This window comes from Leuresthes tenuis, unplaced genomic scaffold (assembly GCF_036924035.1).
Source record: "Leuresthes tenuis unplaced genomic scaffold, fLeuTen1.0.hap1 SCAF_22, whole genome shotgun sequence".
Lineage (NCBI taxonomy): Eukaryota > Metazoa > Chordata > Actinopteri > Atheriniformes > Atherinopsidae > Leuresthes > Leuresthes tenuis.
Window position 1 is genome coordinate 2,743,961 of NW_027325376.1, and position 71,609 is coordinate 2,815,569.

The following is a 71,609-nucleotide window of genomic DNA, read 5'->3' on the forward strand; positions in this document are numbered from 1 at the left end:
ATTTTGCTCATCAAGGGACTATCATTATATAAATAAAAGGTGATTATTGATCCTACCCTGCATCTGCGTCCAGTGCTTTCACGGATCGTGACACAGTGTAGCTATTTGTCATCAGTCTCCATGACACAGTGTGTGACCCTCTGCATGTGTGTGTTCAACAGGTGTCGACCTGGTTAAATCCGGAGGAGTAATTAGGTGTTTTTCCTGTTTCTGCATGACAATAAAGTCTAAATCTAAAATGTGTCTGTTTTCCAGGTCGGTCGCAGGGTGTTCCGGCCCAGCTGGTTACAGCAATGGTCGGTGATGATGCTGTTTTGCCGTGTCGGCTGAAAGCTCCTGCAGATGTTGCTCAGCTGACAGTGGAGTGGGGGAAACCGGCCCTGAAACCCAGATTTGTGTATGTGTGGTACAATAATCAGGAACATCTGACTGACCAAAACACGGCCTACAAGGGAAGAGCATCAATGTCCATCGATCAGATGAAGCAGGGGGACGTTTCACTGAAACTCTCTGACCTGAGGTACTCTGATAATGGAAGATACAGATGCTTCAGTGCAAATGACGAAAAAGAACACTTTGTTGAGCTTCTAGTTGGTAAGTAAATAAACTTAGATTTTCACCCACATCCTTTGGTGAACTTTAGGAACCAGAACTACTCGCTTAGGTTTAGGATGGCATCTTATTGGGTGAATACGATGTTTTACAAAGAGCGCACAGAAGCTTCTCTTTTAGTTTTAGATTTACCAGGCTGAGAGTTCTGATCCTGCAGGTCATCATCAGGGAACATTTAGCTTTCAGTTCAGTTTGTTTCTGACATCGATCACCTTGCACATTGGAAAATGACACTAAAGGGGAACCCCAAGCATTAGAATAAGACTCCATGGAGGCCCAGACCAAATGTGCATGTGTGACGAGTTCACACCCCCACTCACCTACCCCTTTACTTCCATATGAGGCCTGGTTGAGTCCCATCAAGTGAACAATCTGTGATGAGCAGAGAGCCAAGTCCTCTTTCTGAGCTATTAGCTGTTAGCATTAGCCATGTGAATTTGAAATGAAAATACTGGTTTACCAGTGAAGAAAGAATACTCAGATACTGGTGTTGAATCTCTCCTGTTTCATGTCAGCGAGTGTTAAGTGAGTTTATTGTTCAGAGGCATAAAGCATCATCAGTTCAACACGTTCGTTGTGTTAAAACTGATTCAGACACAACTACAAACCCCCCTTTTTATCTTAAAAAACAACTCAAGTGCAAAACAGTTTTAGCAGAATCGATTTTTCAGATTCTTCTAAAAGCACAAAAAAAAGGTTGAAAACTTTTCAAAGTTTGTCAGTTTGAGCCGTTCCTACCACACAGATTTGAGACTAAATCTGATGCTAAACTAATTCTGAATGGTGCGTAATGTATGAAATCCTTCCTCTGCCTTCATCAGGTGTCGTCGCCTCACCTGGGATTAGCTTAGCAGGACTTGATGAAGGAGTGGTGTTACAGTGTGAGTCTGCAGGCTGGTACCCAGAACCTGAGGTGTTCTGGCTGGACGGGGAGGGAAACCTCCTCTCTGCTGGACCCACAGAGACACTCAGAGGTTCTGATGGTCTCTATAATGTCAGCAGCAGAGTGACTGTGGAGAAGGGAGGCAGCAACACCTTCACCTGTAGAGTCCAACAGAAGAACACAAACCAGAGCAGAGAGACACGGGTCCATGTTCCAGGTAGAAAACTGTCCCACTGTCAGCACCAAACAGCTGAGGTTCTGTCTTCTGTGACAGTTTAGTTGATGATTTTCTTTCAGATGATTTCTTCATGGCTCCGCCCAGCTGCGCTGCTTCCATCAGCTTCTGTGTGGTTCTGTGCTTCCTGCTGATTTTTGCAGTTGGCTTTTTTGTCTGGAAAATGAAAACCTGTGAGTCAAAAGATCTATTTGATGCATTAAAGCTGCTTTATGGTGAATATCTGAGATCAACATACATCACATCATTAATCTAAAGGTTGAACTCCAGACCCAGAAGTCCAGTTAGAAAGCATGATGTCTCACGTGCTAAATCTGTATTTTACTGATATCATTTCTGCTCTGATCCAAAACTTTGGACTTGTTTGTTTCCACAGTGACAAAGAAACTACTGAACTATGAAAACGAAATAAAGGAATTGAAAGATGCGAAACAAAAATATTTGGCAGAGAAACAGCCAAAACTTGAGGAGGAGTTGAAAAGAAGTGAGCAGAACCTGAGCAGCATGACACTGATGACTGAAGAACTGACGAACATAAAAGAGGAACTGGAAAAACAGTCTGAGCAACTTGCTGATCAAAGGAAGGAGTTACAGAAAGAAGCTGAGGAGACTGGTGTGAAGATCAGGGAAGTGGATGAAGAAGTAACACAAAAGGAAGGACATATGACAAAAAACAAAGTACAAGGATACTTTAAACTGAAAGAGATCGTTGAAGAGGCTGAAAATAAACTGAATGAAAGAAAGAAAAATCATCAAGAGTTGCATCTGAACACAGAAAAACTCATTCAGAGGACACGTGAAGAGGTTAAAAAGATGGAAGAAATGAAGAAGGAAACGAAGATCCATCTGGACAAAATAAAGAAACAACTTGAGGAGACAAAGGATTCAGCTGAGATCATTTGTCAGACAGATTCCCTTTTAAACAAGACAGAAGTTAGTGAACCTTAAAGCTATGAGCTTCTGATTGGTTTTGAACCTTTCCTGTGCACATTAGCGTGCTCGGGGGCTGAGGTGAAGCAGTGGTTCATGTCCAGATCAGTTTCTATGACGGTGGTGGTACATTACACACCTCTAGGGGGAGCCAAAGAGAAAAAACAGCCTGATTTTCACTTGTTATTTTCACACTTTAGCTCCTAGAAAACATTTGACAGATTAACTTGACCTGATGTTTCACTCCGGCTTCGTGTTGCATCATTATCATGTGAGGAAGTGAAAGTTTTGGCCCAACGAGGCTCATTTCTGTGTGTAAGACCTCTTCTTACAGAGAATTTACAACAGTTCACTCAAAATAACTGTTTCTGATCTTTGGAGATGTTGCTTTACAGCTTTTATTAACACTGAAATGTGCTTTTTCTTTCTCTCATTGCAAAGTTGTTCTAATATACAATGTGAAGATGCTTTTCTTAACTTTTAGTTGTGCTTAAAATGTGTAATTAAACTCTTGAACCAAACAGAGAAGAAAAGCCACGGCTGAAAGATAAACTTGTATTTTATTGTGTGGAAGAAAAAAATCTCTTGCAGTTAAAGGTTTGTAGTTTTTTATTTGACAGCAGGAAGGAATGATCTGTTTTTATTGATGCCTTTCTTGGCAGGTAGATCATTTGAACAGCTTTTGTAATGGCTGCTCCTCAGATAAATCCAGGTCATTTCATTCAGTTAGGAACCCTCCGAAGATGAAGAAACGATGCCACCAGACCCTGAGTTTCAACCTGTAACGGCCCAACATCCGAAGATCAGGAAACAGCCTGAATGGGAAATAAGTGAAGAGGAAGAATATAATCATGTAAAAGGGGAAAGCTGACAGGATGCTCATGACAAACCTCAGGAAGTGTAGAATAATGAAAGGATTCATCAGTATTTTCACCTGAACTGAGTGCTGGACTGTACATTTGTTACTTTATACTTTATAAGTCAGGATTTGTGCTTTTTACTTCTCTGAGTGCACTCAGATATGTAACCACTGACAGTCAGCTGATGAGACACCATGTTTGTGTATTTACAACAACTTTTACGACCTAAACAGAGAGTCTCAATCAGGCTCTTTTTATATTCAACCTTTTTGTTGCATTTTTAACACGATTCTGATGCTTTTGATCTGTTTTCAGTCTTTAACAGGAACATTAGAACTTTAGAGATCTTTGGGTTTGATTCAGAAAGAAACTTTTTCTCTTTAAAGTGGCCTAAACATGCAAATCTGCAGTAAGAGAGGATTTCAGATCAGAACCAGTGAAGAAGAAGAGCTTTTATTTCATGTCTCACATTAGATTTGAACCTGTCAGAAAAACATGAGCAGCTGTCAGATATTAATGTGTCCATAAAGCGAGTTAAACATCAACATCTGACGATGACTTTTTCACCTGTGAGTAATATTTAATTCATACTACACAAACCTTCACTAAAACACGATTTAATCAAATCAAAACTGCGGTCATGACTAAAATCTGCTGGTTGTTACATGTAAACACAACATTTCACAGAACTTTAGCACATTCTTGTTGGGATTCAGTCAAAATTCCCTTTGAAATCCAAACCTTTTTCATCCTTTTTACAGCCTGAAAGTCAGTCCTGACCACATGAGGTCATACGGTGCTCAGATGGAAATGTGTGGAACTGTGCATGAACAACCAGCAAAAACACCACATGGGAACGTGTTTGGGAGAAGAAAAAGGCCTCAAACTTAAAGAATCCAAACATATACGAGGTCGAGCTGCAGAAAGCACAATGATCTTTAATATATATAAAGATAAACACATGTTAATACATTATAAACGTTTTAAGCTCGCCTGCATTTACACAAAAACACTGAACACATCTCATTGTTTTCTACAAAGTACAAAGTCCAGCCCATATCATGTCAGATTGACTGAATATTAACCAGCTGCTGTCCTCTGCTGTGCAATAAAGCAGAAAGCGGGCTGTAAATACTCATTTGACATCATGTGATCAGAGCATTATACTTTTCTTTCTGCCGTCAGTGTTCTGAGAGCGCAGCTGAAATTATTTCCCTCAGCAGCTAAAAGGTTCACTTCCAGACAGAATCTGCTGAAAGGTGAGTGCGCGTTTCAGTTCTTCTTTAATTTGATATATAAGCAAAGATATGATAATAAAACTGGTTTAAAGTGAACGAAAAGTGACCGAAAAGTCGTTTTTTAAGGTTATTTTGGAAAAATAAGTGTTTTTTCTCAGTTACTTTTATGGCTCCACTGTATTCCAACATGTTCTGATTGTAAGATGTGTAATTAGTGAGTAAACCCGTGTGGGAAGCTGTTTCTGTGGGAAATTGCAGACTTGAATGTGAGTTGTGGCGGTTAAGTCCGTATCAGGTGACCGCTGGTGAGAAGCATTGGTGCTTCATCGTGTTTGTCAGAGAGATTGTGATGATTTGGTTTCTGATTCTGAGCTAAAACACGACAACCACAGATTGAATTCAGTTCAATCATTTGAGAGCTTTTGAAATAGTTTCTTTCTGTTAGAAAATAGATGGTTCATTTTTAAAGACGTGTTAAAACTGTTGCTGTTTGTGAGTATTTCTACTCTTTATTTCCACTTCTTCAAACTTTATTCCTTTGTTTTGTGATGTTCAGCACTCCAACATGGCCGAGGGATCATCTGTAACATCTCTGCTCAGAACCATTTTGATGTGTTTCTTTCTGCTGACACTCACCTGCAAAGGTAACGTGCACACGCACATGCACAAGTTTTACTGTTTTATGGCTGAGTCATCGCATGATAAAATGGCTCCAGTCATCAATTTGCATCAAGGTGTATACGGCTGCTACAGGGTGATACTTTTCTAAGGTGGTCCAATAAACGGTAGGTTGGTGGTTCAATTCCCACTCTCTCTGCTCAAGAAGACAGGTGAACTGACAGGGGTGGCAGTCCACCTCCTTGCCATGGCCAATGTGCCCTTGAGCAAGCCACCATATCCCCATACTCTGCTGTGATTGGCTGCCCACTGCTCCAGTGTGTCAGGTCTCACAGAAGCTCTTAGGTTTTTTGTATCTTGTCTTGTCACTTCCTGTTTTATTTTGAAATGAACAACTCCTCTCGTTTCAGATATCTTGCCCTTCCTTCTGTGTCATGCGTCTCATTGTCTTCCCTGATTCCCACGTGTTTCCACCTGTTCCCCTTGGTCCCTCAGGTGTATTTAGTCTGCGTCTCGTTGCCAGTGTGTTGAATTTGTCTTTCTAGCGTTCTTCCTCTAGCCTCCAAAGTAACCAAATCCTAAGTATCCCAAGATCTTGATTATTGATGATTTCCTCCTTGAGATGATTTTCTGTTGAAAGTTTTTTGCCATAGATTTAGTTCAAGTGAAGTTTTCTTTGTCTTGTTGTTTTTCAGTAGTATCTCCGGTAGAGGAGTGTCTTTGATTTATAATTATAACGTTCATAGCAACTCCATTAGAAGGAGTCTCTTTTGTTTATTGATTTGTTAAATTTCTATAGAGCCTCCGACGGTTCGGAGAGGGATAAGTTATTTGTAAGATTTCTATAACCTTTTGCTTTGTCCTCCTAGCGTGGAGAGAGTTTTCTTTTGATAAGTTTTATAGTCTCACTCTCCTCTCCACAGGTATCGAGGAGAGTGGGTTAGGAATTTATAATCTATTATTTTGCTCATCAAGGGACTATCATTATATAAATAAAAGGTGATTATTGATCCTACCCTGCATCTGCGTCCAGTGCTTTCACGGATCGTGACACAGTTTAGCTATTTGTCATCAGTCTCCATGACACAGTGTGTGACCCCCTGCATGTGTGTGTTCAACAGGTGTCGACCTGAATGGGTTAAATCCGGAGGAGTAATTAGGTGTTTTTCCTGTTTCTGCATGACAATAAAGTCTAAATCTAAAATGTGTCTGTTTTCCAGGTCGGTCGCAGGGTGTTCCGGCCCAGCTGGTTACAGCAATGGTCGGTGATGATGCTGTTTTGCCGTGTCGGCTGAAAGCTCCTGCAGATGTTGCTCAGCTGACAGTGGAGTGGGGGAAACCGGCCCTGAAACCCAGATTTGTGTATGTGTGGTACAATAATCAGGAACATCTGACTGACCAAAACACGGCCTACAAGGGAAGAGCATCAATGTCCATCGATCAGATGAAGCAGGGGGACGTTTCACTGAAACTCTCTGACCTGAGGTACTCTGATAATGGAAGATACAGATGCTTCAGTGCAAATGACAGAAAACAACACTTTGTTGAGCTTCTAGTTGGTAAGTAAATAAACTTAGATTTCATCACACAGAATGATGCACATCTGTATACTGATACTGAATCCTGAGTGGGACTTTCATTTCAAACAGTGTTTTACTTCTGTTTAACATGTCGGGTACCTCGAGGGACTTAGGACACAGATGCAGGGTCTCTGGGTTCAGAAGGTTTATTATAATAAACCCAAACGGCATTACAGGGCGATCTCCTGCAGCACAAAAGAAACGGGCTATTAAACTCCTAAGCGCTCTTCTCCGTATCTATCGTGGAGAAAGAGCGCAGCTATGAAATTTACAAAACATAAAACTCTCCACGCTTGGCGGATAACAGAAAAGCTATGAACAATGAAGGAAACGAAGACACGCTCTAAAAACGAGGCGGAAGGAAACAAAAGATGCACTCTTTACAAAAGAGGCACTATGGAACTTTAACTAGAAAGTAAAGACTCACCTTTAACGGTGGCACGAAATGTTTTCAATTAATCAGAACCCCCCCCTCAAGGATGGCTCCCAGACATCCAGCGAGGGTGGGAGGGAGGGGCTCTGAGGGGTTTAAAACCGAGTCCCCTCTGGCGGACGGCCAGACCTCCGGCGACCCCGCCGCCCCTCCAGGGCAGCGAGGCGAGGTCCGCAGCGAGTCAGCCTGCACCCCCACCGGCGAACTGCGGTGGCAAAACAGGCCAGGCTCCCACCTGCGACGGCGTGGGCTCGCCCGAGCCTCCATGGGTGCAGGTGAGGACAATGATGAGGACAAGGTTGCCCATCCGGCCCTCGGGCGGCCGGCGTAGGCGTGGAGGAACCCGAGGCTTCGGTCGAGTCAATGCCAAGCATGGCGGCCCGTGCAGACCTCCGCCCAAAAACCTCCTCCTCGGCTGCTCGGTTTACCCTTTTGGCCTCTCGCAGTATTGGTGCCAATTCCACCACCGAGGCGAAAACTGGAAGGTCCTCAAAAAAGTCCAATAGTTCAGCGGACGCCCACATCCGTCGGAAAGGGTTGGTGCCCTTCCTCTGGCAGGCACGAAGGGCACTGACCAGCCCAATTAACTCAGCGGTGTCCAAGACGGCAAGATTATCTGTGGGCGATGCGTTCTGACCCTGCTGCGTCCTTACTGGCCTTACTGTGTGACGAATCTGATGATAAACTAATTCTGAATGGTGCGTAATGTTGGAAATCCTTCCTCTGCCTTCATCAGGTGTCGTCGCCTCACCTGGGATCAGCTTAGCAGGACTTGATGAAGGAGTGGTGTTACAGTGTGAGTCTGCAGGCTGGTACCCAGAACCTGAGGTGTTCTGGCTGGACGGGGAGGGAAACCTCCTCTCTGCTGGACCCACAGAGACACTCAGAGGTTCTGATGGTCTCTATAATGTCAGCAGCAGAGTGACTGTGGAGAAGGGAGGCAGCTACACCTTCACCTGTAGAGTCCAACAGAAGAACACCAACCAGAGCAGAGAGACACGGGTCCATGTTCCAGGTAGAAAACTGTCCCACTGTCAGCACCAAACAGCTGAGGTTCTGCCTTCTGTGACAGTTTAGTTGATGATTTTCTTTCAGATGATTTCTTCATGGCTCCGCCCAGCTGCGCTGCTTCCATCAGCTTCTGTGTGGTTCTGTGCTTCCTGCTGATTTTTGCAGTTGGCTTTTTTGTCAGGAAAATGAAAACCTGTGAGTCAAAAGATCTATTTGATGCATTAAAGCTGCTTTATGGTGAATATCTGAGATCAACATACATCACATCATTAATCTAAAGGTTGAACTCCAGACCCAGAAGTCCAGCTAGAAAGCATGATGTCTCACGTGCTAAATCTGTATTTTACTGATATCATTTCTGCTCTGATCCAAAACTTTGGACTTGTTTGTTTCCACAGTGAAAAAGAAACTACTGAACTATGAAAACGAAATAAAGGAATTGAAAGATGCGAAACAAAAAGATTTGGCAGGGAAACAGCCAAAACTTGAGGAGGAGTTGAAAAGAAGTGAGCAGAACCTGAGCAGCATGACACTGATGACTGAAGAACTGACGAACATAAAAGAGGAACTGGAAAAACAGTCTGAGCAACTTGCTGATCAAAGGAAGGAGTTACAGAAAGAAGCTGAGGAGACTGGTGTGAAGATCAGGGCAGTGGATAAAGAAGTAACACAAAAGGAAGAAGTAAAACAAAAGGAAGAAGTAACACAAAAAAAAGGAGATATGACAAGAAACAAAGCACAAGGATACTTAAAACTGAAAGAGATCGTTGAAGAGGTTGAAAATAAACTGAATGAAAGAAAGAAAAATCATCAAGAGTTGCATCTGAACACAGAAAAACTCATTCAGAGGACATGTGATGAGGTTAAAAAGATGGAAGAAATGAAGAAGGAAACGAAGATCCATCTGGACAAAATAAAGAAACAACTTGAGGAGACAAAGGATTCAGCTGAGATCATTTGTCAGACAGATCCCCTTTTAAACAAGACAGAAGTTAGAGAACCTTAAAGCTATGAGCTTCTGATTGGTTTTGAACCTTTCCTGTGCACATTAGCGTGCTCGGGGGCTGAGGTGAAGCAGTGGTTCATGTCCAGATCAGTTTCTATGGCAGTGGTGATACATTACACACCTCTAGGGGGAGCCAAAGAGAAAAAAACAGCCTGATTTTCATTTGTTATTTTCACACTTTAGCTCCTAGAAAACATTTGACAGATTAACTTGACCTGATGTTTCACTCCGGCTTCGTGTTGCATCATTATCATGTGAGGAAGTGAAAGTTTTGGCCCAACGAGGCTCATTTCTGTGTGTAAGACCTCTTCTTACAGAGCATTTACAACAGGTCACTCAAAATAACTGTTTCTGATCTTTGGAGATGTTGCTTTACAGCTTTTATTAACACTGAAATGTGCTTTTTCTTTCTCTCATTGCAAAGTTGTTCTAATATACAATGTGAAGATGCTTTTCTTAACTTTTAGTTGTGCTTAAAATGTGTAATTAAACTCTTGAACCAAACAGAGAAGAAAAGCCACGGCTGAAAGATAAACTTGTATTTTATTGTGTGGAAGAAAAAAATCTCTTGCAGTTAAAGGTTTGTAGTTTTTTATTTGACAGCAGGAAGGAATGATCTGTTTTATTGATGCCTTTCTTGGCAGGTAGATCATTTGAACAGCTTTTGTAATGGCTGCTCCTCAGATAAATCCAGGTCATTTCATTCAGTTAGGAACCCTCCGAAGATGAAGAAACGATGCCACCAGACCCTGAGTTTCAACCTGTAACGGCCCAACAGCCGAAGATCAGGAAACAGCCTGAATGGGAAATAAGTGAAGAGGAAGAATATAATCATGTAAAAGGGGAAAGCTGACAGGATGCTCATGACAAACCTCAGGAAGTGTAGAATAATGAAAGGATTCATCAGTATTTTCACCTGAACTGAGTGCTGGACTGTACATTTGTTACTTTATACTTTATAAGTCAGGATTTGTGCTTTTTACTTCTCTGAGTGCACTCAGATATGTAACCACTGACAGTCAGCTGATGAGACACCATGTTTGTGTATTTACAACAACTTTTACGACCTAAACAGAGAGTTTCAATCAGGTTCTTTTCATAATCCACCTTTTTGTTGCATTTTTAACACGATTCTGATGCTTTTGATCTGTTTTCAGTCTTTAACAGGAACATTAGAACTTTAGAGATCTTTGGGTTTGATTCAGAAAGAAACTTTTTCTCTTTAAAGTGGCCTAAACATGCAAATCTGCAGTAAGAGAGGATTTCAGATCAGAACCAGTGAAGAAGAAGAGCTTTTATTTCATGTCTCACATTAGATTTGAACCTGTCAGAAAAACATGAGCAGCTGTCAGATATTAATGTGTCCATAAAGCGAGTTAAACATCAACATCTGACGATGACTTTTTCACCTGTGAGGAATATTTAATTCATACTACACAAACCTTCACTAAAACACGATTTAATCAAATCAAAACTGCGGTCATGACTAAAATCTGCTGGTTGTTACATGTAAACACAACATATCACAGAACTTTAGCACATTCTTGTTGGGATTCAGTAAAAATTCCCTTTGAAATCCAAACCTTTTTCATCCTTTTTACAGCCTGAAAGTCAGTCCTGACCACATGAGGTCATACGGTGCTCAGATGGAAATGTGTGGAACTGTGCATGAACAACCAGCAAAAACACCACATGGGAACGTGTTTGGGAGAAGAAAAAGGCCTCAAACTTAGAGAATCCAAACATATATGAGGTCGAGCTGCAGAAAGCACAATGATCTTTAATATATATAAAGATAAACACATGTTAATACATTATAAATGTTTTAAGCTCGCATGCATTTACACAGAAACACTGAACACATCTCATTGTGTTCTACAAAGTACAAAGTACAGCCCATATCATCTCAGATTGACTGAATATTAACCAGCTGCTGTCCTCGGCTGTGCAATAAAGCAGAAAGCGGGCTGTAAATACTGATTTGACATCATGTGATCAGAGCATTATACTTTTCTTTCTGCCGTCAGTGTTCTGAGAGCGCAGCTGAAATTATTTCCCTCAGCAGCTAAAAGGTTCACTTCCAGACAGAATCTGCTGAAAGGTGAGTGCGCGTTTCAGTTCTTCTTTAATTTGATGTATAAGCAAAGATATGATAATAAAACTGGTTTAAAGTCCACGAAAAGTGACCGAAAAGTCATTTTTTAAGGTTATTTTGGAAAAATAAGTGTTTTTTCTCAGTTACTTTTATGGCTCCACTGTATTCCAACATGTTCTGATTGTAAGATGTGTAATTAGTGAGTAAACCCGTGTGGGAAGCTGTTTCTGTGGGAAATTGCAGACTTGAATGTGAGTTGTGGCGGTTAAGTCCGTATCAGGTGACCGCTGGTGAGAAGCATTGGTGCTTCATCGTGTTTGTCAGAGAGATTGTGATGATTTGTTTTCTGATTCTGAGCTAAAACACGACAACCACAGATTGAATTCAGTTCAATCATTTGAGAGCTTTTGAAATAGTTTCTTTCTGTTAGAAAATAGATGGTTCATTTTTAAAGACGTGTTAAAACTGTTGCTGTTTGTGAGTATTTCTACTCTTTATTTCCACTTCTTCAAACTTTATTCCTTTGTTTTGTGATGTTCAGCACTCCAACATGGCCGAGGGATCATCTGTAACATCTCTGCTCAGAACCATTTTGATGTGTTTCTTTCTGCTGACACTCACCTGCAAAGGTAACGTGCACACGCACATGCACACGCACGCACAAGTTTTACTGTTTTATGGCTGAGTCATCGCATGATAAAATGGCTCCAGTCATCAATTTGCATCAAGGTGTATACGGCAGCTACAGGGTGATACTTTTCTAAGGTGGTCCAATAAACGGTAGGTTGGTGGTTCAATTCCCACTGTCTCTGCTCAAGAAGACAGGTGAACTGACAGGGGTGGCAGTCCACCTCCTTGCCATGGCCAATGTGCCCTTGAGCAAGCCACCGTATCCCCATACTCTGCTGTGATTGGCTGCCCACTGCTCCAGTGTGTCAGGTCCCACAGAGGCTCTTAGGTTTTTTGTATCTTTTCTTGTCACTTCCTGTTTTATTTTGAAATGAACAACTCCTCTCGTTTCAGATATCTTGCTCTTCCTCCCGTGTGTCTCATTGTCTTCCCTGATTCCCAAGTGTTTCCACCTGTTCCCCTTGGTCCCTCAGGTGTATTTAGTCTCGTTGCCAGTGTGTTGAATTTGTCTTTCTAGCGTTCTTCCTCTAGCCTCCAAAGTAACCAAATCCTAAGTATCCCAAGATCTTGTTTATTGATGATTTCCTCCTTGAGATGATTTTCTGTTGTAGTCATAGATTTAGTCATGTAAAGTTTTGTTTGTCTTTGTTGTTTTTCAGTAGTATCTCCGGTAGAGGAGTGTCTTTGATTTATAATTATAACGTTCATAGCAACTCCATTAGAAGGAGTCTCTTTTGTTTATTGATTTGTTAAATTTCTATCGAGCCTCCGACGGTTCGGAGAGGGATAAGTTTATTTGTAAGATTTCTATAACCTTTTGCTTTGTCCTCCTAGCGTGGAGAGAACTTTCTTTTGATAAGTTTTATAGTCTCACTCTCCTCTCCATAGGTATCGAGGAGAGTGGGTTAGGAATTTATAATCTATTGCTTTGCTCATCAAGGGACTATCATTATATAAATAAAATCTGATTATTGATCCTACCCTGCATCTGCGTCCAGTGCTTTCACGGATCGTGACACAGTGTAGCTATTTGTCATCAGTCTCCATGACACAGTGTGGGACCCTCTGCATGTGTGTGTTCAACAGGTGTCGACCTGGTTAAATCCGGAGGAGTAATTAGGTGTTTTTCCTGTTTCTGCATGACAATAAAGTCTAAATCTAAAATGTGTCTGTTTTCCAGGTCGGTCGCAGGGTGTTCCGGCCCAGCTGGTTACAGCAATGGTCGGTGATGATGCTGTTTTGCCGTGTCAGCTGAAAGCTCCTGCAGATGTTGCTCAGCTGACAGTGGAGTGGGGGAAACCGGCCCTGAAACCCAGATTTGTGTATGTGTGGTACAATAATCAGGAACATCTGACTGACCAAAACACGGCCTACAAGGGAAGAGCATCAATGTCCATCGATCAGATGAAGCAGGGGGACGTTTCACTGAAACTCTCTGACCTGAGGTACTCTGATAATGGAAGATACAGATGCTTCAGTGCAAATGACGAAAAAGAACACTTTGTTGAGCTTCTAGTTGGTAAGTAAATAAACTTAGATTTTCACCCACATCCTTTGGTGAACTTTAGGAACCAGAACTACTCGCTTAGGTTTAGTTTGGCATCTTATTGGGTGAATACGATGTTTTACAAATAGCGCACAAAAGCTTCTCTTTTAGTTTTAGATTTACCAGGCTGAGAGTTCTGATCCTGCAGGTCATCATCAGGGAACATTTAGCTTTCAGTTCAGTTTGTGTTTCTGACATCGATCACCTTGCACATTGGAAAATGACACTAAAGGGGAACCCCAAGCATTAGAATAAGACTCCATGGAGGCCCAGACCAAATGTCCATGTGTAACGAGTTCACACCCCCACTCACCTACCCCTTTACTCCCATATGAGGCCTGGTTGAGTCCCATCAAGTGAACAATCTGTGATGAGCAGAGAGCTAACGCCTCTTTCTGAGCTGTTAGCATTAGCCATGTGAATTTGATATGAAAATACTGGTTTACCAGTGAAGAAAGAATACTCAGATACTGGTGTTGAATCTCTCCTGTTTCATGTCAGCGAGTGTTAAGTGAGTTTATTGTTCAGAGGCATAAAGCATCATCAGTTCAACACGTTCGTTGTGTTAAAACTGATTCAGACACAACTACAAACCCCCCTTTTTATCTTAAAAAACAACTCAAGTGCAAAACCGTTTTAGCAGAATCGAGTTTTCAAATTCTTCTAAAAGCACAAAAAGGTTGAAAACTTTTCAAAGTTTGTCAGTTTGAGCCGTTCCTACCACACAGATTTGAGACTAAATCTGATGATAAACTAGTTCTGAATGGTGCATAATGTTGGAAATCCTTCCTCTGCCTTCATCAGGTGTCGTCGCCTCACCTGGGATCAGCTTAGCAGGACTTGATGAAGGAGTGGTGTTACAGTGTGAGTCTGCAGGCTGGTACCCAGAACCTGAGGTGTTCTGGCTGGACGGGGAGGGAAACCTCTTCTCTGCTGGACCCACAGAGACAGTCAGAGGTTCTGATGGTCTCTATTATGCCAGCAGCAGAGTGACTGTGGAGAAGGGAGGCAGCAACACCTTCACCTGTAGAGTCCAACAGAAGAACACCAACCAGAGCAGAGAGACACGGGTCCATGTTCCAGGTAGAAAACTGTCCCACTGTCAGCACCAAACAGCTGAGGTTCTGCCTTCTGTGACAGTTTAGTTGATGATTTTCTTTCAGATGATTTCTTCATGGCTCCGCCCAGCTGCGCTGCTTCCATCAGCTTCTGTGTGGTTCTGTGCTTCCTGCTGATTTTTGCAGTTGGCTTTTTTGTCTGGAAAATGAAAACCTGTGAGTCAAAAGATCTATTTGATGCATTAAAGCTGCTTTATGGTGAATATCTGAGATCAACATACATCACATCATTAATCTAAAGGTTGAACTCCAGACCCAGAAGTCCAGTTAGAAAGCATGATGTCTCACGTGCTAAATCTGTATTTTACTGATATCATTTCTGCTCTGATCCAAAACTTTGGACTTGTTTGTTTCCACAGTGAAAAAGAAACTACTGAACTATGAAAACGAAATAAAGGAATTGAAAGATGCGAAACAAAAATATTTGGCAGAGAAACAGCCAAAACTTGAGGAAGAGTTGAAAAGAAGTGAGCAGAACCTGAGCAGCATGACACTGATGACTGAAGAACTGACGAACATAAAAGAGGAACTGGAAAAACAGTCTGAGCAACTTGCTGATCAAACGGAGAAGTTAGAGAGAGATGCTGAGGAGACTGGTGTGAAGATCAGGGCAGTGGATGAAGAAGTAACACAAAAGGAAGAAGTAAAACAAAAGAAAGGAGATCCGACAAAAAACAAAGCACAAGGATACTTAAAACTGAAAGAGATCGTTGAAGAGGTTGAAAATAAACTGAATGAAAGAAGGAAAAATCATCTAGAGTTGCAACTGAACACAGAAAAACTCATTCAGAGGACATGTGAAGAGGTTAAAAAGATGGAAGAAATGAAGAAGGAAACGAAGATCCATCTGGACAAAATAAAGAAACAACTTGAGGAGACAAAGGATTCCGCTGAGATCATTTATCAGACAGATTCCCTTTTAAACAAGACAGAAGTTAGTGAACCTTAAAGCTATGAGCTTCTGATTGGTTTTGAACCTTTCCTGTGCACATTAGCGTGCTCGGGGGCTGAGGTGAAGCAGTGGTTCATGTCCAGATCAGTTTCTATGGCAGTGGTGGTACATTACACACCTCTAGGGGGAGCCAAAGAGAAAAAAACAGCCTGATTTTCACTTGTTATTTTCACACTTTAGCTCCTAGAAAACATTTGACAGATTAACTTGACCTGATGTTTCACTCCGGCTTCGTGTTGCATCATTATCATGTGAGGAAGTGAAAGTTTTGGCACAACGAGGCTCATTTCTGTGTGTAAGACCTCTTCTTACAGAGCATTTACAACAGGTCACTCAAAATAACTGTTTCTGATCTTTGGAGATGTTGCTTTACAGCTTTTATTAACACTGAAATGTGCTTTTTCTTTCTCTCATTGCAAAGTTGTTCTAATATACAATGTGAAGATGCTTTTCTTAACTTTTAGTTGTGCTTAAAATGTGTAATTAAACTCTTGAACCAAACAGAGAAGAAAAGCCACGGCTGAAAGATAAACTTGTATTTTATTGTGTGGAAGAAAAAAATCTCTTGCAGTTAAAGGTTTGTAGTTTTTTATTTGACAGCAGGAAGGAATGATCTGTTTTTATTGATGCCTTTCTTGGCAGGTAGATCATTTGAACAGCTTTTGTAATGGCTGCTCCTCAGATAAATCCAGGTCATTTCATTCAGTTAGGAACCCTCCGAAGATGAAGAAACGATGCCACCAGACCCTGAGTTTCAACCTGTAACGGCCCAACATCCGAAGATCAGGAAACAGCCTGAATGGGAAATAAGTGAAGAGGAAGAATATAATAATGTAAAAGGGGAAAGCTGACAGGATGCTCATGACAAACCTCAGGAAGTGTAGAATAATGAAAGGATTCATCAGTATTTTCACCTGAACTGAGTGCTGGACTGTACATTTGTTACTTTATACTTTATAAGTCAGGATTTGTGCTTTTTACTTCTCTGAGTGCACTCAGATATGTAACCACTGACAGTCAGCTGATGAGACACCATGTTTGTGTATTTACAACAACTTTTACGACCTAAACAGAGAGTTTCAATCAGGTTCTTTTCATATCCATCCTTTTTGTTGCATTTTTAACACGATTCTGATGCTTTTTATCTTTTTTCAGTCTTTAACAGGAACATTAGAACTTTAGAGATCTTTGGGTTTGATTCAGAAAGAAACTTTTTCTCTTTAAAGTGGCCTAAACATGCAAATCTGCAGTAAGAGAGGATTTCAGATCAGAACCAGTGAAGAAGAAGAGCTTTTATTTCATGTCTCACATTAGATTTGAACCTGTCAGAAAAACATGAGCAGCTGTCAGATATTAATGTGTCCATAAAGCGAGTTAAACATCAACATCTGACGATGACTTTTTCACCTGTGAGGAATATTTAATTCATACTACACAAACCTTCACTAAAACACGATTTAATCAAATCAAAACTGCGGTCATGACTAAAATCTGCTGGTTGTTACATGTAAACACAACATATCACAGAACTTTAGCACATTCTTGTTGGGATTCAGTAAAAATTACATTTGAAATCCAAACCTTTTTCATCCTTTTTACAGCCTGAAAGTCAGTCCTGACCACATGAGGTCATACGGTGCTCAGATGGAAATGTGTGGAACTGTGCATGAACAACCAGCAAAAACACCACATGGGAACGTGTTTGGGAGAAGAAAAAGGCCTCAAACTTAAAGAATCCAAACATATACGAGGTCGAGCTGCAGAAAGCACAATGATCTTTAATATATATAAAGATAAACACATGTTAATACATTATAAACGTTTTAAGCTCGCCTGCATTTACACAGAAACACTGAACACATCTCATTGTTTTCTACAAAGTACAAAGTACAGCCCATATCATCTCAGATTGACTGAATATTAACCAGCTGCTGTCCTCTGCTGTGCAATAAAGCAGAAAGCGGGCTGTAAATACTGATTTGACATCATGTGATCAGAGCATTATACTTTTCTTTCTGCCGTCAGTGTTCTGAGAGCGCAGCTGAAATTATTTCCCTCAGCAGCTAAAAGGTTCACTTCCAGACAGAATCTGCTGAAAGGTGAGTGCGCGTTTCAGTTCTTCTTTAATTTGATGTTTAAGCAAAGATATGATAATAAAACTGGTTTAAAGTCCACGAAAAGTGACCGAAAAGTCATTTTTTAAGGTTATTTTGGAAAAATAAGTGTTTTTTCTCAGTTACTTTTATGGCTCCACTGTATTCCAACATGTTCTGATTGTAAGATGTGTAATTAGTGAGTAAACCCGTGTGGGAAGCTGTTTCTGTGGGAAATTGCAGACTTGAATGTGAGTTATGGCGGTTAAGTCCGTATCAGGTGACCGCTGGTGAGAAGCATTGGTGCTTCATCGTGTTTGTCAGAGAGATTGTGATGATTTGTTTTCTGATTCTGAGCTAAAACACGACAACCACAGATTGAATTCAGTTCAATCATTTGAGAGCTTTTGAAATAGTTTCTTTCTGTTAGAAAATAGATGGTTCATTTTTAAAGACGTGTTAAAACTGTTGCTGTTTGTGAGTATTTTTACTCTTTATTTCCACTTCTTCAAACTTTATTCCTTTGTTTTGTGATGTTCAGCACTCCAACATGGCCGAGGGATCATCTGTAACATCTCTGCTCAGAACCATTTTGATGTGTTTCTTTCTGCTGACACTCACCTGCAAAGGTAACGTGCACACGCACATGCACACGCACGCACAAGTTTTACTGTTTTATGGCTGAGTCATCGCATGATTAAATGGCTCCAGTCATCAATTTGCATCAAGGTGTATATGGCTGCTACAGGGTGATACTTTTCTAAGGTGGTCCAATAAACGGTAGGTTGGTGGTTCAATTCCCACTCTCTCTGCTCAAGAAGACAGGTGAACTGACAGGGGTGGCAGTCCACCTCCTTGCCATGGCCAATGTGCCCTTGAGCAAGCCACCGTATCCCCATACTCTGCTGTGATTGGCTGCCCACTGCTCCAGTGTAGCTATTTGTCATCTGTCAAAATTTCGTTAGGCTTCCTTTGGTGGCATTTACTGTCATCTGTTTAACATTGTATCAAAATGTATTCAAACACTACAAACCCCCCTTTTTATTTTAAAACCCAAAAACCAATTTAAGTGTAAAACAGTTTTAGCAGAATCGAGGACGTGTTTTTAAATGTTTTCAAATTTTTCTAAATGCACAAAAAAAAGGTTGAAAACTTCTCAAAGTTGGTAAATTTGAGGTATCACCTGGGATCAGCTTAGCAGGACTTGATGAAGGAGTGGTGTTACAGTGTGAGTCTGCAGGCTGGTACCCAGAACCTGAGGTGTTCTGGCTGGACGGGGAGGGAAACCTCCTCTCTGCTGGACCCACAGAGACAGTCAGAGGTTCTGATGGTCTCTATAATGTCAGCAGCAGAGTGACTGTGGAGAAGGGAGAAAAGTTGGTTCATTTATTAGATTTATCTGTTCTCTCTTTCTGATTCCAGTGTTTTCATTACGTGAAAAAATGAAGTCTGCTGGTAATTAAGATCCGTTTAGTTCTGTTTCTGTCTCTAAATCTTTGTTTGTGGGTCAGTAACTTTCTTCTTTGAGGAGACAGACGAACGTGCTTCAGGAACAGTTTTATGTGTCAGATTTACTTTCCCTTTATTTCAGTATTTTCTAATTGATCATTTGCTCAGATGTTGAGAGTTTACTTGGTTTTCTTCTGATTTGGGGGGAGTTCATGATGATGGCTCTAAGTATTTCAGCTCAGTGGGATTTTATTTGTCTACGTTTTAAAGAGAGATTAATGTCTCAGTTCCAGGCACAAAGGGAGAAACAGGTTGTGGCACATTTTCTGCTCTTACTCTCTGTTCGGTACCGCCTCCTCTCCAGGTGACGCTCCGGGTGACGCTCCAGGTGACGCTCCGGGTGACGCTCCAGCTGCAGCGGATCAGTGCGACTTCAGGTGTACACAGTGTATCATCATGTTGGTCATTGGTGTCGTCGCTGGAGGAGTTCTCTGTGTCGTCATTGTTTTTATTTGTAAGTTCCATCTCTTTAATTTTACTTTGATAGCAAATTACCCTTTAAATAACCACTGTAAATATATGCATGAATATATATATATATTTATATATAGCATTATCTTTTGATGGTCCCTCGCACTCAATTTAGGACCCGAGGAGACAGATCTTTCCAAGCTGTTGGACCAAGACTGTAGAATAAAAAATGACCACTTTACTCACGATCACTTGACTCTTTTGATGTTTTTTAAAAACCAACTAAAGACATTCTTTTTTAAAGAAGCATTTTTGCCCAACAGTCCCCAGACTGCTAAGACTGTAGGTTGCTGTAATGTATTTTTAAATGTCCACATTGTACTTTACTGCTGTCTGAAACAGGCGCTATAAGTAAAGTATAATTGCTTACTATTTGTAGATATTTATGTATTAATTCATATATGTGTGTGTGAGTAGAAAGAGATAAATAGATACCAACATGTTGTCGCCTGTTTTAAAAAACGCAGACATGTCTTTCTATGTCATTTAATATCACGTCTTTGTTTTTCACTGAAGGGAAACGAGTGCACGGTTCGGACAAGGGGAAAAAGGCTTTAGTTGTTCTGATGGAAGTCAAAGAAGAACTGGAGGGGAAAATGGATCAACTCAGAGAAGAACTTGATGATGTTGGAAAGGAGATAGAGACAAACAAGATGGAGCTTCAGTCAGTGGAGACGGAAATAGCTGAGAAAGAAACAGCATTTGATAAACCAGTGGAATTATTAAGAAAGAAAGAAGAGCTGCTAAAGGCTCAGTGGAAATTAGATGAGATGAAGAAAATTTACAAGAGACATAAACTTAACTTGGAGAAGTTGCAGGAACGTTTAGAGTCTTTTGATGGCAAAGGGGAAAGCATGAAAAACACTAAAAGCAGGAACAGGGGAAAGATATAAGGGGGAAAAGACTTTAACTGTTCTGATGGAAGTCAAAGCAGAACAGGAGAAGCAGATGAATCAACTCAGAGAACAACTTGGAGATGTTGAGATGGAGAAAAACAAGACGGAGCTTCAGTCAGTGGAGACGGAAAAAGCTGAGAAAGAAACAGCATTTGATAAACCAGTGGAGAGAAAGAAGAGCTGCTAAAGGCTCAGTGGAAATTAGATGAGATGAAGAAAAATATTGTGAGACAGAAACTTAACTTGAAGAAGTTGCAGGAACTTTTAGAGACTTTGATACTGGACTGATGGACAGAAACTCAGATGTTTGCCAAACAGACACAAAGCAAAAAGCTTTTGGCTGAAATGAAAAGAAGGCTGCAGCAGCTGGCTGCATGGAGAAGGTCAGCAGTCCAGAAAGCCACCACACTCCTGGTGTCTTTGAGTGAGAGTGGGTCTGTTTTGTGCTGATGAATGAGTTCTCTGCTGGGATTTGTTAATTATAAGTTCTTTATGTGGATGTAAGGGGTATAAATGTAAACTGAATCTATAATTATGAGGAATTACAGTAATGTAAGTAAGTATTCTGTAAAATACACTGTTAATATAGAGGAATTCTTTTCAGAGTAGTGTTTGCTGTGGGCATATGTGCATGTTTAAATGAAATGAAATGGACTCCATTCTTCTAATGTTGCAGCCACCAGGCTGACATGATGAAATGTTCCTGCTCAGGATGAACTGTGAGAAGAGTTCCTGAGGTGTTCAGTGATGGTGGAATCAGATCAGCTAATCTGGTGTAAAGTAAGCTGTTAAACACCAATAAACTCAGAGAGATTTCTCTTGTTGTTATTCACACTGACCACAGCAGTAAATGGAACTTATGAATTAATCATATAGAAATGTGGTGTAAATGTATGTTTAAAAGTTCATTTTGAAAAGAATATCACTAAATGTATATGTTGAACATGTGCTGAGGTGCTTTTTTTTAGCTCTGATGGAATGAGTAATCACATCTTTTCATGACCGGAGACACTTTCTGTTCACTTTAAGCAATAAAATGGGATTTAAATTGACTGTTTAATCTCTATTTTCTGCACTATCCAACACCGGTGGATTCAAACTGAGCATAGCTCATCCTTTACTGTTCTTTGTTACCAAGGAAACTAACTTTGATTTCAGTGATTCTGACTGAATGAGGTTAAGTTGCTCTTTCCATGACCAATGATCATCATAAATAACTTATCAGGTGCAAAGCATTCAGTTTTCAGCTTTGCAGCCAAAGTGAGAACAATGTTTGACAGCATGGAGTCTGTTGTACAAAGATAACTGTGGCTATAAACAGTTGAATCAGGACACATCTGAAAGTAATTACGTTTAATAAACCTCAATAATGACCTAAAGGCTAAATGAGTGGAAAGTTAGAGCACTATTAAAGGCTTTTTAGAAACTATGTGAACCTGTAGTCATGAATTATTCCACACATTTCACAGTTAGAACAGCTGGATAAAAAGATATTTGACAGAAAAATCTTGTTTCTTTCTGGAAGGATGGGCCAGTGTTTCCTGTGCTTCAGCAGTTACTAAAGGAAGCACTTTTCATGGCAGGTAGATCATTTGAACAGCTTTTGTAATGGCTGCTCCTCAGATAAATCCAGGTCATTTCATTCAGTTAGGAACCCTCCGAAGATGAAGAAACCATGCCACCAGACCCTGAGTTTCAACCTGTAACGGCCCAACATCCGAAGATGAGGAAACAGCCTGAATGGGAAATAAGTGAAGAGGAAGAATATAATCATGTAAAAGGGGAAAGCTGATAGGATGCTCATGACAAACCTCAGGAAGTGTAGAATAATGAAAGGATTCATCAGTATTTTCACCTGAACTGAGTGCTGGACTGTACATTTGTTACTTTATACTTTATAAGTCAGGATTTGTGCTTTTTACTTCTCTGAGTGCACTCAGATATGTAACCACTGACAGTCAGCTGATGAGACACCATGTTTGTGTATTTACAACAACTTTTACGACCTAAACAGAGAGTTTCAATCAGGTTCTTTTTATATTCAACCTTTTTGTTGCATTTTTAACACGATTCTGATGCTTTTGATCTGTTTTCAGTCTTTAAGAGGAACATTAGAACTTTAGAGATCTTTGGGTTTGATTCAGAAAGAAACTTTTTCTCTTTAAAGTGGCCTAAACATGCAAATCTGCAGTAAGAGAGGATTTCAGATCAGAACCAGTGAAGAAGAAGAGCTTTTATTTCATGTCTCACATTAGATTTGAACCTGTCAGAAAAACATGAGCAGCTGTCAGATATTAATGTGTCCATAAAGCGAGTTAAACATCAACATCTGACGATGACTTTTTCACCTGTGAGGAATATTTAATTCATACTACACAAACCTTCACTAAAACACGGTTTAATCAAATCAAAACTGCGGTCATGACTAAAATCTGCTGGTTGTTACATGTAAACACAACATATCACAGAACTTTAGCACATTCTTGTTGGGATTCAGTAAAAATTCCCTTTGAAATCCAAACCTTTTTCATCCTTTTTACAGCCTGAAAGTCAGTCCTGACCACATGAGGTCATACGGTGCTCAGATGGAAATGTGTGGAACTGTGCATGAACAACCAGCAAAAACACCACATGGGAACGTGTTTGGGAGAAGAAAAAGGCCTCAAACTTAGAGAATCCAAACATATACGAGGTCGAGCTGCAGAAAGCAGAATGATCTTTAATATATATAAAGATAAACACATGTTAATACATTATAAACGTTTTAAGCTCGCCTGCATTTACACAAAAAACTGAACACATCTCATCGTTTTCTACAAAGTACAAAGTACAAAGTACAGCCCATATCATCTCAGATTGACTGAATATTAACCAGCTGCTGTCCTCTGCTGTGCAATAAAGCAGAAAGCGGGCTGTAAATACTCATTTGACATCATGTGATCAGAGCATTATACTTTTCTTTCTGCCGTCAGTGTTCTGAGAGCGCAGCTGAAATTATTTCCCTCAGCAGCTAAAAGGTTCACTTCCAGACAGAATCTGCTGAAAGGTGAGTGCGCGTTTCAGTTCTTCTTTAATTTGATGTATAAGCAAAGATATGATAATAAAACTGGTTTAAAGTGCACGAAAAGTGACCGAAAAGTCATTTTTTAAGGTTATTTTGGAAAAATAAGTGTTTTTTCTCAGTTACTTTTATGGCTCCGCTGTATTCCAACATGTTCTGATTGTAAGATGTGTAATTAGTGAGTAAACCCGTGTGGGAAGCTGTTTCTGTGGGAAATTGCAGACTTGAATGTGAGTTGTGGCGGTTAAGTCCGTATCAGGTGACCGCTGGTGAGAAGCATTGGTGCTTCATCGTGTTTGTCAGAGAGATTGTGATGATTTGTTTTCTGATTCTGAGCTAAAACACGACAACCACAGATTGAATTCAGTTCAATCATTTGAGAGCTTTTGAAATAGTTTCTTTCTGTTAGAAAATAGATGGTTCATTTTTAAAGACGTGTTAAAACTGTTGCTGTTTGTGAGTATTTCTACTCTTTATTTCCACTTCTTCAAACTTTATTCCTTTGTTTTGTGATGTTCAGCACTCCAACATGGCCGAGGGATCATCTGTAACATCTCTGCTCAGAACCATTTTGATGTGTTTCTTTCTGCTGACACTCACCTGCAAAGGTAACGTGCACACGCACATGCACACGCACACGCACACGCACATGCACAAGTTTTACTGTTTTATGGCTGAGTCATCGCATGATAAAATGGCTCCAGTCATCAATTTGCATCAAGGTGTATACGGCTGCTACAGGGTGATACTTTTCTAAGGTGGTCCAATAAACGGTAGGTTGGTGGTTCAATTCCCACTCTCTCTGCTCAAGAAGACAGGTGAACTGACAGGGGTGGCAGTCCACCTCCTTGCCATGGCCAATGTGCCCTTGAGCAAGCCACCGTATCCCCATACTCTGCTGTGATTGGCTGCCCACTGCTCCAGTGTGTCAGGTCTCACAGAAGCTCTTAGGTTTTTTATATCTTTTCTTGTCACTTCCTGTTTTATTTTGAAATGAACAACTCCTCTCGTTTCAGATATCTTGCCCTTCCTCCTGTGTCATGCGTTTCATTGTCTTCCCTGATTCCCACGTGTTTCCACCTGTTCCCCTTGGTCCCTCAGGTGTATTTAGTCTGCGTCTCGTTGCCAGTGTGTTGAATTTGTCTTTCTAGTTCTTCCTCTAGCCTCCAAAGTAACCAAATCCTAAGTATCCCAAGATCTTGATTATTGATGATTTCCTCCTTGAGATGATTTTCTGTTGTAGTCATAGATTTAGTCAAGTGAAGTTTTGTTTGTCTTTGTTGTTTTTCAGTAGTATCTCCGGTAGAGGAGTGTCTTTGATTTATAATTATAACGTTCATAGCAACTCCATTAGAAGGAGTCTCTTTCTGTTTATTGATTTGTTAAATTTCTATCGAGCCTCCGACGGTTCGGAGAGGGATAAGTTTATTTGTAAGATTTCTATAACCTTTTGCTTTGTCCTCCTAGCGTGGAGAGAACTTTCTTTTGATAAGTTTTATAGTCTCACTCTCCTCTCCATGGGTATCGAGGAGAGTGGGTTAGGAATTTATAATCTATTACTTTGCTCATCAAGGGACTATCATTATATAAATAAAATCTGATTATTGATCCTACCCTGCATCTGCGTCCAGTGCTTTCACGGATCGTGACACAGTGTAGCTATTTGTCATCTGTCTCCATGACACAGTGTGTGACCCTCTGCTTGTGTGTGTTCAACAGGTGTCGACCTGGTTAAATCCGGAGGAGTAATTAGGTGTTTTTCCTGTTTCTGCATGACAATAAAGTCTAAATCTAAAATGTGTCTGTTTTCCAGGTCGGTCGCAGGGTGTTCCGGCCCAGCTGGTTACAGCAATGGTCGGTGATGATGCTGTTTTGCCGTGTCGGCTGAAAGCTCCTGCAGATGTTGCTCAGCTGACAGTGGAGTGGGGGAAACCGGCCCTGAAACCCAGATTTGTGTATGTGTGGTACAATAATCAGGAACATCTGACTGACCAAAACACGGCCTACAAGGGAAGAGCATCAATGTCCATCGATCAGATGAAGCAGGGGGACGTTTCACTGAAACTCTCTGACCTGAGGTACTCTGATAATGGAAGATACAGATGCTTCAGTGCAAATTACAGAAAACAACACTTTGTTGAGCTTCTAGTTGGTAAGTAAATAAACTTAGATTTCATCACACAGAATGATGCACATCTGTATTCTGATACTGAATCCTGAGTGGCACTTTCATTTCAAACAGTGTTTTACTTCTGTTTAACATGTCGGGTACCTCGAGGGACTTAGGACACAGATGCAGGGTCTCTGGGTTCAGAAGGTTTATTATAATAAACCCACACGGCATTACAGGGCGATCTCCTGCAGCACAAAAGAAACGGGCTATTAAACTCCTAAGCGCTCTTCTCCGTATCTGTCGTGGAGAAAGAGCGCAGCTATGAAATTTACAAAACATAAAACTCTCCACGCTGGGAGGAAAACAGAAAAGCTATGAACAATGAAGGAAACGAAGACACGCTCTCACAACGAGGCGGAAGGAAACAAAAGACGCACTCTTTACAAAAGAGGCACTAAGGAACTTTAACTAGAAAGTAAAGACTCACCTTTAACGGTTTCACGAAATCTTTTCAATTAATCAGAACCCCCCCCCTCAAGGATGGCTCCCATACATCCAGCGAGGGTGGGAGGGAGGGGCTCTGAGGGGTTTAAAACCGAGTCCCCTCTGGCGGACGGCCAGACCTCCGGCGACCCGGCCGCCCCTCCAGGGCAGCGAGGCGAGGTCCGCCGCGAGTCAGCCTGCACCCCCACCGGCGAACTGCGGTGGCAAAACCGGCCAGGCTCCCACCGGTGACGGCGTGGGCTCGCCCGAGCCTCCATGGGTGCAGGTGAGGACAATGATGAGCCCACCTGGGCTTCCGTGGACAATGATGAGGACAAGGTTGCTCCCACCCGGCCCACCCCCAGCGACACCCACAGCCCCCTCTTCAAGGAACGGCTCCCAGACTTTCCCAAATTGGGGTGGGTGGGGCTCTGACCACCGGAGCAGGCTCGGGCTCGGCAACAGGCTTGGGCGAGGCAACGGGCTCGGGCGAGGCAACGGGCTCGGACGGCCGGGGTAGGCGTGGAGGAACCCGAGGCTTCGGTCGAGTCAATGCCAAGCATGGTGGCCCGTGCAGACCTCCCCCCAAAAACCTCCTCCTCGGCTGCTCGGTTTACCCTTTTGGCCTCTCGCAGTATTGGTGCCAATTCCACCACCGAGGCGAAAACTGGAAGGTCCTCAAAAAAGTCCAATAGTTCAGCGGACGCCCTCATCCGTCGGAAAGGGTTGGTGCCCTTCCTCTGGCAGGCACGAAGGGCACTGACCAGCCCAATGAACTCAGCGGTGTCCATGACGGCAAGATTATCTGTGGGCGATGCGTTCTGACCCTGCTGCGTCCTTACTGGCCTTACTGTGTGATGAATCTGATGATAAACTAATTCTGAATGGTGCGTAATGTTGGAAATCCTTCCTCTGCCTTCATCAGGTGTCGTCGCCTCACCTGGGATCAGCTTAGCAGGACTTGATGAAGGAGTGGTGTTACAGTGTGAGTCTGCAGGCTGGTACCCAGAACCTGAGGTGTTCTGGCTGGACGGGGAGGGAAACCTCCTCTCTGCTGGACCCACAGAGACACTCAGAGGTTCTGATGGTCTCTATAATGTCAGCAGCAGAGTGACTGTGGAGAAGGGAGGCAGCTACACCTTCACCTGTAGAGTCCAACAGAAGAACACCAACCAGAGCAGAGAGACACGGGTCCATGTTCCAGGTAGAAAACTGTCCCACTGTCAGCACCAAACAGCTGAGGTTCTGCCTTCTGTGACAGTTTAGTTGATGATTTTCTTTCAGATGATTTCTTCATGGCTCCGCCCAGCTGCGCTGCTTCCATCAGCTTCTGTGTGGTTCTGTGCTTCCTGCTGATTTTTGCAGTTGGCTTTTTTGTCTGGAAAATGAAAACCTGTGAGTCAAAAGATCTATTTGATGCATTAAAGCTGCTTTATGGTGAATATCTGACATCAACATACATCACATCATTAATCTAAAGGTTGAACTCCAGACCCAGAAGTCCAGTTAGAAAGCATGATGTCTCACGTGCTAAATCTGTATTTTACTGATATCATTTCTGCTCTGATCCAAAACTTTGGACTTGTTTGTTTCCACAGTGAAAAAGAAACTACTGAACTATGAAAACGAAATAAAGGAATTGAAAGATGCGAAACAAAAATATTTGGCAGAGAAACAGCCAAAACTTGAGGAGGAGTTGAAAAGAAGTGAGCAGAACCTGAGCAGCATGACACTGATGACTGAAGAACTGACGAACATAAAAGAGGAACTGGAAAAACAGTCTGAGCAACTTGCTGATCAAAGGAAGGAGTTACAGAAAGAAGCTGAGGAGACTGGTGTGAAGATCAGGGCAGTGGATGAAGAAGTAACACAAAAGGAAGAAGTAAAACAAAAGAAAGGAGTAAAACAAAAGAAAGGAGTAACACAAAAGGAAGAAGTAACACAAAAGGAAGAAGTAATACAAAAGGAGGAAGTAAAACAAAAGAAAGGAGTAATACAAAAGGAGGGAGATCCGACAAAAAACAAAGCACAAGGATACTTGAAACTGAAAGAGATCGTTGAAGAGGTTGAAAATAAACTGAATGAAAGAAGGAAAAATCATCAAGAGTTGCATCTGAACACAGAAAAACTCATTCAGAAGACATGTGATGAGGTTAAAAAGATGGAAGAAATGAAGAAGGAAATGAAGATCCATCTGGACAAAATAAAGAAACAACTTGAGGAGACAAAGGATTCAGCTGAGATCATTTGTCAGACAGATCCCCTTTTAAACAAGACAGAAGTTAGTGAACCTTAAAGCTATGAGCTTCTGATTGGTTTTGAACCTTTCCTGTGCACATTAGCGTGCTCGCGGGCTGAGGTGAAGCAGTGGTTCATGTCCAGATCAGTTTCTATGGCAGTGGTGATACATTACACACCTCTAGGGGGAGCCAAAGAGAAAAAACAGCCTGATTTTCACTTATTTTCACACTTTAGCTCCTAGAAAACATTTGACAGATTAACTTGACCTGATGTTTCACTCCGGCTTCGTGTTGCATCATTATCATGTGAGGAAGTGAAAGTTTTGGCCCAACGAGGCTCATTTCTGTGTGTAAGACCTCTTCTTACAGAGCATTTACAACAGGTCACTCAAAATAACTGTTTCTGATCTTTGGAGATGTTGCTTTACAGCTTTTATTAACACTGAAATGTGCTTTTTCTTTCTCTCATTGCAAAGTTGTTCTAATATACAATGTGAAGATGCTTTTCTTAACTTTTAGTTGTGCTTAAAATGTGTAATTAAACTCTTGAACCAAACAGAGAAGAAAAGCCACGGCTGAAAGATAAACTTGTATTTTATTGTGTGGAAGAAAAAAATCTCTTGCAGTTAAAGGTTTGTAGTTTTTTATTTGACAGCAGGAAGGAATGATCTGTTTTTATTGATGCCTTTCTTGGCAGGTAGATCATTTGACCAGCTTTTGTAATGGCTGCTCCTCAGATAAATCCAGGTCATTTCATTCAGTTAGGAACCCTCCGAAGATGAAGAAACCATGCCACCAGACCCTGAGTTTCAACCTGTAACGGCCCAACATCCGAAGATCAGGAAACAGCCTGAATGGGAAATAAGTGAAGAGGAAGAATATAATCATGTAAAAGGGGAAAGCTGACAGGATGCTCATGACAAACCTCAGGAAGTGTAGAATAATGAAAGGATTCATCAGTATTTTCACCTGAACTGAGTGCTGGACTGTACATTTGTTACTTTATACTTTATAAGTCAGGATTTGTGCTTTTTACTTCTCTGAGTGCACTCAGATGTGTAACCACTGACAGTCAGCTGATGAGACACCATGTTTGTGTATTTACAACAACTTTTACGACCTAAACAGAGAGTTTCAATCAGGCTCTTTTTATATTCAACCTTTTTGTTGCATTTTTAACACGATTCTGATGCTTTTGATCTGTTTTCAGTCTTTAACAGGAACATTAGAACTTTAGAGATCTTTGGGTTTGATTCAGAAAGAAACTTTTTCTCTTTAAAGTGGCCTAAACATGCAAATCTGCAGTAAGAGAGGATTTCAGATCAGAACCAGTGAAGAAGAAGAGCTTTTATTTCATGTCTCACATTAGATTTGAACCTGTCAGAAAAACATGAGCAGCTGTCAGATATTAATGTGTCCATAAAGCGAGTTAAACATCAACATCTGACGATGACTTTTTCACCTGTGAGGAATATTTAATTCATACTACACAAACCTTCACTAAAACACGATTTAATCAAATCAAAACTGCGGTCATGACTAAAATCTGCTGGTTGTTACATGTAAACACAACATATCACAGAACTTTAGCACATTCTTGTTGGGATTCAGTAAAAATTCCTTTTGAAATCCAAACCTTTTTCATCCTTTTTACAGCCTGAAAGTCAGTCCTGACCACATGAGGTCATACGGTGCTCAGATGGAAATGTGTGGAACTGTGCATGAACAACCAGCAAAAACACCACATGGGAACGTGTTTGGGAGAAGAAAAAGGCCTCAAACTTAGAGAATCCAAACATATACGAGGTCGAGCTGCAGAAAGCAGAATGATCTTTAATATATATAAAGATAAACACATGTTAATACATTATAAATGTTTTAAGCTCGCCTGCATTTACACAAAAACACTGAACACATCTCATTGTTTTCTACAAAGTACAGCCCATATCATCTCAGATTGACTGAATATTAACCAGCTGCTGTCCTCTGCTGTGCAATAAAGCAGAAAGCGGGCTGTAAATACTGATTTGACATCATGTGATCAGAGCATTATACTTTTCTTTCTGCCGTCAGTGTTATGAGAGCGCAGCTGAAATTATTTCCCTCAGCAGCTAAAAGGTTCACTTCCAGACAGAATCTGCTGAAAGGTGAGTGCGCGTTTCAGTTCTTCTTTAATTTGATGTATAAGCAAAGATATGATAATAAAACTGGTTTAAAGTGCACGAAAAGTGACCGAAAAGTCATTTTTTAAGGTTATTTTGGAAAAATAAGTGTTTTTTCTCAGTTACTTTTATGGCTCCACTGTATTCCAACATGTTCTGATTGTAAGATGTGTAATTAGTGAGTAAACCCGTGTGGGAAGCTGTTTCTGTGGGAAATTGCAGACTTGAATGTGAGTTGTGGCGGTTAAGTCCGTATCAGGTGACCGCTGGTGAGAAGCATTGGTGCTTCATCGTGTTTGTCAGAGAGATTGTGATGATTTGTTTTCTGATTCTGAGCTAAAACACGACAACCACAGATTGAATTCAGTTCAATCATTTGAGAGCTTTTGAAATAGTTTCTTTCTGTTAGAAAATAGATGGTTCATTTTTAAAGACGTGTTAAAACTGTTGCTGTTTGTGAGTATTTCTACTCTTTATTTCCACTTCTTCAAACTTTATTCCTTTGTTTTGTGATGTTCAGCACTCCAACATGGCCGAGGGATCATCTGTAACATCTCTGCTCAGAACCATTTTGATGTGTTTCTTTCTGCTGACACTCACCTGCAAAGGTAACGTGCACACGCACATGCACACGCACGCACAGGTTTTACTGTTTTATGGCTGAGTCATCGCATGATAAAATGGCTCCAGTCATCAATTTGCATCAAGGTGTATACGGCTGCTACAGGGTGATACTTTTCTAAGGTGGTCCAATAAACGGTAGGTTGGTGGTTCAATTCCCACTCTCTCTGCTCAAGAAGACAGGTGAACTGACAGGGGTGGCAGTCCACCTCCTTGCCATGGCCAATGTGCCCTTGAGCAAGCCACCATATCCCCATACTCTGCTGTGATTGGCTGCCCACTGCTCCAGTGTGTCAGGTCTCACAGAAGCTCTTAGGTTTTTTTGTATCTTTTCTTGTCACTTCCTGTTTTATTTTGAAATGAACAACTCCTCTCGTTTCAGATATCTTGCCCTTCCTCCCGTGTCATGCGTCTCATTGTCTTCCCTGATTCCCAAGTGTTTCCACCTGTTCCCCTTGGTCCCTCAGGTGTATTTAGTCTGCGTCTCGTTGCCAGTGTGTTGAATTTGTCTTTCTAACGTTCTTCCTCTAGCCTCCAAAGTAACCAAATCCTAAGTATCCCAAGATCTTGATTATTGATGATTTCCTCCTTGAGATGATTTTCTGTTGTAAGTTTTTTGCCATAGATTTAGTCAAGTGAAGTTTTGTTTGTCTTAGTTGTTTTTCAGTAGTATCTCCGGTAGAGGAGTGTCTTTGATTTATAATTATAACGTTCATAGCAACTCCATTAGAAGGAGTCTCTTTTGTTTATTGATTTGTTAAATTTCTATCGAGCCTCCGACGGTTCGGAGAGGGATAAGTTTATTTGTAAGATTTCTATAACCTTTTGCTTTGTCCTCCTAGCGTGGAGAGAACTTTCTTTTGATAAGTTTTATAGTCTCACTCTCCTCTCCATAGGTATCGAGGAGAGTGGGTTAGGAATTTATAATCTATTATTTTGCTCATCAAGGGACTATCATTATATAAATAAAATCTGATTATTGATTCTACCCTGCATCTGCGTCCAGTGCTTTCACGGATCGTGACACAGTGTAGCTATTTGTCATCAGTCTCCATGACACAGTGTGGGACCCTCTGCTTGTGTGTGTTCAACAGGTGTCGACCTGGTTAAATCCGGAGGAGTAATTAGGTGTTTTTCCTGTTTCTGCATGACAATAAAGTCTAAATCTAAAATGTGTCTGTTTTCCAGGTCGGTCGCAGGGTGTTCCGGCCCAGCTGGTTACAGCAATGGTCGGTGATGATGCTGTTTTGCCGTGTCGGCTGAAAGCTCCTGCAGATGTTGCTCAGCTGACAGTGGAGTGGGGGAAACCGGCCCTGAAACCCAGATTTGTGTATGTGTGGTACAATAATCAGGAACATCTGACTGACCAAAACACGGCCTACAAGGGAAGAGCATCAATGTCCATCGATCAGATGAAGCAGGGGGACGTTTCACTGAAACTCTCTGACCTGAGGTACTCTGATAATGGAAGATACAGATGCTTCAGTGCAAATGACGAAAAAGAACACTTTGTTGAGCTTCTAGTTGGTAAGTAAATAAACTTAGATTTTCACCCACATCCTTTGGTGAACTTTAGGAACCAGAACTACTCGCTTAGGTTTAGGATGGCATCTTATTGGGTGAATACGATGTTTTACAAAGAGCGCACAAAAGCTTCTCTTTTAGTTTTAGATTTACCAGGCTGAGAGTTCTGATCCTGCAGGTCATCATCAGGGAACATTTAGCTTTCAGTTCAGTTTGTTTCTGACATCGATCACCTTGCACATTGGAAAATGACACTAAAGGGGAACCCCAAGCATTAGAATAAGACTCCATGGAGGCCCAGACCAAATGTGCATGTGTGACGAGTTCACACCCCCACTCACCTACCCCTTTACTCCCATATGAGGCCTGGTTGAGTCCCATCAAGTGAACAATCTGTGATGAGCAGAGAGCTAACGCCTCTTTCTGAGCTGTTAGCATTAGCCATGTGAATTTGATATGAAAATACTGGTTTACCAGTGAAGAAAGAATACTCAGATACTGGTGTTGAATCTCTCCTGTTTCATGTCAGCGAGTGTTAAGTGAGTTTATTGTTCAGAGGCATAAAGCATCATCAGTTCAACACGTTCATTGTGTTAAAACTGATTCAGACACAACTACAAACCCCCCTTTTTATCTTAAAAAACAACTCAAGTGCAAAACAGTTTTAGCAGAATCGAGTTTTCAGATTCTTCTAAAAGGACAAAAAAAAGGTTGAAAACTTTTCAAAGTTTGTCAGTTTGAGCCGTTCCTACGACACAGATTTGAGACTAAATCTGATGATAAACTAGTTCTGAATGGTGCATAATGTTGGAAATCCTTCCTCTGCCTTCATCAGGTGTCGTCGCCTCACCTGGGATCAGCTTAGCAGGACTTGATGAAGGAGTGGTGTTACAGTGTGAGTCTGCAGGCTGGTACCCAGAACCTGAGGTGTTCTGGCTGGACGGGGAGGGAAACCTCTTCTCTGCTGGACCCACAGAGACAGTCAGAGGTTCTGATGGTCTCTATTATGCCAGCAGCAGAGTGACTGTGGAGAAGGGAGGCAGCAACACCTTCACCTGTAGAGTCCAACAGAAGAACACCAACCAGAGCAGAGAGACACGGGTCCATGTTCCAGGTAGAAAACTGTCCCACTGTCAGCACCAAACAGCTGAGGTTCTGCCTTCTGTGACAGTTTAGTTGATGATTTTCTTTCAGATGATTTCTTCATGGCTCCGCCCAGCTGCGCTGCTTCCATCAGCTTCTGTGTGGTTCTGTGCTTCCTGCAGATTTTTGCAGTTGGCTTTTTTGTCTGGAAAATGAAAACCTGTGAGTCAAAAGATCTATTTGATGCATTAAAGCTGCTTTATGGTGAATATCTGAGATCAACATACATCACATCATTAATCTAAAGGTTGAACTCCAGACCCAGAAGTCCAGTTAGAAAGCATGATGTCTCACGTGCTAAATCTGTATTTTACTGATATCATTTCTGCTCTGATCCAAAACTTTGGACTTGTTTGTTTCCACAGTGAAAAAGAAACTACTGAACTATGAAAACGAAATAAAGGAATTGAAAGATGCGAAACAAAAATATTTGGCAGAGAAACAGCCAAAACTTGAGGAGGAGTTGAAAAGAAGTGAGCAGAACCTGAGCAGCATGACACTGATGACTGAAGAACTGACGAACATAAAAGAGGAACTGGAAAAACAGTCTGAGCAACTTGCTGATCAAAGGAAGGAGTTACAGAAAGAAGCTGAGGAGACTGGTGTGAAGATCAGGGCAGTGGATGAAGAAGTCACACAAAAGGAAGAAGTAAAACAAAAGAAAGGAGTAACACAAAAGGAAGGAGATATGACAAGAAACAAAGTACAAGGATATTTAAAACTGAAAGAGATCCTTGAAGAGGTTGAATATAAACTGAATGAAAGAAGGAAAAATCATCAAGAGTTGCAACTGAACACAGAAAAACTCATTCAGAGGACATGTGATGAGGTTAAAAAGATGGAAGAAATGAAGAAGGAAACGAAGAACCATCTGGACAAAATAAAGAAACAACTTGAGGAGACAAAGGATTCAGCTGAGATCATTTGTCAGACAGATTCCCTTTTAAACAAGACAGAAGTTAGTGAACCTTAAAGCTATGAGCTTCTGATTGGTTTTGAACCTTTCCTGTGCACATTAGCGTGCTCGGGGGCTGAGGTGAAGCAGTGGTTCATGTCCAGATCAGTTTCTATGACGGTGGTGATACATTACACACCTCTAGGGGGAGCCAAAGAGAAAAAACAGCCTGATTTTCACTTATTTTCACACTTTAGCTCCTAGAAAACATTTGACAGATTAACTTGACCTGATGTTTCACTCCGGCTTCGTGTTGCATCATTATCATGTGAGGAAGTGAAAGTTTTGGCCCAACGAGGCTCATTTCTGTGTGTAAGACCTCTTCTTACAGAGCATTTACAACAGGTCACTCAAAATAACTGTTTCTGATCTTTGGAGATGTTGCTTTACAGCTTTTATTAACACTGAAATGTGCTTTTTCTTTCTCTCATTGCAAAGTTGTTCTAATATACAATGTGAAGATGCTTTTCTTAACTTTTAGTTGTGCTTAAAATGTGTAATTAAACTCTTGAACCAAACAGAGAAGAAAAGCCACGGCTGAAAGATAAACTTGTATTTTATTGTGTGGAAGAAAAAAATCTCTTGCAGTTAAAGGTTTGTAGTTTATTATTTGACAGCAGGAAGGAATGATCTGTTTTTATTGATGCCTTTCTTGGCAGGTAGATCATTTGAACAGCTTTTGTAATGGCTGCTCCTCAGATAAATCCAGGTCATTTCATTCAGTTAGGAACCCTCCGAAGATGAAGAAACGATGCCACCAGACCCTGAGTTTCAACCTGTAACGGCCCAACATCCGAAGATCAGGAAACAGCCTGAATGGGAAATAAGTGAAGAGGAAGAAAATAATCATGTAAAAGGGGAAAGCTGACAGGATGCTCATGACAAACCTCAGGAAGTGTAGAATAATGAAAGGATTCATCAGTATTTTCACCTGAACTGAGTGCTGTCCTGTACATTTGTTACTTTATACTTTATAAGTCAGGATTTGTGCTTTTTACTTCTCTGAGTGCACTCAGATGTGTAACCACTGACAGTCAGCTGATGAGACACCATGTTTGTGTATTTACAACAACTTTTACGACCTAAACAGAGAGTTTCAATCAGGTTCTTTTCATATTCAACCTTTTTGTTGCATTTTTAACACGATTCTGATGCTTTTGATCTGTTTTCAGTCTTTAACAGGAACATTAGAACTTTAGAGATCTTTGGGTTTGATTCAGAAAGAAACTTTTTCTCTTTAAAGTGGCCTAAACATGCAAATCTGCAGTAAGAGAGGATTTCAGATCAGAACCAGTGAAGAAGAAGAGCTTTTATTTCATGTCTCACATTAGATTTGAACCTGTCAGAAAAACATGAGCAGCTGTCAGATATTAATGTGTCCATAAAGCGAGTTAAACATCAACATCTGACGATGACTTTTTCACCTGTGAGGAATATTTAATTCATACTACACAAACCTTCACTAAAACACGATTTAATCAAATCAAAACTGCGGTCATGACTAAAATCTGCTGGTTGTTACATGTAAACACAACATATCACAGAACTTTCGCACATTCTTGTTGGGATTCAGTAAAAATTCCCTTTGAAATCCAAACCTTTTTCATCCTTTTTACAGCCTGAAAGTCAGTCCTGACCACATGAGGTCATACGGTGCTCAGATGGAAATGTGTGGAACTGTGCATGAACAACCAGCAAAAACACCACATGGGAACGTGTTTGGGAGAAGAAAAAGGCCTCAAACTTAAAGAATCCAAACATATACGAGGTCGAGCTGCAGAAAGCACAATGATCTTTAATATATATAAAGATAAACACATGTTAATACATTATAAATGTTTTAAGCTCGCCTGCATTTACACAAAAACACTGAACACATCTCATTGTTTTCTATAAAGTACAAAGTACAGCCCATATCATCTCAGATTGACTGAAAATTAACCAGCTGCTGTCCTCTGCTGTGCAATAAAGCAGAAAGCGGGCTGTAAATACTCATTTGACATCGTGTGATCAGAGCATTATACTTTTCTTTCTGCCGTCAGTGTTCTGAGAGCGCAGCTGAAATTATTTCCCTCAGCAGCTAAAAGGTTCACTTCCAGACAGAATCTGCTGAAAGGTGAGTGCGCGTTTCAGTTCTTCTTTAATTTGATGTATAAGCAAAGATATGATAATAAAACTGGTTTAAAGTGCACGAAAAGTGACCGAAAAGTCGTTTTTTAAGGTTATTTTGGAAAAATAAGTGTTTTTTCTCAGTTTCTTTTATGGCTCCACTGTATTCCAACATGTTCTGACTGTAAGATGTGTAATTAGTGAGTAAACCCGTGTGGGAAGCTGTTTCTGTGGGAAATTGCAGACTTGAATGTGAGTTGTGGCGGTTAAGTCCGTATCAGGTGACCGCTGGTGAGAAGCATTGGTGCTTCATCGTGTTTGTCAGAGAGATTGTGATGATTTGTTTTCTGATTCTGAGCTAAAACACGACAACCACAGATTGAATTCAGTTCAATCATTTGAGAGCTTTTGAAATAGTTTCTTTCTGTTAGAAAATAGATGGTTCATTTTTAAAGACGTGTTAAAACTGTTGCTGTTTGTGAGTATTTCTACTCTTTATTTCCACTTCTTCAAACTTTATTCCTTTGTTTTGTGATGTTCAGCACTCCAACATGGCCGAGGGATCATCTGTAACATCTCTGCTCAGAACCATTTTGATGTGTTTCTTTCTGCTGACACTCACCTGCAAAGGTAACGTGCACACGCACATGCACACGCACGCACAAGTTTTACTGTTTTATGGCTGAGTCATCGCATGATAAATGGCTCCAGTCATCAATTTGCATCAAGGTGTATACGGCTGCTACAGGGTGATACTTTTCTAAGGTGGTCCAATAAACGGTAGGTTGGTGGTTCAATTCCCACTCTCTCTGCTCAAGAAGACAGGTGAACTGACAGGGGTGGCAGTCCACCTCCTTGCCATGGCCAATGTGCCCTTGAGCAAGCCACCGTATCCCCATACTCTGCTGTGATTGGCTGCCCACTGCTCCAGTGTGTCAGGTCTCACAGAAGCTCTTAGGTTTTTTATATCTTGTCTTGTCACTTCCTGTTTTATTTTGAAATGAACAACTCCTCTCGTTTCAGATATCTTGCCCTTCCTCCCGTGTCATGCGTCTCATTGTCTTCCCTGATTCCCACGTGTTTCCACCTGTTCCCCTTGGTCCCTCAGGTGTATTTAGTCTGCGTCTCGTTGCCAGTGTGTTGAATTTGTCTTTCTAGCGTTCTTCCTCTAGCCTCCAAAGTAACCAAATCCTAAGTATCCCAAGATCTTGATTATTGATGATTTCCTCCTTGGGAGTGATTTTCTGTTGGAAGTTTTTTGTCATAGATTTAGTCAAGTGAAGTTTTGTTTGTCTTTGTTGTTTTTCAGTAGTATCTCCGGTAGAGGAGTGTCTTTGATTTATAATTATAACGTTCATAGCAACTCCATTAGAAGGAGTCTCTTTTGTTTATTAATTTGTTAAATTTCTATCGAGCCTCCGACGGTTCGGAGAGGGATAAGTTTATTTGTAAGATTTCTATAACCTTTTGCTTTGTCCTCCTAGCGTGGAGAGAACTTTCTTTTGATAAGTTTTATAGTCTCACTCTCCTCTCCATAGGTATCGAGGAGAGTGGGTTAGGAATTTATAATCTATTATTTTGCTCATCAAGGGACTATCATTATATAAATAAAATCTGATTATTGATACTACCCTGCATCTGCGTCCAGTGCTTTCACGGATCGTGACACAGTGTAGCTATTTGTCATCTGTCTCCATGACACAGTGTGTGACCCCCTGCATGTGTGTGTTCAACAGGTGTCGACCTGGTTAAATCCGGAGGAGTAATTAGGTGTTTTTCCTGTTTCTGCATGACAATAAAGTCTAAATCTAAAATGTGTCTGTTTTCCAGGTAGGTCGCAGGGTGTTCCGGCCCAGCTGGTTACAGCAATGGTCGGAGATGATGCTGTTTTGCCGTGTCGGCTGAAAGCTCCTGCAGATGTTGCTCAGCTGACAGTGGAGTGGGGGAAACCGGCCCTGAAACCCAGATTTGTGTATGTGTGGTACAATAATCAGGAACATCTGACTGACCAAAACACGGCCTACAAGGGAAGAGCATCAATGTCCATCGATCAGATGAAGCAGGGGGACGTTTCACTGAAACTCTCTGACCTGAGGTACTCTGATAATGGAAGATACAGATGCTTCAGTGCCAATGACGAAAAAGAACACTTTGTTGAGCTTCTAGTTGGTAAGTAAATAAACTTAGATTTTCATCCACATCCTTTGGTGAACTTTAGGAACCAGAAACACTCGCTTAGGTTTAGTTTGGCATCTTATTGGGTGAATACGATGTTTTACAAAGAGCGCACAAAAGCTTCTCTTTTAGTTTTAGATTTACCAGGCTGAGAGTTGTGATCCTGCAGGTCATCATCAGGGAACATTTAGCTTTCAGTTCAGTTTGTGTTTCTGACATCGATCACCTTGCACATTGGAAAATGACACTAAAGGGGAACCCCAAGCATTAGAATAAGACTCCATGGAGGCCCAGACCAAATGTGCATGTGTGACGAGTTCACACCCCCACTCACCTACCCCTTTACTCCCATATGAGGCCTGGTTGAGTCCCATCAAGTGAACAATCTGTGATGAGCAGAGAGCTAACGCCTCTTTCTGAGCTGTTAGCTGTTAGCATTAGCCATGTGAATTTGATATGAAAATACTGGTTTACCAGTGAAGAAAGAATACTCAGATACTGGTGTTGAATCTCTCCTGTTTCATGTCAGCGAGTGTTAAGTGAGTTTATTGTTCAGAGGCATAAAGCATCATCAGTTCAACACGTTTGTTGTGTTAAAACTGATTCAGACACAACTACAAACCCCCCTTTTTATCTTAAAAAACAACTCAAGTGCAAAACAGTTTTAGCAGAATCGAGTTTTCAGATTCTTCTAAAAGGACAAAAAAAAGGTTGAAAACTTTTCAAAGTTTGTCAGTTTGAGCCGTTCCTACCACACAGATTTGAGACTAAATCTGATGATAAACTAGTTCTGAATGGTGCATAATGTTGGAAATCCTTCCTCTGCCTTCATCAGGTGTCGTCGCCTCACCTGGGATCAGCTTAGCAGGACTTGATGAAGGAGTGGTGTTACAGTGTGATTCTGCAGGCTGGTACCCAGAACCTGAGGTGTTCTGGCTGGACGGGGAGGGAAACCTCCTCTCTGCTGGACCCACAGAGACACTCAGAGGTTCTGATGGTCTCTATAATGTCAGCAGCAGAGTGACTGTGGAGAAGGGAGGCAGCTACACCTTCACCTGTAGAGTCCAACAGAAGAACACCAACCAGAGCAGAGAGACACGGGTCCATGTTCCAGGTAGAAAACTGTCCCACTGTCAGCACCAAACAGCTGAGGTTCTGCCTTCTGTGACAGTTTAGTTGATGATTTTCTTTCAGATGATTTCTTCATGGCTCCGCCCAGCTGCGCTGCTTCCATCAGCTTCTGTGTGGTTCTGTGCTTCCTGCTGATTTTTGCAGTTGGCTTTTTTGTCAGGAAAATGAAAACCTGTGAGTCAAAAGATCTATTTGATGCATTAAAGCTGCTTTATGGTGAATATCTGAGATCAACATACATCACATCATTAATCTAAAGGTTGAACTCCAGACCCAGAAGTCCAGTTAGAAAGCATGATGTCTCACGTGCTAAATCTGTATTTTACTGATATCATTTCTGCTCTGATCCAAAACTTTGGACTTGTTTGTTTCCACAGTGAAAAAGAAACTACTGAACTATGAAAACGAAATAAAGGAATTGAAAGATGCGAAACAAAAATATTTGGCAGAGAAACAGTCAAAACTTGAGGAGTTGAAAAGAAGTGAGCAGAACCTGAGCAGCATGACACTGATGACTGAAGAACTGACGAACATAAAAGAGGAACTGGAAAAACAGTCTGAGCAACTTGCTGATCAAAGGAAGGAGTTACAGAAAGAAGCTGAGGAGACTGGTGTGAAGATCAGGGCAGTGGATGAAGAAGTCACACAAAAGGAAGAAGTAAAACAAAAGAAAGGAGTAACACAAAAGGAAGGAGATATGACAAGAAACAAAGTACAAGGATATTTAAAACTGAAAGAGATCGTTGAAGAGGCTGAAAATAAACTGAATGAAAGAAGGAAAAATCATCAAGAGTTGCATCTGAACACAGAAAAACTCATTCAGAGGACATGTGATGAGGTTAAAAAGATGGAAGAAATGAAGAAGGAAACGAAGATCCATGTGGACAAAATAAAGAAACAACTTGAGAAGACAAAGGATTCAGCTGAGATCATTTGTCAGACAGATTCCCTTTTAAACAAGACAGAAGTTAGTGAACCTTAAAGCTATGAGCTTCTGATTGGTTTTGAACCTTTCCTGTGCACATTAGCGTGCTCGGGGGCTGAGGTGAAGCAGTGGTTCATGTCCAGATCAGTTTCTATGGCAGTGGTGATACATTACACACCTCTAGGGGGAGCCAAAGACAAAAAACAGCCTTATTTTCACTTATTTTCACACTTTAGCTCCTAGAAAACATTTGACAGATTAACTTGACCTGATGTTTCACTCCGGCTTCGTGTTGCATCATTATCATGTGAGGAAGTGAAAGTTTTGGCCCAACGAGGCTCATTTCTGTGTGTAAGACCTCTTCTTACAGAGAATTCACAACAGTTCACTCAAAATAACTGTTTCTGATCTTTGGAGATGTTGCTTTACAGCTTTTATTAACACTGAAATGTGCTTTTTCTTTCTCTCATTGCAAAGTTGTTCTAATATACAATGTGAAGATGCTTTTCTTAACTTTTAGTTGTGCTTAAAATGTGTAATTAAACTCTTGAACCAAACAGAGAAGAAAAGCCACGGCTGAAAGATAAACTTGTATTTTATTGTGTGGAAGAAAAAAATCTCTTGCAGTTAAAGGTTTGTAGTTTTTTATTTGACAGCAGGAAGGAATGATCTGTTTTTATTGATGCCTTTCTTGGCAGGTAGATCATTTGAACAGCTTTTGTAATGGCTGCTCCTCAGATAAATCCAGGTAATTTCATTCAGTTAGGAACCCTCCGAAGATGAAGAAACGATGCCACCAGACCCTGAGTTTCAACCTGTAACGGCCCAACATCCGAAGATGAGGAAACAGCCTGAATGGGAAATAAGTGAAGAGGAAGAATATAATAATGTAAAAGGGGAAAGCTGACAGGATGCTCATGACAAACCTCAGGAAGTGTAGAATAATGAAAGGATTCATCAGTATTTTCACCTGAACTGAGTGCTGGACTGTACATTTGTTACTTTATACTTTATAAGTCAGGATTTGTGCTTTTTACTTCTCTGAGTGCACTCAGATGTGTAACCACTGACAGTCAGCTGATGAGACACCATGTTTGTGTATTTACAACAACTTTTACGACCTAAACAGAGAGTTTCAATCAGGTTCTTTTCATATTCAACCTTTTTGTTGCATTTTTAACACGATTCTGATGCTTTTTATCTGTTTTCAGTCTTTAACAGGAACATTAGAACTTTCGAGATCTTTGGGTTTGATTCAGAAAGAAACTTTTTCTCTTTAAAGTGGCCTAAACATGCAAATCTGCAGTAAGAGAGGATTTCAGATCAGAACCAGTGAAGAAGAAGAGCTTTTATTTCATGTCTCACATTAGATTTGAACCTGTCAGAAAAACATGAGCAGCTGTCAGATATTAATGTGTCCATAAAGCGAGTTAAACATCAACATCTGACGATGATTTTTTCACCTGTGAGGAATATTTAATTCATACTACACAAACCTTCACTAAAACACGATTTAATCAAATCAAAACTGCGGTCATGACTAAAATCTGCTGGTTGTTACATGTAAACACAACATATCACAGAACTTTAGCACATTCTTGTTGGGATTCAGTAAAAATTCCCTTTGAAATCCAAACCTTTTTCATCCTTTTTACAGCCTGAAAGTCAGTCCTGACCACATGAGGTCATACGGTGCTCAGATGTAAATGTGTGGAACTGTGCATGAACAACCAGCAAAAACACCACATGGGAACGTGTTTGGGAGAAGAAAAAGGCCTCAAACTTAAAGAATCCAAACATATATGAGGTCGAGCTGCAGAAAGCAGAATGATCTTTAATATATATAAAGATAAACACATGTTAATACATTATAAACGTTTAAGCTCGCCTGCATTTACACAAAACACTGAACACATCTCATTGTTTTCTACAAAGTACAAAGTACAGCCCATATCATCTCAGATTGACTGAATATTAACCAGCTGCTGTCCTCTGCTGTGCAATAAAGCAGAAAGCGGGCTGTAAATACTGATTTGACATCATGTGATCAGAGCATTATACTTTTCTTTCTGCCGTCAGTGTTCTGAGAGCGCAGCTGAAATTATTTCCCTCAGCAGCTAAAAGGTTCACTTCCAGACAGAATCTGCTGAAAGGTGAGTGCGCGTTTCAGTTCTTCTTTAATTTGATGTTTAAGCAAAGATATGATAATAAAACTGGTTTAAAGTGCACGAAAAGTGACCGAAAAGTCATTTTTTAAGGTTATTTTGGAAAAATAAGTGTTTTTTCTCAGTTACTTTTATGGCTCCACTGTATTCCAACATGTTCTGATTGTAAGATGTGTAATTAGTGAGTAAACCCGTGTGGGAAGCTGTTTCTGTGGGAAATTGCAGACTTGAATGTGAGTTGTGGCGGTTAAGTCCGTATCAGGTGACCGCTGGTGAGAAGCATTGGTGCTTCATCGTGTTTGTCAGAGAGATTGTGATGATTTGTTTTCTGATTCTGAGCTAAAACACGACAACCACAGATTGAATTCAGTTCAATCATTTGAGAGCTTTTGAAATAGTTTCTTTCTGTTAGAAAATAGATGGTTCATTTTTAAAGACGTGTTAAAACTGTTGCTGTTTGTGAGTATTTCTACTCTTTATTTCCACTTCTTCAAACTTTATTCCTTTGTTTTGTGATGTTCAGCACTCCAACATGGCCGAGGGATCATCTGTAACATCTCTGCTCAGAACCATTTTGATGTGTTTCTTTCTGCTGACACTCACCTGCAAAGGTAACGTGCACACGCACATGCACACGCACGCACAAGTTTTACTGTTTTATGGCTGAGTCATCGCATGATAAAATGGCTCCAGTCATCAATTTGCATCAAGGTGTATACGGCAGCTACAGGGTGATACTTTTCTAAGGTGGTCCAATAAACGGTAGGTTGGTGGTTCAATTCCCACTCTCTCTGCTCAAGAAGACAGGTGAACTGACAGGGGTGGCAGTCCACCTCCTTGCCATGGCCAATGTGCCCTTGAGCAAGCCACCATATCCCCATACTCTGCTGTGATTGGCTGCCCACTGCTCCAGTGTGTCAGGTCTCACAGAGGCTCTTAGGTTTTTTTGTATCTTTTCTTGTCACTTCCTGTTTTATTTTGAAATGAACAACTCCTCTAGTTTCAGATATCTTGCCCTTCCTCCCGTGTCATGCGTCTCATTGTCTTCCCTGATTCCCACGTGTTTCCACCTGTTCCCCTTGGTCCCTCAGGTGTATTTAGTCTGCGTCTCGTTGCCAGTGTGTTGAATTTGTCTTTCTGGCGTTCTTCCTCTAGCCTCCAAAGTAACCAAATCCTAAGTATCCCAAGATCTTGATTATTGATGATTTCCTCCTTGAGATGATTTTCTGTTGTAGTCATAGATTTAGTCAAGTGAAGTTTTCTTTGTCTTGTTGTTTTTCAGTAGTATCTCCGGTAGAGGAGTGTCTTTGATTTATAATTATAACGTTCATAGCAACTCCATTAGAAGGAGTCTCTTTTGTTTATTGATTTGTTAAATTTCTATCGAGCCTCCGACGGTTCGGAGAGGGATAAGTTTATTTGTAAGATTTCTATAACCTTTTGTTTTGTCCTCCTAGCGTGGAGAGAACTTTCTTTTGATAAGTTTTATAGTCTCACTCTCCTCTCCATAGGTATCGAGGAGAGTGGGTTAGGAATTTATAATCTATTATTTTGCTCATCAAGGGACTATCATTATATAAATAAAATCTGATTATTGATCCTACCCTGCATCTGCAGCCAGTGCTTTCACGGATCGTGACACAGTGTAGCTATTTGTCATCAGTCTCCATGACACAGTGTGGGACCCTCTGCATGTGTGTGTTCAACAGGTGTCGACCTGGTTAAATCCGGAGGAGTAATTAGGTGTTTTTCCTGTTTCTGCATGACAATAAAGTCTAAATCTAAAATGTGTCTGTTTTCCAGGTCGGTCGCAGGGTGTTCCGGCCCAGCTGGTTACAGCAATGGTCGGTGATGATGCTGTTTTGCCGTGTCGGCTGAAAGCTCCTGCAGATGTTGCTCAGCTGACAGTGGAGTGGGGGAAACCGGCCCTGAAACCCAGATTTGTGTATGTGTGGTACAATAATCAGGAACATCTGACTGACCAAAACACGGCCTACAAGGGAAGAGCATCAATGTCCATCGATCAGATGAAGCAGGGGGACGTTTCACTGAAACTCTCTGACCTGAGGTACTCTGATAATGGAAGATACAGATGCTTCAGTGCAAATGACGAAAAAGAACACTTTGTTGAGCTTCTAGTTGGTAAGTAAATAAACTTAGATTTTCACCCACATCCTTTGAACTTTAGGAACCAGAACTACTCGCTTAGGTTTAGTTTGGCATCTTATTGGGTGAATACGATGTTTTACAAAGAGCGCACAGAAGCTTCTCTTTTAGTTTTAGATTTACCAGGCTGAGAGTTCTGATCCTGCAGGTCATCATCAGGGAACATTTAGCTTTCAGTTCAGTTTGTTTCTGACATCGATCACCTTGCACATTGGAAAATGACACTAAAGGGGAACCCCAAGCATTAGAATAAGACTCCATGGAGGCCCAGACCAAATGTGCATGTGTGACGAGTTCACACCCCCACTCACCTACCCCTTTACTTCCATATGAGGCCTGGTTGAGTCCCATCAAGTGAACAATCTGTGATGAGCAGAGAGCCAAGTCCTCTTTCTGAGCTGTTAGCTGTTAGCATTAGCCATGTGAATTTGAAATGAAAATACTGGTTTACCAGTGAAGAAAGAATACTCAGATACTGGTGTTGAATCTCTCCTGTTTCATGTCAGCGAGTGTTAAGTGAGTTTATTGTTCAGAGGCATAAAGCATCATCAGTTCAACACGTTTGTTGTGTTAAAACTGATTCAGACACAACTACAAACCCCCCTTTTTATCTTAAAAAACAACTCAAGTGCAAAACAGTTTTAGCAGAATCGAGTTTTCAGATTCTTCTAAAAGGACAAAAAAAAGGTTGAAAACTTTTCAAAGTTTGTCAGTTTGAGCCGTTCCTACCACACAGATTTGAGAGTAAATCTGATGATAAACTAGTTCTGAATGGTGCATAATGTTGGAAATCCTTCCTCTGCCTTCATCAGGTGTCGTCGCCTCACCTGGGATCAGCTTAGCAGGACTTGATGAAGGAGTGGTGTTACAGTGTGAGTCTGCAGGCTGGTACCCAGAACCTGAGGTGTTCTGGCTGGACGGGGAGGGAAACCTCCTCTCTGCTGGACCCACAGAGACAGTCAGAGGTTCTGATGGTCTCTATTATGCCAGCAGCAGAGTGACTGTGGAGAAGGGAGGCAGCAACACCTTCACCTGTAGAGTCCAACAGAAGAACACCAACCAGAGCAGAGAGACACGGGTCCATGTTCCAGGTAGAAAACTGTCCCACTGTCAGCACCAAACAGCTGAGGTTCTGCCTTCTGTGACAGTTTAGTTGATGATTTTCTTTCAGATGATTTCTTCATGGCTCCGCCCAGCTGCACTGCTTCCATCAGCTTCTGTGTGGTTCTGTGCTTCCTGCTGATTTTTGCAGTTAGCCTTTTTGTCTGGAAAATGAAACCCTGTGAGTCAAAAGATCTATTTGATGCATTAAAGCTGCTTTATGGTGAATATCTGAGATCAACATACATCACATCATTAATCTAAAGGTTGAACTCCAGACCCAGAAGTCCAGTTAGAAAGCATAATGTCTCACGTGCTAAATCTGTATTTTACTGACATCATTACTGCTCTGATCCAAAACTTTGGACTTGTTTGTTTCCACAGTGAAAAAGAAACTACCGAACTATGAAAACGAAATAAAGGAATTGAAAGATGCGAAACAAAAATATTTGGAAGGGAAACAGCCAAAACTTGAGGAGGAGTTGAAAAGATGTGAGCAGAACCTGAGCAGCATGACACTGATGACTGAAGAACTGACGAACATAAAAGAGGAACTGGAAAAACAGTCTGAGCAACTTGCTGATCAAAGGAAGGAGTTACAGAGAGATGCTGAGGAGACTGGTGTGAAGATCAGGGCAGTGGATGAAGAAGTCACACAAAAGGAAGAAGTAAAACAAAAGAAAGGAGTAACACAAAAGGAAGGAGATATGACAAGAAACAAAGTACAAGGATACTTTAAACTGAAAGAGATCGTTGAAGAGGCTGAAAATAAACTGAATGAAAGAAAGAAAAATCATCAAGAGTTGCAAATTAACACAGAAAAACTTATTCAGAGGACAGGTGATGAGGTTAAAAAGATGGAAGAAATGAAGAAGGAAACGAAGATCCATCTGGACAAAATAAAGAAACAACTTGAGGAGACAAAGGATTCAGCTGAGATCATTTGTCAGACAGATCCCCTTTTAAACAAGACAGAAGGTAGTGAACCTTAAAGCTATGAGCTTCTGATTGGTTTTGAACCTTTCCTGTGCACATTAGCGTGCTCGCGGGCTGAGGTGAAGCAGTGGTTCATGTCCAGATCAGTTTCTATGGCAGTGGTGATACATTACACACCTCTAGGGGGAGCCAAAGAGAAAAAACAGCCTGATTTTCACTTGTTATTTTCACACTTTAGCTCCTAGAAAACATTTGACAGATTAACTTGACCTGATGTTTCACTCCGGCTTCGTGTTGCATCATTATCATGTGAGGAAGTGAAAGTTTTGGCCCAACGAGGCTCATTTCTGTGTGTAAGACCTCTTCTTACAGAGAATTTACAACAGGTCACTCAAAATAACTGTTTCTGATCTTTGGAGATGTTGCTTTACAGCTTTTATTAACACTGAAATGTGCTTTTTCTTTCTCTTATTGCAAAGTTGTTCTAATATACAATGTGAAGATGCTTTTCTTAACTTTCAGTTGTGCTTAAAATGTGTAATTAAACTCTTGAACCAAACAGAGAAGAAAAGCCACGGCTGAAAGATAAACTTGTATTTTATTGTGTGGAAGAAAAAAATCTCTTGCAGTTAAAGGTTTGTAGTTTTTTATTTGACAGCAGGAAGGAATGATCTGTTTTTATTGATGCCTTTCTTGGCAGGTAGATCATTTGAACAGCTTTTGTAATGGCTGCTCCTCAGATAAATCCAGGTCATTTCATTCAGTTAGGAACCCTCCGAAGATGAAGAAACGATGCCACCAGACCCTGAGTTTCAACCTGTAACGGCCCAACATCCGAAGATCAGGAAACAGCCTGAATGGGAAATAAGTGAAGAGGAAGAATATAATCATGTAAAAGGGGAAAGCTGACAGGATGCTCATGACAAACCTCAGGAAGTGTAGAATAATGAAAGGATTCATCAGTATTTTCACCTGAACTGAGTGCTGGACTGTACATTTGTTACTTTATACTTTATAAGTCAGGATTTGTGCTTTTTACTTCTCTGAGTGCACTCAGATGTGTAACCACTGACAGTCAGCTGATGAGACACCATGTTTGTGTATTTACAACAACTTTTACGACCTAAACAGAGAGTCTCAATCAGGCTCTTTTCATATTCAACCTTTTTGTTGCATTTTTAACACGATTCTGATGCTTTTTATGTGTTTTCAGTCTTTAACAGGAACATTAGAACTTTAGAGATCTTTGGGTTTGATTCAGAAAGAAACTTTTTCTCTTTAAAGTGGCCTAAACATGCAAATCTGCAGTAAGAGAGGATTTCAGATCAGAACCAGTGAAGAAGAAGAGCTTTTATTTCATGTCTCACATTAGATTTGAACCTGTCAGAAAAACATGAGCAGCTGTCAGATATTAATGTGTCCATAAAGCGAGTTAAACATCAACATCTGACGATGACTTTTTCACCTGTGAGGAATATTTAATTCATACTACACAAACCTTCACTAAAACACGATTTAATCAAATCAAAACTGCGGTCATGACTAAAATCTGCTGGTTGTTACATGTAAACACAACATATCACAGAACTTTAGTACATTCTTGTTGGGATTCAGTAAAAATTCCCTTTGAAATCCAAACCTTTTTCATCCTTTTTACAGCCTGAAAGTCAGTCCTGACCACATGAGGTCATACGGTGCTCAGATGGAAATGTGTGGAACTGTGCATGAACAACCAGCAAAAACACCACATGGGAACGTGTTTGGGAGAAGAAAAAGGCCTCAAACTTAGAGAATCCAAACATATACGAGGTCGAGCTGCAGAAAGCACAATGATCTTTAATATATATAAAGATAAACACATGTTAATACATTATAAACGTTTTAAGCTCGCCTGCATTTACACAAAAAACTGAACACATCTCATTGTTTTCTACAAAGTACAAAGTACAGCCCATATCATCTCAGATTGACTGAATATTAACCAGCTGCTGTCCTCGGCTGTGCAATAAAGCAGAAAGCGGGCTGTAAATACTGATTTGACATCATGTGATCAGAGCATTATACTTTTCTTTCTGCCGTCAGTGTTCTGAGAGCGCAGCTGAAATTATTTCCCTCAGCAGCTAAAAGGTTCACTTCCAGACAGAATCTGCTGAAAGGTGAGTGCGCGTTTCAGTTCTTCTTTAATTTGATGTATAAGCAAAGATATGATAATAAAACTGGTTTAAAGTGCACGAAAAGTGACCGAAAAGTCGTTTTTTAAGGTTATTTTGGAAAAATAAGTGTTTTTTCTCAGTTACTTTTATGGCTCCACTGTATTCCAACATGTTCTGATTGTAAGATGTGTAATTAGTGAGTAAACCCGTGTGGGAAGCTGTTTCTGTGGGAAATTGCAGACTTGAATGTGAGTTGTGGCGGTTAAGTCCGTATCAGGTGACCGCTGGTGAGAAGCATTGGTGCTTCATCGTGTTTGTCAGAGAGATTGTGATGATTTGTTTTCTGATTCTGAGCTAAAACACGACAACCACAGATTGAATTCAGTTCAATCATTTGAGAGCTTTTGAAATAGTTTCTTTCTGTTAGAAAATAGATGGTTCATTTTTAAAGACGTGTTAAAACTGTTGCTGTTTGTGAGTATTTCTACTCTTTATTTCCACTCCTTCAAACTTTATTCCTTTGTTTTGTGATGTTCAGCACTCCAACATGGCCGAGGGATCATCTGTAACATCTCTGCTCAGAACCATTTTGATGTGTTTCTTTCTGCTGACACTCACCTGCAAAGGTAACGTGCACACGCACATGCACACGCACAAGTTTTACTGTTTTATGGCTGAGTCATCGCATGATTAAATGGCTCCAGTCATCAATTTGCATCAAGGTGTATACGGCAGCTACAGGGTGATACTTTTCTAAGGTGGTCCAATAAACGGTAGGTTGGTGGTTCAATTCCCACTGTCTCTGCTCAAGAAGACAGGTGAACTGACAGGGGTGGCAGTCCACCTCCTTGCCATGGCCAATGTGCCCTTGAGCAAGCCACCGTATCCCCATACTCTGCTGTGATTGGCTGCCCACTGCTCCAGTGTGTCAGGTCCCACAGAGGCTCTTAGGTTTTTTGTATCTTGTCTTGTCACTTCCTGTTTTATTTTGAAATGAACAACTCCTCTCGTTTCAGATATCTTGCTCTTCCTCCCGTGTCATGTGTCTCATTGTCTTCCCTGATTCCCAAGTGTTTCCACCTGTTCCCCTTGGTCCCTCAGGTGTATTTAGTCTGCGTCTCGTTGCCAGTGTGTTGAATTTGTCTTTCTAGCGTTCTTCCTCTAGCCTCCAAAGTAACCAAATCCTAAGTATCCCAAGATCTTGATTATTGATGATTTCCTCCTTGAGATGATTTTCTATTGGAAGTTTTTTGCCATAGATTTAGTTCAAGTGAAGTTTTCTTTGTCTTGTTGTTTTTCAGTAGTATCTCCGGTAGAGGAGTGCCTTTGATTTATAATTATAACGTTCATAGCAACTCCATTAGAAGGAGTCTCTTTTGTTTATTGATTTGTTAAATTTCTATCGAGCCTCCGACGGTTCGGAGAGGGATAAGTTTATTTGTAAGATTTCTATAACCTTTTGCTTTGTCCTCCTAGCGTGGAGAGAACTTTCTTTTGATAAGTTTTATAGTCTCACTCTCCTCTCCACAGGTATCGAGGAGAGTGGGTTAGGAATTTATAATCTATTATTTTGCTCATCAAGGGACTATCATTATATAAATAAAATCTGATTATTGATCCTACCCTGCATCTGCGTCCAGTGCTTTCACGGATCGTGACACAGTGTAGCTATTTGTCATCAGTCTCCATGACACAGTGTGTGACCCCCTGCATGTGTGTGTTCAACAGGTGTCGACCTGGTTAAATCCGGATGAGTAATTAGGTGTTTTTCCTTTTTCTGCATGACAATAAAGTCTAAATCTAAAATGTGTCTGTTTTCCAGGTCGGTCGCAGGGTGTTCCGGCCCAGCTGGTTACAGCAATGGTCGGTGATGATGCTGTTTTGCCGTGTCAGCTGAAAGCTCCTGCAGATGTTGCTCAGCTGACAGTGGAGTGGGGGAAACCGGCCCTGAAACCCAGATTTGTGTATGTGTGGTACAATAATCAGGAACATCTGACTGACCAAAACACGGCCTACAAGGGAAGAGCATCAATGTCCATCGATCAGATGAAGCAGGGGGACGTTTCACTGAAACTCTCTGACCTGAGGTACTCTGATAATGGAAGATACAGATGCTTCAGTGCAAATGACGAAAAAGAACACTTTGTTGAGCTTCTAGTTGGTAAGTAAATAAACTTAGATTTTCACCCACATCCTTTGGTGAACTTTAGGAACCAGAACTACTCGCTTAGGTTTAGGATGGCATTTTATTGGGTGAATACGATGTTTTACAAAGAGCGCACAAAAGCTTCTCTTTTAGTTTTAGATTTACCAGGCTGAGAGTTCTGATCCTGCAGGTCATCATCAGGGAACATTTAGCTTTCAGTTCAGTTTGTTTCTGACATCGATCACCTTGCACATTGGAAAATGACACTAAAGGGGAACCCCAAGCATTAGAATAAGACTCCATGGAGGCCCAGACCAAATGTGCATGTGTGACGAGTTCACACCCCCACTCACCTACCCCTTTACTCCCATATGAGGCCTGGTTGAGTCCCATCAAGTGAACAATCTGTGATGAGCAGAGAGCTAACGCCTCTTTCTGAGCTGTTAGCTGTTAGCATTAGCCATGTGAATTTGAAATGAAAATACTGGTTTACCAGTGAAGAAAGAATACTCAGATACTGGTGTTAAATCTCTCCTGTGTCATGTCAGCGAGTGTTAAGTGAGTTTATTGTTCAGAGGCATAAAGCATCATCAGTTCAACACGTTCGTTGTGTTAAAACTGATTCAGACACAACTTTTTATCTTAAAAAACAACTCAAGTGCAAAACAGTTTTAGCAGAATCGAGTTTTCAGATTCTTCTAAAAGCACAAAAAGGTTGAAAACCTTTCAAAGTTTGTCAGTTTGAGCCGTTCCTACCACACAGATTTGAGACTAAATCTGATGATAAACTAGTTCTGAATGGTGCATAATGTGTGAAATCCTTCCTCTGCCTTCATCAGGTGTCGTCGCCTCACCTGGGATCAGCTTAGCAGGACTTGATGAAGGAGTGGTGTTACAGTGTGAGTCTGCAGGCTGGTACCCAGAACCTGAGGTGTTCTGGCTGGACGGGGAGGGAAACCTCCTCTCTGCTGGACCCACAGAGACACTCAGAGGTTCTGATGGTCTCTATAATGTCAGCAGCAGAGTGACTGTGGAGAAGGGAGGCAGCTACACCTTCACCTGTAGAGTCCAACAGAAGAACACCAACCAGAGCAGAGAGACACGGGTCCATGTTCCAGGTAGAAAACTGTCCCACTGTCAGCACCAAACAGCTGAGGTTCTGCCTTCTGTGACAGTTTAGTTGATGATTTTCTTTCAGATGATTTCTTCATGGCTCCGCCCAGCTGCGCTGCTTCCATCAGCTTCTGTGTGGTTCTGTGCTTCCTGCTGATTTTTGCAGTTGGCTTTTTTGTCAGGAAAATGAAAACCTGTGAGTCAAAAGATCTATTTGATGCATTAAAGCTTCTTTATGGTGAATATCTGAGATCAACATACATCACATCATTAATCTAAAGGTTGAACTCCAGACCCAGAAGTCCAGTTAGAAAGCATAATGTCTCACGTGCTAAATCTGTATTTTACTGATATCATTTCTGCTCTGATCCAAAACTTTGGACTTGTTTGTTTCCACAGTGACAAAGAAACTACTGAACTATGAAAACGAAATAAAGGAATTGAAAGATGCGAAACAAAAATATTTGGCAGAGAAACAGCCAAAACTTGAGGAGGAGTTGAAAAGAAGTGAGCAGAACCTGAGCAGCATGACACTGATGACTGAAGAACTGACGAACATAAAAGAGGAACTGGAAAAACAGTCTGAGCAACTTGCTGATCAAAGGAAGGAGTTACAGAGAGATGCTGAGGAGACTGGTGTGAAGATCAGGGCAGTGGATGAAGAAGTAACACAAAAGAAAGAAGTAACACAAAAGGAAGGAGATACGACAAGAAACAAAGCACAAGGATACTTTAAACTGAAAGAGATCGTTGAAGAGGCTGAAAATAAACTCAATGAAAGAAAGAAAAATCATCAAGAGTTGCATCTGAACACAGAAAAACTCATTCAGAGGACACGTGAAGAGGTTAAAAAGATGGAAGAAATGAAGAAGGAAACGAAGATCCATCTGGACAAAATAAAGAAACAACTTGAGGAGACAAAGGATTCAGCTGAGATCATTTGTCAGACAGATTCCCTTTTAAACAAGACAGAAGTTAGTGAACCTTAAAGCTATGAGCTTCTGATTGGTTTTGAACCTTTCCTGTGCACATTAGCGTGCTCGGGGGCTGAGGTGAAGCAGTGGTTCATGTCCAGATCAGTTTCTATGACGGTGGTGGTACATTACACACCTCTAGGGGGAGCCAAAGAGAAAAAACAGCCTGATTTTCACTTGTTATTTTCACACTTTAGCTCCTAGAAAACATTTGACAGATTAACTTGACCTGATGTTTCACTCCGGCTTCGTGTTGCATCATTATCATGTGAGGAAGTGAAAGTTTTGGCCCAACGAGGCTCATTTCTGTGTGTAAGACCTCTTCTTACAGAGAATTTACAACAGGCCACTCAAAATAACTGTTTCTGATCTTTGGAGATGTTGCTTTACAGCTTTTATTAACACTGAAATGTACTTTTTCTTTCTCTTATTGCAAAGTTGTTCTAATATACAATGTGAAGATGCTTTTCTTAACTTTTAGTTGTGCTTAAAATGTGTAATTAAACTCTTGAACCAAACAGAGAAGAAAAGCCACGGCTGAAAGATAAACTTGTATTTTATTGTGTGGAAGAAAAAAATCTCTAGCAGTTAAAGGTTTGTAGTTTTTTATTTGACAGCAGGAAGGAATGATCTGTTTTTATTGATGCCTTTCTTGGCAGGTAGATCATTTGAACAGCTTTTGTAATGGCTGCTCCTCAGATAAATCCAGGTCATTTCATTCAGTTAGGAACCCTCCGAAGATGAAGAAACCATGCCACCAGACCCTGAGTTTCAACCTGTAACGGCCCAACATCCGAAGATCAGGAAACAGCCTGAATGGGAAATAAGTGAAGAGGAAGAATATAATCATGTAAAAGGGGAAAGCTGACAGGATGCTCATGACAAACCTCAGGAAGTGTAGAATAATGAAAGGATTCATCAGTATTTTCACCTGAACTGAGTGCTGGACTGTACATTTGTTACTTTATACTTTATAAGTCAGGATTTGTGCTTTTTACTTCTCTGAGTGCACTCAGATATGTAACCACTGACAGTCAGCTGATGAGACACCACGTTTGTGTATTTACAACAACTTTTACGACCTAAACAGAGAGTTTCAATCAGGTTCTTTTCATATTCATCCTTTTTGTTGCATTTTTATCACGATTCTGATGCTTTTTATCTGTTTTCAGTCTTTAACAGTAACATTAGAACTTTAGAGATCTTTGGGTTTGATTCAGAAAGAAACTTTTTCTCTTTAAAGTGGCCTAAACATGCAAATCTGCAGTAAGAGAGGATTTCAGATCAGAACCAGTGAAGAAGAAGAGCTTTTATTTCATGACTCACATTAGATTTGAACCTGTCAGAAAAACATGAGCAGCTGTCAGATATTAATGTGTCCATAAAGCGAGTTAAACATCAACATCTGACGATGACTTTTTCACCTGTGAGTAATATTTAATTCATACTACACAAACCTTCACTAAAACACGATTTAATCAAATCAAAACTGCGGTCATGACTAAAATCTGCTGGTTGTTACATGTAAACACAACATATCACAGAACTTTAGCACATTCTTGTTGGGATTCAGTAAAAATTCCCTTTGAAATCCAAACCTTTTTCATCCTTTTTACAGCCTGAAAGTCAGTCCTGACCACATGAGGTCATACGGTGCTCAGATGGAAATGTGTGGAACTGTGCATGAACAACCAGCAAAAACACCACATGGGAACGTGTTTGGGAGAAGAAAAAGGCCTCAAACTTAGAGAATCCAAACATATACGAGGTCGAGCTGCAGAAAGCAGAATAATCTGTAATATATATAAAGATAAACACATGTTAATACATTATAAATGTTTTAAGCTCGCCTGCATTTACACAGAAACACTGAACACATCTCATTGTTTTCTATAAAGTACAAAGTACAGCCCATATCATCTCAGATTGACTGAATATTAACCAGCTGCTGTCCTCTGCTGTGCAATAAAGCAGAAAGCGGGCTGTAAATACTGATTTGACATCATGTGATCAGAGCATTATACTTTTCTTTCTGCCGTCAGTGTTCTGAGAGCGCAGCTGAAATTATTTCCCTCAGCAGCTAAAAGGTTCACTTCCAGACAGAATCTGCTGAAAGGTGAGTGCGCGTTTCAGTTCTTCTTTAATTTGATGTATAAGCAAAGATATGATAATAAAACTGGTTTAAAGTACACGAAAAGTGACCGAAAAGTCATTTTTTAAGGTTATTTTGGAAAAATAAGTGTTTTTTCTCAGTTACTTTTATGGCTCCACTGTATTCCAACATGTTCTGATTGTAAGATGTGTAATTAGTGAGTAAACCCGTGTGGGAAGCTGTTTCTGTGGGAAATTGCAGACTTGAATGTGAGTTGTGGCGGTTAAGTCCGTATCAGGTGACCGCTGGTGAGAAGCATTGGTGCTTCATCGTGTTTGTCAGAGAGATTGTGATGATTTGGTTTCTGATTCTGAGCTAAAACACGACAACCACAGATTGAATTCAGTTCAATCATTTGAGAGCTTTTGAAATAGTTTCTTTCTGTTAGAAAATAGATGGTTCATTTTTAAAGACGTGTTAAAACTGTTGCTGTTTGTGAGTATTTTTACTCTTTATTTCCACTTCTTCAAACTTTATTCCTTTGTTTTGTGATGTTCAGCACTCCAACATGGCCGAGGGATCATCTGTAACATCTCTGCTCAGAACCATTTTGATGTGTTTCTTTCTGCTGACACTCACCTGCAAAGGTAACGTGCACACGCACACGCACACGCACGCACAAGTTTTACTGTTTTATGGCTGAGTCATCGCATGATAAAATGGCTCCAGTCATCAATTTGCATCAAGGTGTATACGGCTGCTACAGGGTGATACTTTTCTAAGGTGGTCCAATAAACGGTAGGTTGGTGGTTCAATTCCCACTCTCTCTGCTCAAGAAGACAGGTGAACTGACAGGGGTGGCAGTCCACCTCCTTGCCATGGCCAATGTGCCCTTGAGCAAGCCACCATATCCCCATACTCTGCTGTGATTGGCTGCCCACAGCTCCAGTGTAGCTATTTGTCATCAGTCTCCATGACACAGTGTGGGACCCTCTGCTTGTGTGTGTTCAACAGGTGTCGACCTGGTTAAATCCGGAGGAGTAATTAGGTGTTTTTCCTGTTTCTGCATGACAATAAAGTCTAAATCTAAAATGTGTCTGTTTTCCAGGTCGGTCGCAGGGTGTTCCGGCCCAGCTGGTTACAGCAATGGTCGGTGATGATGCTGTTTTGCCGTGTCGGCTGAAAGCTCCTGCAGATGTTGCTCAGCTGACAGTGGAGTGGGGGAAACCGGCCCTGAAACCCAGATTTGTGTATGTGTGGTACAATAATCAGGAACATCTGACTGACCAAAACACGGCCTACAAGGGAAGAGCATCAATGTCCATCGATCAGATGAAGCAGGGGGACGTTTCACTGAAACTCTCTGACCTGAGGTACTCTGATAATGGAAGATACAGATGCTTCAGTGCAAATGACAGAAAACAACACTTTGTTGAGCTTCTAGTTGGTAAGTAAATAAACTTAGATTTCATCACACAGAATGATGCACATCTGTATTCTGATACTGAATCCTGAGTGGGACTTTCATTTCAAACAGTGTTTTACTTCTGTTTAACATGTCGGGTACCTCGAGGGACTTAGGACACAGATGCAGGGTCTCTGGGTTCAGAAGGTTTATTATAATAAACCCACACGGCATTACAGGGCGATCTCCTGGCAGCGCAAAAGAAACGGGCTATTAAACTCCTAAGCGCTCTTCTCCGTATCTATCGTGGAGAAGGAGCGCAGCTATGAAATTTACAAAACATAAAACTCTCCACGCTGGGAGGAAAACAGAAAAGCTATGAACAATGAAGGAAACGAAGACACGCTCTCACAACGAGGCGGAAGGAAACAAAAGATGCACTCTTTACAAAAGAGGCACTATGGAACTTTAACTAGAAAGTAAAGACTCACCTTTAACGGTGGCACGAAATCTTTTCAATTAATCAGAACCCCCCCCCCCCCCCCCCCCCCCCCCCCTCAAGGATGGCTCCCAGACATCCAACGAGGGTGGGAGGGAGGGGCTCTGAGGGGTTTAAAACCGAGTCCCCTCTGGCGGCCGGCCAGACCTCCGGTGACCCGGCCGCCCCTCCAGGGCAGCGAGGCGAGGTCCGCCGCGAGTCAGCCTGCACCCCCACCGGCGAACTGCGGTGGCAAAACCGGCCAGGCTCCAACCGGCGAAGGCGTGGGCTCGCCCGAGCCTCCATGGGTGCAGGTGAGGACAATGATGAGGACAAGGTTGCGCCCACCCGGCCCACCCCCAGCGACGCCCACAGCCCCCTCCTCAAGGAACGGCTCCCAGACTTTCCTAAATTGGGGTGGGTGGGTCTCTGACCGCCGGAGCAGGCTCGGGCGAGGCGACAGGCTCGGGCGAGGCGACAGGCTCGGGCGAGGCGACAGGCTCGGGCGAGGCGACAGGCTCGGGCGAGGCGACAGGCTCGGGCGAGGCGACAGGCTCGGGCGAGGCGACAGGCTCGGGCGAGGCGACAGGCAGGACGGCCGGGGTAGGCGTGGAGGAACCCGAGGCCTCGGTCGAGTCCATGCCAAGCATGGCGGCCCGTGCAGACCTCCGCCCAAAGGTTACATGCTGCCATTCCGACACTTAATTTTTTATCAAACGTCCCGCCATTCCGACACTTTTTTCCTCCTATGGTCGGAATGGCGGTATGTTTTTTTTTTAACATACCGCCATTCCGACAGTTCCTTTTAATAGCCTATTTTTTACCCAAAACATTTTACACTAATGAAGGCTGATATGCCGGCATGCGTATTTGCGCCGGCATATTAGCCTCGCAAACAAACTTTAATAATCTATTATCAAAATCCCCTGAAATGTCAAATATAAAAATACAGATATTAATGTAACTCTGGCGAGACTGAAACTGATTAAGCAGAAATACAGTGTCAGTGAGCTGTCACAGCAGCCAGCTGGAGCGGAGCTCTCCACAGAGCCCATGCGTCTTTTGCACGCTGTCATCATATGCAAAAGTAATAATTGCAATTACAGATATCACGGCTACTGCACAGGACACAGTTGCGAGCACTCTGCCTTGCCAATAGGAGAGGAGAGAAATGACAGCATAGAACGTATAAAACACGACAAAATGCAGTAAAAACGTTTATTCATGTAATTCACGTGATTTATGAATACTCGCTCCAATTTTGAGAAGCGCGGATGGGCTTTGCGCATTTGGCACAAACACACAGCCGTTGCGCAAGGCTTTATACAGCCTGTTGATATCTTAAGGACTTAACTGGTCACACCTGGGAGTAAATGTCATGTAGAGATTGTTTTTACATGACATTACAGCTGAACATATAGCTTTCATCCACAAACCAACGTGGGAGAGCCCGAAGACGCATGTGCCAGACGCACATAGGCATGCGTAAAACCAATTTTGACCACTTCATGCTGTTTATTTGCTTTCTTTTAGTTAACTTTCGTTTCCTTTGGATTCTTGTGCGTGTTATGGAGCCGTTTCGGTCCATGTTTGTAAGCCTTTTTTTCCTGGATTAAATTTTCGGAAGTTGAAACAAGTGGCATTGGAGTGTGTGACTGAAAACCACCGCGGTCTGCTTCTCCTCCTCCAGCTGCCGAGACTTTGTCTTTAATAACGCTTATCTGTAAACATGTGTTAAACATATAAATTGCATGAACAGAAAGAAGGGACTCACCTGTTGAGTAACGCACATTTCCTTATACTGAAAGCCTTGTCGGAATGGCGGTATTTCGGAATGGGTGTTGCCACCCCCGCCCAAAAACCTCCTCCTCGGCTGCACGGTTTACCCTTTTGGCCTCTCGCAGTATTGGTGCCAATTCCGCCACCGAGGCGAAAACTGGAAGGTCCTCAAAAAAGTCCAATAGTTCAGCGGACGCCCTCATCCGTCGGAAAGGGTTGGTGCCCTTCCACTGGCAGGCACGAAGGGCACTGACCAGCCCAATGAACTCAGCGGTGTCCATGACGGCAAGATTATCTGTGGGCGATGCGTTCTGACCCTGCTGCGTCCTTACTGGCCTTACTGTGTGATGAATCTGATGATAAACTAGTTCTGAATGGTGCGTAATGTAGGAAATCCTTCCTCTGCCTTCATCAGGTGTCGTCGCCTCACCTGGGATCAGCTTAGCAGGACTTGATGAAGGAGTGGTGTTACAGTGTGAGTCTGCAGGCTGGTACCCAGAACCTGAGGTGTTCTGGCTGGACGGGGAGGGAAACCTCCTCTCTGCTGGACCCACAGAGACAGTCAGAGGTTCTGATGGTCTCTATAATGTCAGCAGCAGAGTGACTGTGGAGAAGGGAGGCAGCAACACCTTCACCTGTAGAGTCCAACAGAAGAACACCAACCAGAGCAGAGAGACACAGGTCCATGTTCCAGGTAGAAAACTGTCCCACTGTCAGCACCAAACAGCTGAGGTTCTGCCTTCTGTGACAGTTTAGTTGATGATTTTCTTTCAGATGATTTCTTCATGGCTCCGCCCAGCTGCGCTGCTTCCATCAGCTTCTGTGTGGTTCTGTGCTTCCTGCTGATTTTTGCAGTTGGCTTTTTTGTCTGGAAAATGAAAACCTGTGAGTCAAAAGATCTATTTGATGCATTAAAGCTGCTTTATGGTGAATATCTGAGATCAACATACATCACATCATTAATCTAAAGGTTGAACTCCAGACCCAGAAGTCCAGTTAGAAAGCATGATGTCTCACGTGCTAAATCTGTATTTTACTGATATCATTTCTGCTCTGATCCAAAACTTTGGACTTGTTTGTTTCCACAGTGAAAAAGAAACAACTGAACTATGAAAACGAAATAAAGGAATTGAAAGATGCGAAACAAAAAGATTTGGCAGGGAAACAGCCAAAACTTGAGGAGGAGTTGAAAAGAAGTGAGCAGAACCTGAGCAGCATGACACTGATGACTGAAGAACTGACGAACATAAAAGAGGAACTGGAAAAACAGTCTGAGCAACTTGCTGATCAAAGGAAGGAGTTACAGAGAGAAGCTGAGGAGACTGGTGTGAAGATCAGGGCAGTGGATGAAGAAGTAACACAAAAGAAAGGAGATATGACAAAAAACAAAGCACAAGGATACTTAAAACTGAAAGAGATCGTTGAAGAGGCTGAAAATAAACTGAATGAAAGAAAGAAAAATCATCAAGAGTTGCATCTGAACACAGAAAAACTCATTCAGAGGACATGTGAAGAGGTTAAAAAGATGGAAGAAATGAAGAAGGAAACGAAGATCCATCTGGACAAAATAAAGAAACAACTTGAGGAGACAAAGGATTCAGCTGAGATCATTTGTCAGACAGATTCCCTTTTAAACAAGACAGAAGTTAGTGAACCTTAAAGCTATGAGCTTCTGATTGGTTTTGAACCTTTCCTGTGCACATTAGCGTGCTCGGGGGCTGAGGTGAAGCAGTGGTTCATGTCCAGATCAGTTTCTATGGCAGTGGTGATACATTACGCACCTCTAGGGGGAGCCAAAAAGAAAAAAACAGCCTGATTTTCATTTGTTATTTTCACACTTTAGCTCCTAGAAAACATTTGACAGATTAACTTGACCTGATCACTCCGGCTTCGTGTTGCATCATTATCATGTGAGGAAGTGAAAGTTTTGGCCCAACGAGGCTCATTTCTGTGTGTAAGACCTCTTCTTACAGAGAATTTACAACAGGTCACTCAAAATAACTGTTTCTGATCTTTGGAGATGTTGCTTTACAGCTTTTATTAACACTGAAATGTGCTTTTTCTTTCTCTCATTGCAAAGTTGTTCTAATATACAATGTGAAGATGCTTTTCTTAACTTTTAGTTGTGCTTAAAATGTGTAATTAAACTCTTGAACCAAACAGAGAAGAAAAGCCACGGCTGAAAGATAAACTTGTATTTTATTGTGTGGAAGAAAAAAATCTCTTGCAGTTAAAGGTTTGTAGTTTTTTATTATACAGCAGGAAGGAATGATCTGTTTTTATTGATGCCTTTCTTGGCAGGTAGATCATTTGAACAGCTTTTGTAATGGCTGCTCCTCAGATAAATCCAGGTCATTTCATTCAGTTAGGAACCCTCCGAAGATGAAGAAACGATGCCACCAGACCCTGAGTTTCAACCTGTAACGGCCCAACATCCGAAGATCAGGAAACAGCCTGAATGGGAAATAAGTGAAGAGGAAGAATATAATAATGTAAAAGGGGAAAGCTGACAGGATGCTCATGACAAACCTCAGGAAGTGTAGAAAAATGAAAGGATTCATCAGTATTTTCACCTGAACTGAGTGCTGGACTGTACATTTGTTACTTTATACTTTATAAGTCAGGATTTGTGCTTTTTACTTCTCTGAGTGCACTCAGATGTGTAACCACTGACAGTCAGCTGATGAGACACCATGTTTGTGTATTTACAACAACTTTTACGACCTAAACAGAGAGTCTCAATCAGGCTCTTTTTATATTCAACCTTTTTGTTGCATTTTTAACACGATTCTGATGCTTTTGATCTGTTTTCAGTCTTTAACAGGAACATTAGAACTTTAGAGATCTTTGGGTTTGATTCAGAAAGAAACTTTTTCTCTTTAAAGTGGCCTAAACATGCAAATCTGCAGTAAGAGAGGATTTCAGATCAGAACCAGTGAAGAAGAAGAGCTTTTATTTCATGTCTCACATTAGATTTGAACCTGTCAGAAAAACATGAGCAGCTGTCAGATATTAATGTGTCCATAAAGCGAGTTAAACATCAACATCTGACGATGACTTTTTCACCTGTGAGTAATATTTAATTCATACTACACAAACCTTCACTAAAACACGATTTAATCAAATCAAAACTGCGGTCATGACTAAAATCTGCTGGTTGTTACATGTAAACACAACATATCACAGAACTTTAGCACATTCTTGTTGGGATTCAGTAAAAATTCCCTTTGAAATCCAAACCTTTTTCATCCTTTTTACAGCCTGAAAGTCAGTCCTGACCACATGAGGTCATACGGTGCTCAGATGGAAATGTGTGGAACTGTGCATGAACAACCAGCAAAAACACCACATGGGAACGTGTTTGGGAGAAGAAAAAGGCCTCAAACTTAGAGAATCCAAACATATACGAGGTCGAGCTGCAGAAAGCACAATGATCTTTAATATATATAAAGATAAACACATGTTAATACATTATAAACGTTTTAAGCTCGCCTGCATTTACACAAAAAACTGAACACATCTCATTGTTTTCTACAAAGTACAAAGTACAGCCCATATCATCTCAGATTGACTGAATATTAACCAGCTGCTGTCCTCGGCTGTGCAATAAAGCAGAAAGCGGGCTGTAAATACTCATTTTACATCGTGTGATCAGAGCATTATACTTTTCTTTCTGCCGTCAGTGTTCTGAGAGCGCAGCTGAAATTATTTCCCTCAGCAGCTAAAAGGTTCACTTCCAGACAGAATCTGCTGAAAGGTGAGTGCGCGTTTCAGTTCTTCTTTAATTTGATGTATAAGCAAAGATATGATAATAAAACTGGTTTAAAGTGCACGAAAAGTGACCGAAAAGTCATTTTTTAAGGTTATTTTGGAAAAATAAGTGTTTTTTCTCAGTTACTTTTATGGCTCCACTGTATTCCAACATGTTCTGATTGTAAGATGTGTAATTAGTGAGTAAACCCGTGTGGGAAGCTGTTTCTGTGGGAAATTGCAGACTTGAATGTGAGTTGTGGCGGTTAAGTCCGTATCAGGTGACCGCTGGTGAGAAGCATTGGTGCTTCATCGTGTTTGTCAGAGAGATTGTGATGATTTGTTTTCTGATTCTGAGCTAAAACACGACAACCACAGATTGAATTCAGTTCAATCATTTGAGAGCTTTTGAAATAGTTTCTTTCTGTTAGAAAATAGATGGTTAATTTTAAAGACGTGTTAAAACTGTTGCTGTTTGTGAGTATTTCTACTCTTTATTTCCACTTCTTCAAACTTTATTCCTTTGTTTTGTGATGTTCAGCACTCCAACATGGCCGAGGGATCATCTGTAACATCTCTGCTCAGAACCATTTTGATGTGTTTCTTTCTGCTGACACTCACCTGCAAAGGTAACGTGCACACGCACATGCACACGCACGCACAAGTTTTACTGTTTTATGGCTGAGTCATCGCATGATTAAATGGCTCCAGTCATCAATTTGCATCAAGGTGTATACGGCTGCTACAGGGTGATACTTTTCTAAGGTGGTCCAATAAACGGTAGGTTGGTGGTTCAATTCCCACTCTCTCTGCTCAAGAAGACAGGTGAACTGACAGGGGTGGCAGTCCACCTCCTTGCCATGGCCAATGTGCCCTTGAGCAAGCCACCGTATCCCCATACTCTGCTGTGATTGGCTGCCCACTGCTCCAGTGTGTCAGGTCTCACAGAGGCTCTTAGGTTTTTTGTATCTTTTCTTGTCACTTCCTGTTTTATTTTGAAATGAACAACTCCTCTCGTTTCAGATATCTTGCCCTTCCTCCCGTGTCATGCGTCTCATTGTCTTCCCTGATTCCCAAGTGTTTCCACCTGTTCCCCTTGGTCCCTCAGGTGTATTTAGTCTGCGTCTCGTTGCCAGTGTGTTGAATTTGTCTTTCTAGCGTTCTTCCTCTAGCCTCCAAAGTAACCAAATCCTAAGTATCCCAAGATCTTGATTATTGATGATTTCCTCCTTGAGATGATTTTCTGTTGTAGTCATAGATTTAGTCAAGTGAAGTTTTCTTTGTCTTGTTGTTTTTCAGCAGTATCTCCGGTAGAGGAGTGTCTTTGATTTATAATTATAACGTTCATAGCAACTCCATTAGAAGGAGTCTCTTTTGTTTATTGATTTGTTAAATTTCTATCGAGCCTCCGACGGTTCGGAGAGGGATAAGTTTATTTGTAAGATTTCTATAACCTTTTGCTTTGTCCTCCTAGCGTGGAGAGAACTTTCTTTTGATAAGTTTTATAGTCTCACTCTCCTCTCCATGGGTATCGAGGAGAGTGGGTTAGGAATTTATAATCTATTCTTTTGCTCATCAAGGGACTATCATTATATAAATAAAATCTGATTATTGATTCTACCCTGCATCTGCGTCCAGTGCTTTCACGGATCGTGACACAGTGTAGCTATTTGTCATCAGTCTCCATGACACAGTGTGTGACCCCCTGCATGTGTGTGTTCAACAGGTGTCGACCTGGTTAAATCCGGAGGAGTAATTAGGTGTTTTTCCTGTTTCTGCATGACAATAAAGTCTAAATATAAAATGTGTCTGTTTTCCAGGTCGGTCGCAGGGTGTTCCGGCCCAGCTGGTTACAGCAATGGTCGGAGATGATGCTGTTTTGCCGTGTCGGCTGAAAGCTCCTGCAGATGTTGCTCAGCTGACAGTGGAGTGGGGGAAACCGGCCCTGAAACCCAGATTTGTGTATGTGTGGCACAATAATCAGGAACATCTGACTGACCAAAACACGGCCTACAAGGGAAGAGCATCAATGTCCATCGATCAGATGAAGCAGGGGGACGTTTCACTGAAACTCTCTGACCTGAGGTACTCTGATAATGGAAGATACAGATGCTTCAGTGCAAATGACGAAAAAGAACACTTTGTTGAGCTTCTAGTTGGTAAGTAAATAAACTTAGATTTTCACCCACATCCTTTGGTGAACTTTAGGAACCAGAACTACTCGCTTAGGTTTAGGATGGCATCTTATTGGGTGAATACGATGTTTTACAAAGAGCGCACAAAAGCTTCTCTTTTAGTTTTAGATTTACCAGGCTGAGAGTTCTGATCCTGCAGGTCATCATCAGGGAACATTTAGCTTTCAGTTCAGTTTGTTCCTGACATCGATCACCTTGCACATTGGAAAATGACACTAAAGGGGAACCCCAAGCATTAGAATAAGACTCCATGGAGGCCCAGACCAAATGTGCATGTGTAACGAGTTCACACCCCCACTCACCTACCCCTTTACTTCCATATGAGGCCTGGTTGAGTCCCATCAAGTGAACAATCTGTGATGAGCAGAGAGCCAAGTCCTCTTTCTGAGCTATTAGCTGTTATCATTAGCCATGTGAATTTGAAATGAAAATACTGGTTTACCAGTGAAGAAAGAATACTCAGATACTGGTGTTGAATCTCTCCTGTTTCATGTCAGCGAGTGTTAAGTGAGTTTATTGTTCAGAGGCATAAAGCATCATCAGTTCAACACGTTCGTTGTGTTAAAACTGATTCAGACACAACTACAAACCCCCCTTTTTATCTTAAAAAACAACTCAAGTGCAAAACAGTTTTAGCAGAATCGAGTTTTCAGATTCTTCTAAAAGGACAAAAAAAGGTTGAAAACTTTTCAAAGTTTGTCAGTTTGAGCCGTTCCTACCACACAGATTTGAGACTAAATCTGATGATAAACTAGTTCTGAATGGTGCGTAATGTTGGAAATCCTTCCTCTGCCTTCATCAGGTGTCGTCGCCTCACCTGGGATCAGCTTAGCAGGACTTGATGAAGGAGTGGTGTTACAGTGTGAGTCTGCAGGCTGGTACCCAGAACCTGAGGTGTTCTGGCTGGACGGGGAGGGAAACCTCCTCTCTGCTGGACCCACAGAGACAGTCAGAGGTTCTGATGGTCTCTATTATGCCAGCAGCAGAGTAACTGTGGAGAAGGGAGGCAGCTACACCTTCACCTGTAGAGTCCAACAGAAGAACACCAACCAGAGCAGAGAGACACAGGTCCATGTTCCAGGTAGAAAACTGTCCCACTGTCAGCACCAAACAGCTGAGGTTCTGCCTTCTGTGACAGTTTAGTTGATGATTTTCTTTCAGATGATTTCTTCATGGCTCCGCCCAGCTGCGCTGCTTCCATCAGCTTCTGTGTGGTTCTGTGCTTCCTGCTGATTTTTGCAGTTGGCTTTTTTGTCTGGAAAATGAAAACCTGTGAGTCAAAAGATCTATTTGATGCATTAAACCTGCTTTATGGTGAATATCTGAGATCAACATACATCACATCATTAATCTAAAGGTTGAACTCCAGACCCAGAAGTCCAGTTAGAAAGCATGATGTCTCACGTGCTAAATCTGTATTTTACTGATATCATTTCTGCTCTGATCCAAAACTTTGGACTTGTTTGTTTCCACAGTGAAAAAGAAACTACTGAACTATGAAAACGAAATAAAGGAATTGAAAGATGCGAAACAAAAATATTTGGCAGAGAAACAGCCAAAACTTGAGGAGGAGTTGAAAAGAAGTGAGCAGAACCTGAGCAGCATGACACTGATGACTGAAGAACTGACGAACATAAAAGAGGAACTGGAAAAACAGTCTGAGCAACTTGCTGATCAAAGGAAGGAGTTACAGAAAGAAGCTGAGGAGACTGGTGTGAAGATCAGGGCAGTGGATAAAGAAGTAACACAAAAGAAAGGAGATATGACAAAAAACAAAACACAAGGATACTTAAAACTAAAAGAGATCGTTGAAGAGGCTGAAAATAAACTGAATGAAAGAAGGCAAAATCATCAAGAGTTGCAACTGAACACAGAAAAACTCATTCAGAGGACAGGTGATGAGGTTAAAAAGATGGAAGAAATGAAGAAGGAAACAAAGATCCATCTGGACAAAATAAAGAAACAACTTGAGGAGACAAAGGATTCAGCTGAGATCATTTGTCAGACAGATTCCCTTTTAAACAAGACAGAAGTTAGTGAACCTTAAAGCTATGAGCTTCTGATTGGTTTTGAACCTTTCCTGTGCACATTAGCGTGCTCGCGGGCTGAGGTGAAGCAGTGGTTCATGTCCAGATCAGTTTCTATGGCAGTGGTGATACATTACACACCTCTAGGGGGAGCCAAAGAGAAAAAAACAGCCTGATTTTCACTTATTTTCACACTTTAGCTCCTAGAAAACATTTGACAGATTAACTTGACCTGATGTTTCACTCCGGCTTCGTGTTGCATCATTATCATGTGAGGAAGTGAAAGTTTTGGCCCAACGAGGCTCATTTCTGTGTGTAAGACCTCTTCTTACAGAGCATTTACAACAGTTCACTCAAAATAACTGTTTCTGATCTTTGGAGATGTTGCTTTACAGCTTTTATTAACACTGAAATGTGCTTTTTCTTTCTCTCATTGCAAAGTTGTTCTAATACACAATGTGAAGATGCTTTTCTTAACTTTTAGTTGTGCTTAAAATGTGTAATTAAACTCTTGAACCAAACAGAGAAGAAAAGCCACGGCTGAAAGATAAACTTGTATTTTATTGTGTGGAAGAAAAAAATCTCTTGCAGTTAAAGGTTTGTAGTTTTTTATTTGACAGCAGGAAGGAATGATCTGTTTTTATTGATGCCTTTCTTGGCAGGTAGATCATTTGAACAGCTTTTGTAATGGCTGCTCCTCAGATAAATCCAGGTCATTTCATTCAGTTAGGAACCCTCCGAAGATGAAGAAACGATGCCACCAGACCCTGAGTTTCAACCTGTAACGGCCCAACATCCGAAGATCAGGAAACAGCCTGAATGGGAAATAAGTGAAGAGGAAGAATATAATCATGTAAAAGGGGAAAGCTGACAGGATGCTCATGACAAACCTCAGGAAGTGTAGAATAATGAAAGGATTCATCAGTATTTTCACCTGAACTGAGTGCTGGACTGTACATTTGTTACTTTATACTTTATAAGTCAGGATTTGTGCTTTTTACTTCTCTGAGTGCACTCAGATGTGTAACCACTGACAGTCAGCTGATGAGACACCATGTTTGTGTATTTACAACAACTTTTACGACCTAAACAGAGAGTTTCAATCAGGCTCTTTTTATATTCAACCTTTTTGTTGCATTTTTAACACGATTCTGATGCTTTTGATCTGTTTTCAGTCTTTAACAGGAACATTAGAACTTTAGAGATCTTTGGGTTTGATTCAGAAAGAAACTTTTTCTCTTTAAAGTGGCCTAAACATGCAAATCTGCAGTAAGAGAGGATTTCAGATCAGAACCAGTGAAGAAGAAGAGCTTTTATTTCATGTCTCACATTAGATTTGAACCTGTCAGAAAAACATGAGCAGCTGTCAGATATTAATGTGTCCATAAAGCGAGTTAAACATCAACATCTGACGATGACTTTTTCACCTGTGAGGAATATTTAATTCATACTACACAAACCTTCACTAAAACACGATTTAATCAAATCAAAACTGCGGTCATGACTAAAATCTGCTGGTTGTTACATGTAAACACAACATATCACAGAACTTTAGCACATTCTTGTTGGGATTCAGTAAAAATTCCCTTTGAAATCCAAACCTTTTTCATCCTTTTTACAGCCTGAAAGTCAGTCCTGACCACATGAGGTCATACAGTGCTCAAATGTAAATGTGTGGAACTGTGCATGAACAACCAGCAAAAACACCACATGGGAACGTGTTTGGGAGAAGAAAAAGGCCTCAAACTTAAAGAATCCAAACATATACGAGGTCGAGCTGCAGAAAGCAGAATGATCTTTAATATATATAAAGATAAACACATGTTAATACATTATAAACGTTTTAAGCTCGCCTGCATTTACACAAAAACACTGAACACATCTCATTGTTTTCTACAAAGTACAAAGTACAGCCCATATCATCTCAGATTGACTGAATATTAACCAGCTGCTGTCCTCTGCTGTGCAATAAAGCAGAAAGCGGGCTGTAAATACTGATTTGACATCGTGTGATCAGAGCATTATACTTTTCTTTCTGCCGTCAGTGTTCTGAGAGCGCAGCTGAAATTATTTCCCTCAGCAGCTAAAAGGTTCACTTCCAGACAGAATCTGCTGAAAGGTGAGTGCGCGTTTCAGTTCTTCTTTAATTTGATTTATAAGCAAAGATATGATAATAAAACTGGTTTAAAGTGCACGAAAAGTGACCGAAAAGTCATTTTTTAAGGTTATTTTGGAAAAATAAGTGTTTTTTCTCAGTTACTTTTATGGCTCCACTGTATTCCAACATGTTCTGATTGTAAGATGTGTAATTAGTGAGTAAACCCGTGTGGGAAGCTGTTTCTGTGGGAAATTGCAGACTTGAATGTGAGTTGTGGCGGTTAAGTCCGTATCAGGTGACCGCTGGTGAGAAGCATTGGTGCTTCATCGTGTTTGTCAGAGAGATTGTGATGATTTGGTTTCTGATTCTGAGCTAAAACACGACAACCACAGATTGAATTCAGTTCAATCATTTGAGAGCTTTTGAAATAGTTTCTTTCTGTTAGAAAATAGATGGTTCATTTTTAAAGACGTGTTAAAACTGTTGCTGTTTGTGAGTATTTCTACTCTTTATTTCCACTTCTTCAAACTTTATTCCTTTGTTTTGTGATGTTCAGCACTCCAACATGGCCGAGGGATCATCTGTAACATCTCTGCTCAGAACCATTTTGATGTGTTTCTTTCTGCTGACACTCACCTGCAAAGGTAACGTGCACACGCACATGCACACGCACGCACAAGTTTTACTGTTTTATGGCTGAGTCATCGCATGATAAAATGGCTCCAGTCATCAATTTGCATCAAGGTGTATACGGCTGCTACAGGGTGATACTTTTCTAAGGTGGTCCAATAAACGGTAGGTTGGTGGTTCAATTCCCACTGTCTCTGCTCAAGAAGACAGGTGAACTGACAGGGGTGGCAGTCCACCTCCTTGCCATGGCCAATGTGCCCTTGAGCAAGCCACCGTATCCCCATACTCTGCTGTGATTGGCTGCCCACTGCTCCAGTGTGTCAGGTCTCACAGAAGCTCTTAGGTTTTTTATATCTTTTCTTGTCACTTCCTGTTTTATTTTGAAATGAACAACTCCTCTCGTTTCAGATATCTTGCCCTTCCTCCCGTGTCATGCGTCTCATTGTCTTCCCTGATTCCCACGTGTTTCCACCTGTTCCCCTTGGTCCCTCAGGTGTATTTAGTCTGCGTCTCGTTGCCAGTGTGTTGAATTTGTCTTTCTAGCGTTCTTCCTCTAGCCTCCAAAGTAACCAAATCCTAAGTATCCCAAGATCTTGTTTATTGATGATTTCCTCCTTGAGATGATTTTCTGTTGTAGTCATAGATTTAGTCAAGTGAAGTTTTGTTTGTCTTTTCCTTTTTCAGCAGTATCTCCGGTAGAGGAGTGTCTTTGATTTATAATTATAACGTTCATAGCAACTCCATTAGAAGGAGTCTCTTTTGTTTATTGATTTGTTAAATTTCTATCGAGCCTCCGACGGTTCGGAGAGGGATAAGTTTATTTGTAAGATTTCTATAACCTTTTGTTTTGTCCTCCTAGCGTGGAGAGAACTTTCTTTTGATAAGTTTTATAGTCTCACTCTCCTCTCCATAGGTATCGAGGAGAGTGGGTTAGGAATTTATAATCTATTATTTTGCTCATCAAGGGACTATCATTATATAAATAAAATCTGATTATTGATTCTACCCTGCATCTGCGTCCAGTGCTTTCACGGATCGTGACA

General features: G+C 41.1%; 1 protein-coding gene across 1 annotated transcript; it reads left to right on the forward strand.

The window, feature by feature from the left end:
* The first annotated feature begins 20,738 nt into the window (after positions 1–20,738).
* Positions 20,739–28,736, forward strand: LOC140282338 (butyrophilin-like protein 10). The gene is made up of 6 exons (XM_072376917.1): positions 20,739–20,830; positions 25,497–25,507; positions 25,591–25,929; positions 27,299–27,577; positions 27,972–28,237; positions 28,716–28,736. Exons 1-6 carry the CDS (start codon positions 20,739–20,741, stop codon positions 28,734–28,736), a joined length of 1,008 nt encoding a protein of 335 aa, XP_072233018.1.
* The last annotated feature ends 42,873 nt before the right edge of the window (positions 28,737–71,609 follow it).

What these genes read in the sequence shown, in the direction of transcription:
- LOC140282338 (XM_072376917.1), top strand. Translation starts at nt 20,739, where the DNA reads ATGGAAGTCAAAGCAGAACAGGAGAAGCAGATGAATCAACTCAGAGAA. An exon ending in GACACGGGTCCATGTTCCAG is followed by an intron (nt 27,578 to 27,971) that starts GTAGAAAACTGT and finishes TTGTTTCCACAG; the next exon opens with TGAAAAAGAAACTACTGAAC. An exon ending in TCAGGGCAGTGGATGAAGAA is followed by an intron (nt 28,238 to 28,715) that starts GTAACACAAAAG and finishes TGTGCACATTAG; the next exon opens with CGTGCTCGCGGGCTGAGGTG.